We start from the raw sequence: 69,728 nt of genomic DNA, 5'->3' as shown, positions 1-69,728 counted from the left end.
GGTCGATCGTCTGGAAAGTTTCCTGCGGAGGCACGCCCAATTTCTTAGCCGCTTCTAGGAACGCGTTGATGTTCTCCATGCATTTGAACGCCATGGTGGACTGGTTGATTTTCTTCACCGATCCCTCTTCGATGGCGTTGACGAGTTTGCAGAGGAGGGTGCCATCCTTGAGCACCGCGTAGACGTTTTCTGCGTCGCCAGAGGTATTGGATGGCTCGCCGGTCAGCTCCTTGACCCACTCCAGGATCTCCTGGCCGATGTCGTCGTTGTACTTGCTATTGATGCGCGCCTGGGCGTCGGCGTTGATGCCAGATTTGTTCGCGCGGTACTCGGCCATTTCTGTGCTGTCAGGTTTGCGGACACGTAACCACTGAACGCCGCCCGATAAGCACTCTTACAATATCACTATCATAATACTTTTGATAGCGATTATCGCGTACCACGAAAGCATTTAAAGTATATGATTCTATTCCACTTTATCGGGTGGTATAAATGATGATTAATAAATTGCTACAATTGCTGGCCATAAAACTGTTTGATATTGGCTTGAACAGCTAAGGGAATCATTAGGCACATACTTTGATTAACAATACGTTTATACGCTATAATTGTTATTGACCAATATTTATGGACAAATTACCTACTAAGGCACACCTATAGACCATTCTAGAAAGCCGATCAGTTTATCGGTTTCATACACGATTGGTAGATTTTATGAACGATAGCTGATAGATAACAAAGCACCGACATAATTATACATAATGAATAAGTTTGTGTCCCTCTTTTTCGCAGGCGCGGATCCACCGTTGTGGGCACTGTGGGCATGCCCACAACCCTAATTTGCTTGTTTTAATTATGATCTATTGATAAGTTCGATAGGCATTTAATGTCCGGGCATGTAGTGACTCTCACTTTGCTAATTTTTGGTGGCTGTGCCCACAACCTTTTTTGAGAGCTGGATCCGCGCCTGCTTTTTCGATGAGTATGAAGTAGATAGGTAGGTACTAGGATTAGCTCAGGATTTCGAAATAGCTAAAGGCTAACGTTGGCAAAAGCTGTGTAGGTATGAACCGGTCCCATGCGTATTCAATCAATACTAGCGATTCAGCTGGACCGCAATTATACGTAACAATTCCGACAGGTTTGGAGGAGAGAAGTTTCATCACAGGAACTTTCGGCCTGGAGGTTTTAGCCTAGGCGCAGACCAGCGACTTTTAGTTGGCCGATAGTTGGGTCGGGCTGTTAATCGGTATGGAGAATATGGAAGTGCGCACATTACACCGATCCACCGATTACATTTGGTGTCGGCCGATTCTTCATACAAATTAAAATCGGGCCCAACTAGAAGTCGGTGGTCTGCCCCTAGGCTTAGATGACGACCCTAAAATTCTCCGAAGCGTATTTACGACAGCAGTCGGTCGGCTGCAGCCGTCATTTTCCGACACTAGAGGCGAATCTCCACAACTTACATTTTCCAATTGGCAAGTGGTGTTGCATTGTTAGCGAACAGCCTTGTTTCGTGGCACAGATATGCAATTTTTATTGTGTTTTATTGTCTGCCGAAACACAATGGCCATACGGCAGATTGCTGCGAACAAAGACTATCACAGAATAGCCTGATAAAATCGCACAAACAATTTTCAGCTGATAGCAGGCTTACCTTCAATATTTAGTTTCATAAGAATAATTGATTGAAAATAAATTCGAGCTAATGATTACTGGTTTAAAATATCATTATTTAAAAACTAATTAAGAATCATTGCATAATTAATACTCTACTCATAACTGCTCATAATGTTTTTTTACTAATTAAATTATTTGTATTGAGTTTTGCTAGTAGATGGCCTAATGAACTCATACCACAGAATAATAAATGGTCAAAACAACATTTCAAGACAATAAAGGACTTATTACAAAAGCCCGTTAAACAGATGTTTAAATTGTCTTTTAGTATGGAAATGTCATTTTAAATAATTTTTAAGACATGTGTAAATAAACACAAACGAGTGGAATTTTTAACATCCATGTATGACATGTAAAGAAAATGCCTTCAAGGGAATAAAACAAATATTAATCAAAATTCTATACAACAAAACAATCATTCCATCCAGAGCAGAAAATGTTTCTGTTTGTCTACATTCTCTGCATTTAGAATCTAATGCAGAAAGGTACAGATGCATATCTGTATTGATTATTTCTTCAAATTTCATTTTGTTTCTCGGTGGACATTGAAGAGAAGAAACTAAGATGATTAGGTAATTTTAATGAAACTGACAAGTAATATTTCGAAGAATAGGATTGGTAAAATAAACTGCAAGTGTCCTTGTCAAAACTTTTATTTCATTTATAAACTTATTTGTAGCAGTAAATATAAAATGAAATAAACTGAAATCAAGTAGGCATGCAAAGAATATCTCGTAAAAATGTATTATCGGTACATATACCTACATCTATAATCACAGGATTTTTTCAAATAGCAAATTACATATTTTATGTAGTAGACATTTCACAAGAAATACTACCCAGATAAAGTTATATAGGATTATTCTAGTAAAAATGACAAAAGTTAACAAAATTAATCTGCCAACAGAACTTAATCTATCTGGCTATCAACTTATCAGAGCACCTTTGTTAAATGTAATTAAATATTCTATGAATAACGTAAGTATCACTGATTACTCAGATTGGTATTGTAGATACTAGAGAGGCGAGTGATAGAGGTTTAGTAACAAAGTTGAACAACAAATAAGTTTTATTGTTTCTTTTCTTTTATGATGTGGCACAAACAAAATTCCCTGCAACTATTCGTGATTTTCAAACTCACTTTAGTTCTAAAGGATTTTTACCTTCTATGTAAATCGACAAAACAAGTTTGAATCCAATAAGATTCTAATAAGTGTCACGTCTGATACGTAGTGAAATGACTAAGCAATGGTAGTAGGTATTTTCGTGATAAGATCATAGTCAAATAAAATAGGTGAAACAAAGGTACGCAGGTAACTTTGCAAAAATAGCAATACAAACTTACCGAAATCTATGTAGAAATGAATAAATCCACTTAACACAATTCGCAAACGATTAGCAGTCAATGAGCATTGTATTTTTCACAAAACACTTCACATTCACGAGTTAAACTTTTATTTTATGCAGTAAGCAGCAAGCCGACCGGTCTCGCCACAAGAATTTTGTTGACAGCGCTCGAAAAACTAAGTTACCTTTCGTTCAGAAATGTGCTATGTTTGTCCCCCACCACGTGACATTTCAAATTTATTATCTGTGCTTGATTTCTATTGGCTGGTTACAGAAACGTGGAAGTGGTGGAAGTTATAGGGATGTTCGCACACATTAAATCGATAAAAATTGTTCGACAGCTTATCTGATTACTTACAGACGCGCTTCTTCGATTTCTTCGATTCTGCGATACGGATTGGTCAAAACAGCTGACGTCGTCAGTTTGTTTGACTAATCCATATCGCAGAATCGAAGAAGCGCGTCTGTATTGGCTATTGGAGACGTTAAAAATTAGCGTAATCGGGGCACGACTGTATCACTGTACAATACGTTTTCGGTTCTTGAATACTATTTGAGATTTTTCTCTCCCAGTTCTATGACCTAGTGTAATTTTTATGCACCTATTGCCATTTAAGTTTGGTAAATAAGCGGGATAAATTGTTTACGGGCAAATCGGAAATGAGGAGAACCAAATAATATTTTTTCTCATTTCTGATGACTGATCTGATTGATACTGATCTAATGATAGTTTATATTCGTGTAAACTATTGCAGTAAGCACAACACTATTTCACTCATTGAAGTTTTGACAGCTTTCGTTCAGAAATCGGATGTTTTTGATTATTTATAAAATAACAGGCAGTTTCGTAAAAAAAGAAATAATATTTATAATTTCATTTGACTAGGTTGTATTTACTTATTACTTGCAAAGGAAATTAGAGGCCGGTAAAAAAAAAGTAAATAAATGCAAAATTAACGAATTCGGCTACGGGATACTCTCTCATCTGTGGCTACGAATACCTAACTGCCCACTTATACTCCATAAATATTTACTTAACTTTTTATACCTAGTAGGACTGCTGCTTTATTATTTTTGAATACGAATACAATGTAAAAAAATAATTTATTTAATATTTTATTCTTTAAATCTTCCCTTGAGTTATTGCTCTACGCGGTCCGAGAATTAAAGCATTTTTGTATGTATTAAATACATTCAAAAATGCTTTGTATTTATCTAATGCTTATTAAATTTTGTAATGTATACCTTCTACAAGCCCAATAGACCCTATTAAAATAAAATAAATAATAATCATCATTAGACATGCCACGAATATTCGGCTACTATTCGGTATTCGGCCTATTCGGCCACTTTGTTTGGTATTCGGTATTCGGCCGAATAATAGGTACTATTCGGCCGAATACCGAATACCAAATCATGGAAAAAAAAGACACATCATATTAATCAAGATTTGCCTTCATTATCAAATTACAATACTTTAATAAGTAAAATTAATCAGCGGTAAGTTGTGATGGATAAAAACAAGCTTTTCAGCATTTGACGGTAGCAAACGATTACGCTTTTCATCATAAATGATACCAGCTTCAGAAAACAACCTCTCACTATACACGTTACTCCCGGGAGAAAAAAGATAAACTTTAGCTCGAGAGGTTTGGGTATTGTTTTTCATTAAGGTTAGACCAGACCAACGCGTGCAGCCGGCGTGCACGATGACGATGGCGATGGCGACCAGACAGCGTGTATGAATTTGTAGCGATCAGTATTGTTCCTGACAAATTTAGGGTTGCCGTATTCTAATTCTAAAATTGCCGGATTTTTAAGGAAAACTTAGAAAAATTGCCGTATTGTACAACATGCTTACTTGGAAGGTTAAAATTAAAAAAAAATGTTGATGTATTATGTACTATAAGTACGTAAACTACTTTTAAACTTACTTATTTTATTCTTCACTTTTAAAGGTTTTGAATAGTTTAGTTCTAGAACCTACCCGAATAAAAGTGAAAAATCTACCAAAATGAGGAACTAACGATTTTAGACATTAATATCTCGGGATAAGGTTGCATTTGGTTGAATTCTGTTGACGTTTCTTTTCATGGCGCTTCTACTTCATCTATGATTAACAATTTGGTGCGTTCCATTAGACGAAATATTTTTTTTTGTTTACTAAAACTCATGAAAAACTCATAAAACTCTACATTAATCAATTGCCGTATATTTTGATACGGTAATGAAAGAGCTGCCGTATACCGTATTTAGGGTGCCTAAGATGCCTGAATGCCGTATATTACGGCAATTGCCGTATCAAGAACATCACTGGTAGCGATGTGTTCACATCAACGCGTCCTGTCATTGGTCGCGGCGATCTATGCAGCGTCTGCACCACAGATATGGATAGATGCAGCATGTGTCAAAAATTGTATGAAGCCGAGCGTGCCACTTTTTAAACGTCATTAGTGTCATTTTAGCGAATTTTAGTGATTGCCGCAACGTAAAAGTAATCGTATCATCGTACTGCTTTCGCAAAGTCATCGAAAGATATCGTGCGACTCGATTCGAAAATTAATTAATTCCGATAAAACTGATAATTTGTTAAATACAAAACCAAAAACATTTTTATTTACCTTTTTAAAATAAAGTAATTCTTACAAATCCTCAAATCTCGTTATTTTTTTTACCCTACCAGCGTTTCAAGACATAAATTTGTCAAATGCATTAATACATGAATCAGTGTGTGTCTTATTGTTATGAGTAAGTACGGTTCCTTGGGATCGGTATGAGTGCACCACATACAGGGACCATTGTTTTAACTCTTAAGAGTACATCGCAGGATATGTATTAAAAACAATGCTACTTTATACTTCTTCTACTGCTACTTTATTCTAATAAATTATTTGCTACTTGTGCTGTTAATTACAATTCTCAATCCGTAAATAATATCTTCTTTCTACCGTGTTCGTACTACTGTTCTCGTAAAATCATCGTAACCGATTGTTGTAATCGGATTACATGAACATCACTCGACCATGTATGTCCATTTGGACATATCGGAATGGCACGCTTTGACGATCAACTTGCTGTATCTACTCTAATCTATATCTGTGGTCTGCACGCAGCGATCAGTGATCATCGCGACATTTGTCACTGTGACGTTTCTGTTTTTTAAAATCGATGTAATAAATAGTAAGTAGGATCTGTTAAAAAGTTTTTACACAATTAAAAATGAATTATTCATAACATACCATTACACCCACTAGTCTGACCTACTTGAATAATAAAAAAGGTTTTAGAATAAAGTATCAATATCAGAATTTATTTTTATGTAATAAACAAATTATTCTAGTTTTCTTGAGAACCTGCTTCTTCAACTTTATAAATAAAATTGGGATATTATCTGCTGAACAAAATATTTGAGAATGTACATGTCTGCAGCTTTCTCAAAGGCCCTAGAGTAATTCTAAGTATGCCTTAAGTAAAAACCTAATTAAAGTCATCAAACGTCTCAGTCATTAATTTAGTGCCACTAGAAACACCTAGTTGATCAAAACTGATGTCTTTTTGTATTTTTGGGTTATTATTATTCAAGACAAAAAAGATATTTGGACTATTATGTAGGTACTCTGTGGTTTGGGTGCATAATGTAATTTCCTTTGCCTTAAAAAAAGTAAATGTCAAGATTACTGTTGCACCAAAAATGAAATTGATTGAAAATTGATTTTGATAGATGTTGTGTTGAGTTCTGTGTAGTTTTGTGCGATTTAACGATAAGAACGACAATGGTAAAAGGTAATGGGGGCAAATTTTTCCCTCAAGGAAAAAGATGAATTGGTTATAATCTTACTTGCCCACAAGGATACTGTACTTACGAGCACGTCAGCATCGACCGCGACCTACAACATGCTAGCCGACTGGCCCATGAACCCATTGAAGTAATATTACTACGTATAGAACAGACATCGCGAACAAAATATGTACAGTGCGGGGTGCGGGGCGGGAATTTGACGGACAGCTGTCAGTCAAATCCATGACTATCAAGTTTCATAATTTATGGCGATAAAATCTGCACCAGAAAATGTCGTACTTCATTGATAGGATTGCACGAATAGTGACGTTCCTGCGGTCGCCTCATCATAGACANAAAAAGCGCAAAAATACGATTTTTGTGACCTTTGACCTTAAAATTTAATAGTTGCTTACACCCTACCATATGTAGGTTTTGAGACAACTTTTAGGGTGTCAATATACAAGTATTTACAGACTTACAGCTGGGTATCTCGAATTCCGAGATTCTTACCTAATTTAAGCTTAAATGACTGGACTATAGCATGTACTTTGTGCCGAATATTCGGCCGCCGAATATTCGGCGCTTCGGCCGACAGCATTGCCGAATATTCGGTATTCGGTCAAATCACTATTCGTGGCAACTCTAATCATCATCATCATTTCAGCAACTTCCACTGTTGGACAAAGGCTTCTCTCAAGGATTTCCCGACCGGTGCTATAATATGCTACCTGCAACTGTACTTCCCGCTTTAATTTCCTTTACCATTCTTTACTTGTAGTTCTTGTAAATACATATTAAATCGAAACAATAATAAACGCCTTTTGTAATTGAACGAGCAATGAACGTTTGTAATATTTGGTTGCAAAAACTGATAAGGCGTTAAACTTTAAACTTCTATGAACATTATAAGTTCATCATAAAAAAAATGTTTTTTGACCGCAATGTCCGCAATCGCACCTAGTGTTAATGAGATGCAGTCTCGAATGGTAGGTACATAATATCTGCCTTGTCTTGCCTATTCACTCTCGCCTTGAAAAGGCCCGGATTATAGTGTTCGGGAAAGAGAGCAGCAGGCAGCGAATTCCAGTCCCTAGCTAAAAGCAGTGCGAGATTGTGGAATGTTGACAATATAGGGATGGTACTCCAACCTACGTCTGGTTCACCGGTGATGGAAGGGGGGTGGCGGAATTAGGTCGTGTAATTCCTTGGAACATTCTTCGAAGTGTAGCCTGTAGAGAACCGTTAGAGATGCTTTTGACCATCTTTTGAAGGAAGAGTTCCTGGAGCGACGCTTCAACAAGGGTAGGGCTGTCGATTAGTATTCTGGCAAGCCTTTCCATCGAATCCAAAGCCGCCAAACGTTTCTTGGAGAATTAGAAGAAGCAGCCTTGCCAGTAAGATGCTGTTACCTCTTATTCTCCCTGAACTCCCTTTCCTTTTAAGTACCTACCTAAGATACCTGAGGTAGCCTACATTAATTTTAAACAAGCTTACGTACCTCTATGAAGGTATTTACAAAAAAATAAGACTCTTCTTCTGAGGCTGATTGCTGTCATTGGCGTACTTATCTAGGTTTATTTAATTTTTAGCGTTAAGAGTCGCATCTCAAACTAATTTTGAAAATTATAAATAACTTGAAAAAATCGAACTGCGGCGGGAAGGAAGGTCGTGGGTTCAATTCCCGCCTTAGGCAGTTCGATTTTTTTAAGTTATTTATAATTTTCAAAATTATCTAGGTTTATTTTTCAGTGGTAAGTACCTGGCCCCTGACATGCCTTGTGGCCGATGGATACGGGGGTGCGTTTAGTCTCATAGCTATGAGTGAGTACTATCACCTATTATCTTCGAATATAACCCAACATCCTGGGGTGGTGGGCACTAGACTTTTGCATATTAATAACCCTGGTTTGCACCATCTCACATCAACTTTAACAAAAGTTATATGTCTGTCAAATAAACTCCATACAAAAACACCGGTTATAAATGTCATGGTTAAAGTTAAGGTGGTGCCATAAGTAATATTATGGTTAATAATAAGTTAATTTTTTTTTAAATTAGAGAAATGAATAAATTACTCTTTACGCAATTTATTCATTTCTATAATTAAAAAAAAAATTAACTACGAAATGCTTCACGTGGAGTGTGAAACCAGGAAGCAACGAAGTGAGCAGTGTTAGGTTAGTTCCGAGTTCCGGGCGGGCGGCTTCGGGCGACAGCGCGGCGGTCGCATGTAAACAAGCCTGAAGCGATCGCGCATGCGTGTGGGGCGCGCGGCCGGGCGGGCGGGCGGCGCGTGCGCACGGCTCAGTCCGCGCGCGCCCTCGCCATGGCTCGGTGGCTGAAGGCCCTGGCGGTGCTGCTACTGCTCGCCGGTGCCGACGCGCGCAAATCGCCCGCTCCCACAAAACACGAACCCCAGATCGAGGAGGTCACCGCCAAACAACTCGAACGCGTGCTGGAAGACAAGGACTTCGTCGCGGTGTACTGGTGTAAGTGCCGCATTCGCCCGCCGCTCGCCGACCGGCGCGTGTCTCCGCTAATTTTGCGAGGCTCGGCGCTGGCCGCCCGCCAACACCCGTGGCGAAACGTCTGCGACGGCGCCCGTCCAAATGGGTTACCCTCGAGTTAATGATCTTCGGACGGGCCGGCGGGAAGACCGCCTCGCCGCAGCCGCATGATATTTTCGAAGCTCGATTCGCGAGTTATGCAACCCAGCCGCGGAGACAATAAAACTTGACCCGCCCGGCTCGGCCGTCGGCGCGGCCTAAAATGGTGGCGTGTCTCGTTTTCCACCGTTCCACGATGCTGCGAAGGTCGCGGCGCCTACGCCGGGCCGGGCTCGGCTAAAACTAGTGTGTGGTCGCCATGCGCCGCTTGGACGTGCTCTGTTACGTGCTCTCGGCATTCTAGACTATTTCTATTGTCACAGATGTTTGTTGACATCGCATTCCTCGGATGCCTCTTGAGAAAAGTGCATTTTGTGAGTGAGGACGCGTTGCCGCCCGCCGGCACACGACTATCAGTTACTCGACACTGCTATCTATATTCGTTGCTGTCTGCAATGCATCTCTCACTCACTGCGAGGATGCACTGGCTAGACACAAAAAGTGCAATAAATCTCTGTCGAAGCGCACGATTGCAAGATTGTTTCTTGGCTGATGCACTAGATTGTTCTGAGCTAACTATACCTACACTGCCATGAGTTGATTAGTGGTTCCCCCTCATTAACAGAACGTTTTACTGTCCAAAAGCTTTGAATTCGCGACGATGACATTAATGGCATCAATGATGTTAATGATGATATCAACAAACGTAAACAAAACATTAATGACGTAGTTTGTATCATGATCATAGCTAACTACTGAAGTGAGTCTGAAATAATGAAAGACCTACAGCTTCAGTTAACAACAAACCAAGTGAAAATTTTCCAAATCCCCTCTAGTTTTGCTACAAAAGAATTAAAAGCCAACGACCTTCCTTAAATTTAAAATCGCAATCTTACTGAAAGAGCTCAGCATGCTATTGCTATAGTATCCTCCAAAAAATGTTACGAAAATAGGCCTCGAAGTAACAGGGTTTGTTATAGAAAAGACACATAATTACGAAAACGGTCCCGTACAACTGTTTCTCTTGGATAACATCCAAAATCAAGAATGTTATCATTAATTCGTGGATTAATGAAAACGAGACAGTCTTCTAAGAAGAATACAATAATTTTGCACGTAGCACTTAACGAAATCTTCCGTTCTTGCTTGTATTTTCATGGTCCTTGATGCACCAAAATCTTTCTTATGTGCCTGTTTGGTTGGTAACAAGCAAATTGTTATTATTGGTGTGTACAGAATCAATTAATTATGTAGGGCTCATTACTCAACTGCAATCCTTGTTAACTTCATAAACAGCTGTCACTTTATCGACGTCTTCCTGCTTCTGCAATTCATCAGCTAAGATTGATGGATTATTTTGGCTTTTGGTTTTCATACATATTTGTTTGTATTGGACGCCAATCTTTACGCACGCGTATGTTAATTACCTTTTCGGCTGAGTTGCAAAACCTAACTTTAACGGTAATTAAAACGATAACCGGTGTTTTTGTCCGGAGTTTGACAGATTTTTGACGAATGTCATAGTTAAAGTAATATGTTACTACCTAGCCAGTCGTATTACTTTGTGTAGAGTAATAACAGCAATATATTTATCACTCTTCATTGTGTTAAATTTCTAAAGTGCACTGTACTTTATTGACAAGACAATATCTGCTTGCTCCACTCCTCGTTGCTTTAAGGCCTATCTATCTATGAAAATATTATCCTAATAATTTCTTTATTGTATCAATACTTGTGAAGATAGTATCGAGTAGGTAACCGTTAGTTAAATGTAGAGTTCCTAATATTTTCATGTGACATGCACTACTATGTATTGATTCTTGTAAGTTTTTGTTAGTGCAGAACATAAATAAAACAGATTGGTTGGATTCTAAAATCTATCGCGTTTCATATAACTGCTGGTTTCGAAGAAAAAGTGTCCAGACAAATAGCACAAATTATCGCAATCATTTTTAAAACTAGTCAAGCATGTTGTATTTAAACAATCCTGATTTCATGATTTAGATCAATAACAACTGCTAATATTTTCCATTTAAGCTTTCCACTCATACACGTCCCATGTTACCTACTCACGTTGAAGTAGCAATGACAAAGAAAAACATAAACTTTTAATTACGAAGATAGTAGGTAAATTATATCAGAAATAGTACAAGATGGAAAAGCTAATATGGAAAGATTTTGAGAGCCTACTTATTGATTTTGATTCCGCAACTCGAGTTATATTATTTTGAGAGACTGCCGATATTTTAATTCATAAACAGCATGAAAATCTGTAAAGCTAGAGTGTTTTTTAACCAATGCGAGGAAGTTCTTTGCCTTTATCTCACTTGATGAAAGGTGAGATGATGCGAAACACATGACATACGGGATGATTTTACTGTGGTTATTCACCTACTATCTATTGTTTTAGTAATAAGGTAGTTTTTAGTAGTGTTGTGAACATAAAATGATTGATCCATACAGATGATTGTCGAGTATCGACATTTATTAATTATTGTTATGAGAGTTACTCGTAATGATTTATTGTTGTAAACAAAAACAACTTAACTACCTACTGTTTCATTGAACACTTTTTTTCATTCATTCAACTGAATATAGCTGCAGCATCATTCTCAGATAATATGTCTGTTAATCTGGATAATATGAATCAGTGGGCTTAAAAATAAATACACCATAAGTATGATTCGAGAGCACCATTGCTTTCAGAGATATTTTTAATTTTATTATGTACACGTTGTGCCCGCGGCTTCGTGCATGGAAATCGTTTCCAGGGTTTGGTAGAGCCGCACATGAATCTATGATGATTCTATGTTACTTTGGAATTAACTAACTATTAATTAAAATGGTCAAACAAAATCGACATCAAGCATCGTAAACGCGCATGTATGTATTTATGTTGATTATTATTTTATGTTGTTAGGTTCTTTGAAAGTTTGAGACCCAAGTTTGCACCCCTGAAAACCCTGTGCTACCACCCACTTTTGTGGTAAAAATTTCGCAAACTATGCTTTTTTGAATAAAACGATTTAGGAGCCCTTTAAACTAAAGCCCATAAAAATTTTGACAAGTTAAGCCTAACCTAGCTCTTGTTCCTTTGAAGATGATAGATTGTCTTATTAAGTACGAGTATAGAGTTGCTTATTCATTTCGAAAACATTTTAGCATACCTAGTAGAGTTCTGCACCTCTGCTCTTTGTTTATGTAATGCAATATAATGCTAAGAAATATTAAACATTAGGCGGCTTAAGTATCCCCAAAGGTCCACAACTCTATTGTTTTCAAAAAAATCTAAATTCATACTTTGATTCCCAAAGGGTGGCGGCATGAACGTTTTACTGGACCCGATGGGAAAAGAAGAGCAATAGAGTCGTGGAGCTTTGGGAATAAGCCCATTTTTTATGTATTTAATATATAACAAGGCAGGTATGTAGGCTGAAATTGCACCTGGTGTTATGAGATGCACTTGCAGTCTAGGATGATACATTTGCCCTGTAATTGCCTATTCACTCTCACCTTGTAAAGGCCCGGATTTTTTTATATGTGTGTCTATAAACACTCGTATTCTCTTCTTTAGGGCGCTTACGTTTCCGATTAGAATTAAATAGGCACTCTACATTTTGTTGACCCTGAAGAAATAGAACAAAAATAGTGCACGATGTTTCTAATTTATTTAATGTATGACCACTTTGTATATTCATCATCATCATCAACAGCCCTTTACAGTCCACTGCTGGACTATGAGCCTCTTCCACTATAGTGGAGGGTTTTGCCATAATCTCCACGCTTGGCAGGCGGGTTGGAGATCGCAGTTTAAAAGATTGATGTTTTTCAGAGAGCGCTGCTGCCCATTCTCTGTTTGATGTGTAGTCCCTAAGTCGCCTCTTACGACACCCGCGGGAAGAGTAGGGGTTGGTGACAAATGTATTCTACTCTGCCGTCACCACACGGCTTTGTATACAGGGTGTCCCAAAAACAATGGATAACCCTGTAACCGTCGATAGGCCTCGCCATGGTCTCACGTCCAATTTTGACCCCAGTAAAAATATCACCGTTTCAAGATTTTTAAGTTTTTGTGCATTTTTAGAAAATTGCCACCTGCGATTACTTTTTCTCATGCCATTTCTACAAATAAGGATACTTTTCAATCTAGTTTTTTTCCTTATCACAAGGGATAGTTGGGCTATCAAAAGAAAAGATTAAAGTTCAACAAACTAGTTTCAAAGTATGAAAATATTAAGAAATTGCAGAGAAGAAGGAAAAATTAATTCATTGTCTTGCACTTTTGATCAGCCGTCGTGTAAAAAAAATGTAGGGAGACCATCGTGCCCATTACCTTAAAAACTTCCTTGTTTAATTGAGATTCTAAAAAAGTATCACAAGCCTATGTATTCTGTATTATTTTTATCTTATGGCTACTTGAATAGCAACTAGTATGAAAACTGCAAAAATGAGTTTTTTCGTAATTGTTAAACTAGGACTGCATAGTGGCATTAAATACAAATGGATAATTTTTAGTGTAGGAATTTTAATAAAGCAACATTTTAACATCATCATCATCATCATTTCAGCCATAGGACGTCCACTGTTGAACATAGGCCTGTACCCCAATGATTTTCATAATGACCGCTTGGTAGCGGCCTGCATCCAGCACCTTCCTGCTTACCTTTATGAGGTCGTCGGTCCACTTTGTAGGTGGACGTCCTACGATGCGCTTTCCGGTACGTAGCCTCCACTTTAACCCTGGACGTTAGGGAGACCATGGCGAGGCCTATCGACGGTTACAGGGTTATCCATTGTTTTTGGGACACCCTGTATTTACTTTTCCAATTTGAACCGACCGAAAAATCTAAAGTAGAATGTTTAGCCAGATCAACATAACTAGGGAGATATTATTTGTTCTCATTCTACGTACGGACAACAGCGCCTGAAGACGCTCTACACTGTAGAGTCAAAGAAGTTGTAAATGGGTGACTTTGCAAAAAAAAACTTGCATACGTAGGCTAAGGTAATTTCAAGGGCAAAGATATTTTTGAATGGTAGGTACTTATAGTATTTTTTGCTTGTTAACTTCTTAACGAGATTTATTTTTGTTGATTCCAGTTAGGTACCAAAACCAATATTGATAACAATTGAACAAAGTAAGTAAATTATTATAAAACCGCCTCTGTAGTCTAGTGGTAAGACCACCTGCTTCAGACGCAGAGGTCTCGGGTTCGATTCCCAGTGGGGGCAGGTTTTTCTGTTCGGTTTGGTTGGTGGTAGTAGGGCTTGTTCTAAGTCCGCCTGGCTAACTACCACCATCTTACCTAAGTCTGTCGCCATAACAACAATGTTAACAGCATTGTTGTGTTCCGGCAGTTAGAGGTAAGATAGCCAGTTCCTCTGTGGTTGAGGATTCCGGGTGAAGCTCGCTTCCACCTTTGGCCTGATCATCACTTACCATCAGGTGAGATACAGGTCAAGAGCTTCCTTGTTGTGGATAAAAAAAAACTAAAGGTACTTTTACCTCCATAGCTTTAACATGGGCACGACCTCAGATCATAATTATTCCCTTCTATGACCTGAGGCACGACATTTCCTTTGACACTACGATCGTTCGAATTCAATGTTTCATGTAGGAAGCCTAGAGAATCATCTTAGGGCGTTGTGAATTTTCCAGTATTTCCCGTTTCCGCTGTCTAACTAATGTACACACTTCATTGACTTCCTTTCTCATCGCTGTAACCATTTATTTTGCTTCGCAATGGTGTCTCCATAACCCAAAGGCCAGCTCTAACACGAAGCTCCGATGGCGGTAAAATCAGTTTTGAGATAATAATCTATTGATATTATAATAATGTGATAAGCAATCACTTGATTACTGTCTTAATCTAATCTAAAAAAAATCTTTAGACATTATGCATTTTCATCGCATGATCTTTTGTGCATTTCTGTATGCTAATATCGTAGTTCTCCAACTCCACTGAAATCTACAATTAAGTTAATGTTGCAAATATGAATAAATAAATTATAGAAGCCTAATGTTAAAATCGCTCTAGTCAATCCATACATCCTTAACCTTATCTTGTTGTTGCATTTTTTGTATTGTAGCATAAGGAACATTTTTGTAGAGCTAGTTTTAGGTATGTTGAATAGCAATCTATTCGGATCGTAACAGATGGTTAGCAATTTTATAAAATAAGACTCTATGGACTTTTAACTCATTCTATTTGTCTCTGTTTGACGAATGTATTTTTACAGTGTATCATTGTTATACAGATTTTATCGTACGTTTTGAACTGTCAAATGAATACGATTGCTTTGTAAGTATTAAAAACTCCATATTCTAGCAGTACCCATTTAAACTATTGATAATAGGGCTGTTTGGACCGCGGTGTGTCAGTCCAATTCGTGAGATACCTGTCATTCTTGGCGACGTAGACTTGCGGCAGGTCTAGCCCACACATTGGAGAAGCATATAAATAAAATAGTATTTCAAGTCATAAATCGCGAATGCTCAAGGCTGCATCATTATCAGACGCCGGGTGACTGACGTTACGATGACACAGACGGTGACGGCGAAGGCGCAAGCAAAAGTCATGGCCGCTCAACGCCTGCTGATTTTCGTAAATAGCATTACTGAAAGTCAAACAAATAGACGGTTGACTGAATTTCAGGTTCACTGTTTTGAATTGAATTCCATTTGATGCAACTATAATAGTTGACTGAATTCAATAACGCATGTCAAGAATATTAGTTCCATTACCATTTTAGACAACTAAGTTTGGTTTCATTTCAGTTCATTGGGATGTGTGTCTTCTTTTATTTCTAACCAGCTTAATGAAAATGCACTTAATGATTCCTCATATTCCAAACATGAGAAATGATGGATTCTTATAACTTTCATCCCCTTATTTCGTCTGGATGCAGGTTAAAATGATGACTCTACATTTCTAAAATATTGTTAGGTATAGCTAAAGATTCCTTAGAGTGAAATCAGACATTGATTTTTTTTTAAACTTCAAAATACCTACACGGTGCGTTTATCCTCGAGTCGAATACAAAGCTCAATGTCTTGTGTCAATTCATTGTAGATCGTAGGTCATAATGAATATTTTGCCCTCCACATAATATAAGTCGCCCTCAAGATTTGTAGCATGTTGCAGAGCCGTAAAATGATTTCATTGTCTCTAGCTGAAGCCGTTCTCTTACGAGTCAGTTAATTTTAGTTTTCTAATTTTGCTTCTTCCCATTAACACTAAAGTTAGATGGTTGCCGACTCTAGTTGCCAGACGCTCTAAGCGAATTGCATTGCAATCTTGTAATATTTTTCTTTTTAACGTAGTTGTTTCTTATGGTGTGATGTTGGTGTAACTTAATTAAGCCTATTCCAATATTATGTATTCTCCAGATTTAATTAGAAATGTGTTTAATCCACAAAGAGCTACGCCTAGCTGGTTTAAAAAATCTTAAAACTGGATAGTTTTTTTTTTGGTGTTAAGAGTCGCTTCTCGATCAAAATTTTAAATACCTAACTTAAAAATTCGAATTGCCTAAAGTGGGAATCGAACCCACTGCAACTGAACTAACTGAAAGTAGATGTATTGAACCTTGAATATCCGCAAAGTAGCATAAGTCCGTAAGGTAGCATCCCTATCGGTTTTCTACAGGCTACACTTCGGAGAATGTGCGAAAGAATTACATGAATTAATTCCACCAGCCCCCTTCCATCATCGGGGAACCAGACGCAGGTTAGCGTACCATCCCTATATTGTTGACATTCCACCAGCTCGCACTAAGCGTTTCGATGACTCTTTTATAATGCGAACAGCTAGGGACTGGAATTCGTTGCCTGCTGCTGTCTTTTCCGAAAACTATAATCCGGGCCTTTTCAAGGCGAGAGTGAATAGGCACTTACAGGGCAGATATGTACCATCCTAGACCGCATCCCACTTAACATCAGGTGCGATTGTGGTCAAATACCTGCCTTTTTATGCATAAAAAAAAAAAAAGTTTCATTTCAGAAATCACGAGATGTATTTGTTTATCATTATATCCTTCAAATGATTATTAAACGTAACGTAACAATAACTTAAACGAGGCATAACTTTCAAAATTAATTAAAAGCTCAATCAGTGCTCTACGGATGTTACAATAATTTGATTTTATTACTGTGAATAACACTGTGCGAATAGGTAGGTACATCACAAATAAAACACGATCATCCAGCAACAATAACACGAAATTACATCTGGAGTTAACCCAACTGTGATAAATACTTCACTGGGACAAGTTATTTACAAACATCCTCTCAGTCTGAACCGCAACGTGGAACCGAAATCCTGACCTGTTAAACGTTATGGAATTTGTTACGCAATGCATGAATGAAGCCGAAAACGGTGTAGAACAGATGATTTATAATAATAAAAGTGATTAGGTTACGTTTGAGGGCTCTGAGGCTGTTAAAGCTGTAGAGCAACGTTTCCTAAACTTTTTTGTCCACGGACCTCTTAGAAAATCAAGCTCAATTTTAAGGAGCCCCTTAATAAAAAAGCAGCAGTAAATTTCGATTACGATTACGAGACTTTTGGTCCATAGATGAGGCTATGGACGGACCCCCATACATTTGCTCCCAAACCCACAGGGGCCACGGAGCCTACGGACCACAGGTTAAGAAACACTGCTGTAGAGTAAAGAAACACCAAAGATTCAATCTTTCACGGCCCAAAAAGTGTCGTAAATAATTTTAATTCGTCATCTGCTGAAGATCCTGATAAAAATAGCACTGAAATACCATGCACCGTAACATTAGGTGTAGACGACTATGTTGCAGCAAATACAGTAAATCATAAAGCTGAAGCAGTTAAATTAGCAGCTACACCACAAATTAGACCGTAAGACCAAGCCGGCCGTGAAATGGCTACATCGTAAACTTTCGGCCTTACATTTATTAGTTTTATGTGTTTATTTACAATAGCAAGCGCTATATTTCAGCAATTAAAAGTTCACCTAATTGGAAAACATTGTGGGAACGTTTACTGAGTTACTGTAGCTACTTTTTATTAGATCCATAGAATAAACTCTATGGCTACAAACATTACTAAGATTTAACAACTCAAAGGCGTTTAAAGTTCAAAGACACTTTAGACTCTAGTGAATAGAATTCTTCTGGCTTATGATGCCTAAAAGTTTAGCCAGCTGGCTCTTAACTTCTCAGATGATAACTTATTGACGATGATATTGTTAGAAAATATGAGAGGGATAGAACTAGGCTAGAAATACCGAAGAGCAAGCGTAGGAAAGAGTAGACCATAAGACTTTAAGAGCTCATGGCACTGATAAATCAATGGAAAAAGCTAGTTGCTGAGAGTAGGTACCAGTTGAAGTAATCAGGTCGATTTTATCTCTAAACAATATGCATTAAGGACATACTTCAGCTATGGCCCACGTAACACAATAAATGTCTATTTCAGATGCGAGAAGCTGCGTGACATGTGATAAAGTATTAGAAGAGCTAGAGAAGATTGACGATGACACCGACACGTTCGGTGTCGACTTCGTCAAGATCAACGACAAGCGACTCGCTAAGCAGTATGGCATCACGAAGTTCCCCGCCCTCACGTACTTCCGTGAGAAGGAGCCGATCATATACGAAGGTAGGTTTCGACTACCGATAGCACTGAAGGTAGGTAAATGAAATGAAAAAAGAGAATAAAGTCAAATTTACACAGTGGAGCTACAGTTCCGTCAATGTTCGCTAAGTCAATATTGTGCAGGTCCTGTGACGGAAATATAACTTCACTGATATGTCTGAATCAAATTTTAATACAAATATAGTGGTTCTTAAGAGGGCAGGCACCATTCATCAAAGTTTTCTTCTATTATAATGATGAAAAAGATGCTTAGTACAGAATGTGTGAAAACAGGAAAGATAAACCATTTCAATGCTGCAAAAGCATTAAACACCTTTACTATTTGTACTGGCAATACTGGCATGTACGCAAGTTCTCACTACGCGAGTATATTAATCTATTTTATAGCTTTAAACTTCAACAAAACTAAGGTTTTGAATCGTTAAAAAGCAAGATCTATTTGACTGAACGTTAAACATAAACATTCTGACAAAACACATTCCCATGGAATACATCCTCACCTCTTGAGTTATCGGTATTTACCAATACGTGTTACGATAGCAAAAAGAGTATTTCAGCACCACATAAAAGTAAATCAATCTTTAAACGTTGTAGGAGATCTCATGGACGAAGAAAGCGTCCTGGATTTCTTGACGAGTTTAGAAGCAATGGACCTTCCTGACCGGATAGAAGAAGTGAACCAAAAGATCCTGGGAAAGATCATCGAGGACACAGACTACGTAGCCGTTCTCTTCTGTAAGTACCCGCGTGTTCTCAGTGTTTTGTTCTTCATAGTCTTTATGAGCTATTGTGATAAATTCGTTTTCAAGAGCCATTTCAACTAACATTCCGGCCGATGCCGATCTGTAAAATCTTGTAATGTAGTTCTGTCAAATATTGTGTACGTAGTTTTTATCTGTCGCCTTTACTTGCTCATCGTAATTGTCTAGTAAAGGTTAGAGTCTGTACATTGTGCCGTGTGTTTGACTGTGTTTTTGACGTAGGTCCTGATCACAAAAGTTGCGGCCCTTCAAACAGTAAGTAAGACCAGATGGCGGCATGCTCCTTTCAATGTCAGTTTGGCTGGACCTCTTCTCGCTTTGTAGAATAGATATTTGTACGATTTTATGTTTCAGACGCGCTTCACGCTTTTCAGTGTCTCTTATCTGGCAAGAGAGTTATCGAATCGAAAATCCTGTTACGAAGTCAGCTCCTGTTATTCTAAACGAACAATTGATGACGAATGCATCTAATTAAATATTTGGCACAGACACAAGAAATCGATGCAGTAATATGAGTTAATATGACTCAGTGGGCATATCGTTACATATCAAGTAATCATATCATTATGTTGAAGTTAATTGTTACATTCAATCTTCAGCTGTTCCAGTAACATACTTGTAGTTTCATCTATCCTTAAATCTGTCTCTATCTATTCATTAACGGGGTTTCTGTTCGACTCGAGATCGGTTTCAGGATTACAAGCCGTTAGCGTCTGTCTGATGTAAGGGAAAGCCAGAATCAAAAACGCGTTTGCATTATCGGGCGGTGAGGCTATCTATTTCGGGCGAGCTATTTGCGTCTCGCCAGCAAGCTCGGATTGACGGACCGACCTGTCACGCCGACGACGACGTCAACTGTACATTTTCTCTCCTTAACGACCGCAAAAACTATTAAAATCTCATCTATTCCTAACACCAAAACAATGGACTTTACGATCGACGTACTGTACATCATAAAATTATAATAACTGACCAGATGACCTTGACCCAAATTTTTGATGGAAAATCACACTGTTCACACTAGAGCATGTCATTGTCTTAGAGAAGTTGTTTACGTATCCTATTTATATCTGTCAACATCTTAAAACTCTATACAAATGTTAATCGATTGGCGTTCACCTGTGTTTTAATGAAATAAACATTCCATAGAATAGCTGTGGTAACACCGGTGAGGCCTGAAACGGTGGTAGTTTAGAATGTTTTAATGTTGTTAAGTCTCGCCCATGTAAGATTGTTTGGTATGCAGAGCTGAGTACATAAAAATAGTTCCCGCTTCTTTATTCTATTTATGCAAGACGTATGTCTACTCCATAAACTAGACTGAGGCATCTCAGATTCCAACGCCAACATACATTCTGCACGATACAAGCTTCATAACTTACACACACTAAACTTTCCGTTATAGCACCGACCCAGTTCATGAGCAACGCACTTAACAGCACAGCTTCAACTCCTATGGCATGGGGAAGACAACGGAAGGATTTAAGGCTGCGTTCCGTTATTGTTCATAAAATTCAGCATATTCTCCGAAATGTTTCAGATAAGCCTGAATGCAAGAAATGTGCGAAAGCTCTCCAAGAGCTAGAGAACATTGACGACGAAGCGGACCAGCTCGGGATTGGTTTTGTGAAGATCCACGATGAGGACCTGGCCGAGGAGTACAGTCTTGGCGAGCTGCCAAGACTGGTGTACTACAGGCATCAAATACCTATTATCTATGAAGGTTCGTGACTCATTTTCGCGGTTACTGACGTTTGTATTACGAAATGCGCCAGAGATTTTGAATGTGGTGTTTTGCGTCATCGAATATTTTTCCTTTTCCGTGCCGTGTTTTAAATATCACGTCACGTTCTAAAAAGGCGTCTAGACTTTTTTTAAATAAAAATATATTTCATATCTCTATCTATCTATCTATCTAGTAAAAAAGATTGATTTATCTTTTCATAAGCGTATTATCACTTAAACTTTCTCCTTTACATTTTCCAGGAGAATTGAGCAGAGAAGAGGATGTGCTGGAGTGGCTCATAGCGAACAAGTCGACGGGAGATGAGGAGGACATAATTGAGGACGTCACCGCGAAGACCTTGAATACCCTCATCGGGAATGTGGACAACCTTGTTGTGCTATTCTGTGAGTAGGATTTTCCATAAAAGATACATGTTAAATTATACTAAAAGATGAACTTGCTCTTCGATTGTAGTAAATGAGGATACCTATTCAAAGGAAATGATAATATTTTTGCAAGATAGTTATAACGATTAAAATAGACATTCAATTAAAACAAGGATGATTCTAATGAGGAATATTTCATCAAAATTTCAGACGACCACGGCGACGATGAGTCAATGACGGTTCTGGCTGAGCTGGAGAAGATAGACGACGACTGCGACCGCCACGGCATCCAGTTCGTCAAGATCGACGACGTGAAGGCGGCCAAGGCTTTCGGCATTGACAACATTCCGTCCATCGTCTACTTCGAGAAGCAGATCCCCAACGTTTACGATGGTAAGAACCTTGACGATTCTAATCACTTCATCTCAATCTCAAATAGCAAGCGGATTAATAGCTAGCTGTTTATATTTATAAAGTAATGATCTTATAAATCTTCGAGGATTAATTGAACTTTTGTGTAGGTGGAATTGTTTATTTCGAGTACTTAACATTTTGTTCCAAAGTATCTTTTTATTCAGCCATAACAAAACCCACCTGTTCTGCGAATGTGAAAGTTGACCTTGAAAATAATTTGAACATTACAGGAGATCTGGAGAATGAGGAAGAAATCTTAGAGTGGCTTGTAGACCAACTGGAAAAGGACGAGATTGAAGATGTCACCGATGAAATGTTAGATCGTCTAGTCAAGGATGGAAAGACAGTCGCCGTGTTATTCTGTAAGTTTTGTAAAAATCAACACCCACCACTCACACTGTGAACCTGTTTTTAATTATATTCCGTTTTCGCAGATGATAATAACGACCGCAAATCACAGAAAGTATTAACCGAATTGGAAAACATTGACGATGAATGTGATCAACTTGGCATTGCATTTGTGAAAATTGATAACGACGAGGAAGCAAAAGAATATGGAATCGAAAAGCTGCCTACTTTGCTGTACTTTGAAAAGGGTATTCCAACTTACTACGAAGGCAACCTTGAAGAAGAAGAGAAAGTTCTGGAATGGCTCAGGTACCAGACGGTGAGCGATGAAATCGAAGACATCACTGACGAGATGTTGGATTTGATCATCGACAAAATGCAGTACGTCGCGGTGCTGTTCTGTAAGTATTTTTTCTGACATTTGTTACGGCCTTAACATTGGTCAAACACTTGAAACTATGCCAAGTCTTTAAATTACTTTGCCGCTCAGAAATTGTTCAGTAATAATTCAAACTTCTAATTTAGTTTTTACTATTCTGTCAAGAACTGGCATATAAATGAAATACAGTTTATCAAATTTATTTCAGACGACAAGGATCAGAAAAAGAGCCAGAAGATCTTATCTGAATTGGAAAACATCGATGATGAGTGTGATCAAAATGACATCGCTTTCGTTAAAATAGATGATGACAAAGAAGCTAAGGAATATGGCATTGAAACGATTCCAACAATGGTGTTCTTTGAGAAAGGTATCCCTCACATCTATGAGGGTGACTTGATGAAAGAAGACGAACTTCTGGGTTGGTTACTTCACCAAAAAAGACACAGCGAAATTCCAGAAGTAACAGACGAAATGATGGACAAACTTATTGAGAGCACACCTTATTTGGCTGTTATTTTCTGTAAGTATTTTTTTCCTACATCTGTGTATGTGAAATGACTTTTTGTAAGCAATGTAATTAATTTATGATCATGAATTTACTTGGCAGACGATAAGGATGATAAGCAAGACATCAGGATCTTAAACGAACTTGAAAACATCGATGATGAACTGGAAAAGGAAGGCATTGTTATAGTGAGAATGGATAACGAAGCAGAAGCTAAAGAGTTTGGAATCGATCATCTTCCTACTCTAGTGTACTTTGAAGAAAATATCCCAGCGATATACGAAGGAGATCTGATGAATGAAGATGAAGTGTTAGAATGGCTTATTGAGCAAAAGAATAGTGCAACTATTGAAGAGGTTACCGATGAAATTTTGACTGATCTTATCGAAGAACACGAATATGTCGTTGTATACTTTAGTGAGTACTATAAAATACATACTAAATAAATAAATAAATAAATAATAAATTCTTTATTGAATAACTTATTGACAGTTTTTAACAATAGGCTAATATTAAACTATAATAGGTAAAAGTACATACGTGCCTGAACTAAGAATTATAATTCCTGTATCTCAGGCAAAAAAGAGGCTTACATTACTTTATTAATAGAACTATTTCCAGCAAAATAATAATCTAATATGTATACATAATTATAGATTATTATAGATTATACTATTACATACCTATTGAAATATTGTCAATGAGCTACGGATGTAATTTTTTTTTAACTTGTTTTAGGTGGTAACTGCGAAGAAGGTGAAGAATGTGACAATATCTTGGACGAACTAGAGAACATCGATGACGAGCTGGATGAAACCGGTATCATTTTCGTAACCACTGAAGATATTTCTTTGGCCAAGAAATACGGGATCAAGACCTTCCCTACGCTTGTGTTCTTTAGAAACAAGGACCCGCTGATTTACAAGGGTAAAAACAAATTCTTTTAAGCAAAAACAAATTAGTGGAAAAAACAAAACTCTAATTATTCATGATTTGATACAGGTGACATCGAGGATGAGGACGAAGTTCTGTCATGGTTGACTGATGAGAATACACTGGAGATCCCTGGAAAGATCGAAGAAGTTAACTCAAGAATGTTAGAAAAGATTTTGGAAGAAAACGACCACGTTGTTGTCTTTTTCTGTAAGATTTTTATTCATATCATAATGTTTAGACATAGTGAATAGTTTATGATATTCAATATCTTTATTCATCGTATTGCAGACAAGGAAGGCGATAAGAAATCGCAGAAGATATTGAGTGAGCTGGAGAACATCGATGACGAATGTGAAGAGAAAGATATCGATTTCGTGAAGACTTCAGATGAAGGAATCGACAAGGAGTACGATCTTTCAGACCTGCCCGCATTGGCTTTCTACAGGCACAAGTTCAGAACCATTTACGAAGGGGACTTAATGCATGAAGAAGCCATTTTGAAATGGGTGTTGGAGCTTCACGACTCTCAGCCAGACATCATTGAAAATGTCGATAGAAAGACTTTGAAGGACCTCATTAACGACGTGGAACATCTAGCTGTGTTTTTCTGTATGTATCTATGCTTTTCACGAGAATTTCTTGAAAATGTGGCTTTAATATACCCTAATGCTATGTATTTGTTTTTAGATAATGACGATTGTGACACTTGTGATGAAATCCTGGAGGAACTTGAAACAATTGACGACGATACTGACAAACATGGAATTCAGTTTGTCAAGTCCAAAGATGCTAAATTGGCATCAGACATTGGCATTTTCAGCTTCCCAGCATTGGTCTACTATGAAACTGGTGTGCCAATCATGTATGATGGTAAGGTTTTTTTTTCTTTTTGTAATGAATAACATTATTGTTAACTTATGTTTATAAAGGAGATCCTTGTGAATATTACAATCACTTCTCATAGACAATAAATTAACGAAGTCTTTTACATGTAGCTCCAAGGAATAATATCTTACGACTGTGTCCTGTTTATAGGTGACTTAAAGAACGAAAATAAGGTTCTGCAGTGGCTTGTAGATCAGAAAAGTAAGAATCCACATCCATTTAAATAAATTTCTATATTATCTACCTACTTATTTATGATCAAAAGATTTTATAATATTAAAATTGTTGAGACGCAAAATATTACGTGCATGACATCATTCTCGAAATCTTTACAATAAAATGTACTATTTTACGCCTTAAATGCTGGATGTTTGAGCTGTGTCATTTTGCATGACAGTTACTAATGCCTGCAGGTGAAGATAGCCACCGCCAAAAATATAAAGCTAATACTAAATCGAAGGCCAGTGCAGATGGTGATAAACAGTCCTCGGGGTTTCGGAGCAAAGCTGATGTAGGAACAGCTAGTAAGAATACGCCTAAAAATGCAAAACCTGCAGAGTGGAAGACTATGGGAACACTCAAAGTTAGGTTTCCTGGAGAAAAACCACGTAATCCTGGCAAGAACGCCGTGAAACATAATATGAAAGATGATGATGACAACAACGATGATGACGATAATAACGACGACGACGACGATGATAATGATCATGACGACGATGATGACGACGACGACGATGACGACGACGACGATGAAGACGACGACGATGATGACGATGACAATGACAATGACGACGATGATGATGACAATAATGACGATGAAGATGACAATGACAAAAATGAGGACAATATAAGTAAAATAAAAAGCCTTTTTAAATTAAACGCCGCTAGAGATAAACCCACTTGGAAAACAGTTGGAAAATTAAAAATTCGTTACCCGGCGACCAAATCTAGTAAAAATTCAAAATTAGACAGTGATGATGATGACGACGACGATGACAATGACGACGATGACGATGATGACGATGACGACGACGACGATGATGACAATGATGACGATGACGACGATGATGAAGACGACGATGACGATGATGACGACGACGACGATGATGATGATGACAATGAGACTGAACTAGATAATGAGGATGATGATGATGAGGATGACGATGACAATGATGACGACGACGAGAATGGCTCTGATGAGGATGATGATGACAATGAGGAGGATAATGATGAAGATGACGACGACGACGATGATGAAGATAATAACAAAAGCAAAAAAGAAAAACGAAGTGCAAATAATAAGAGTGTGCGTCATCGAAAAACAAATGGTGATGATGAAGATGACGAAGACGACGAAGATGATGATGATGATGAAGATGACGATGATGACGACGACGATGACGACGACGCTGAAGATGATAGTTTTTTTGGTAGAATAAAACGAATGTTCACAGGTAATGAGTATTAGCGTTGGACCCCGAGAACCCTGCACGGAGGCACGGACCCACTACCCGTCACACATCTGCATGGTCGAATACGGAACCCGCATGGGTCCTAGCATAAGCTGTCGCCTGCAGTCATTCGCGAACGCTTACCTACCTAAATGTTTTCAATCTTATTCTTACTAACATCCATCTAGACTTAACGGCGCGATAACTTTAAATGCACAGTATTAACTTTGTATATTACCTTTAATGCGGGTTTAAAACAACAGATTTTTACTGACTGCAGGCGATCGCTGTTTCTACATTGGATTGGGGGCGAAACCGGCTGTCCCAAAAATGACTTATGAACCCTACCAGTGCTGTCCTACTAAAGTCCAAAGCCCGACCAAAGTAGCCAAAGCCACGCCGACCAAGGTGCCGCCCAAGAAACTGGACAAGGGGAGGGACAAACTGCAGCCCGTGAAGCCGGCCAAGGGCAAAAACAAGGCGCTGGCCAAGCCAGACAAGCCGTCCAAGGGGAAAAAAGGTTTATTCGAGTCTGACAATATTTGGTGGTGGTAAACAACTAGTCAATTACTTACTGTAATATCGTCCGGTATTACTGTGAGTAAGCGTGCACGCGAGGCGTCAAGTGGACACGAATGTTACCGTTATAGTTTTCGATCCTTGTCGAATTTAATGTCACCTCATCTAATAATAGTCTGGTCTAACGTTGCATCGTTTGCCATTGCACATTAACACGCTAGCTTTATAACCTCGTGTCCCTTGGTCCCCGCAAGCACTTAACAGGGTTGAATGTTGTAACATGTAGCATATGGACTGCTTTCGCTTCTCTTTCAAAACCAGACAAACACGCGAAAGCAGTCCACATTGGTTCATCCTTCTCAAAGTATTATGCTTTACTGTAAATTCAAGAACACTAAAAACTAAATATTGGGATGTCTAGAGACATCATATAGGTGTACAAATCGTTATTAAGATTGTTATTTGATTCCAATATTTAGAAATTAAAGTTAAAAACATCAAACATAAGGCATTTCTAATTGTATTTTGCCGTGCCATCTTGAAAGACTTATTGTTGTAAGGATTTCATGTTCATATAGTTTTCTAGTTCTCATGGAATCTCATTATTTTGTAATACATTTATTAAAAAAAGCTACTTATCTTTTAGATTTTTTAATCTATAGTTCATATTCTTTTGTATCAACAACTTTAAAATATTCTGTCTTACAAAAATGCAGTGCCAAGTTTATCTCTCTGTAAATCATTTTCATTTTGCAAATTAAGTATCGGAAAGTGGTAGACGGGTTGGGAAATCATCTTATTCTGGGATCTCCCTCTCGAACACGAATGTGGCTTGAATAAGATCATCCTCCATGTCGTCTAGTGCTTTTCGCTTGCAAAAGTGCCGGCGTTGTGTGACAATATGTCGATATGTAAGTTGTATTGGTTGGCCGAAAATTCGCATGGATGTTTATTTATTATTGTTACGTTGAATTGTTGAGTCGGCGCTATCAATCTTTTGTTAAATAAATACATTTTTCTATTAAGTTCTGTCATTACTCATTTTACACACGAATGATGTCAGCATGGTATTGCTGTAGTTGTATCCGCGCATGCCATTTATTGGATGTATAATGGTGAGTTCCTAAATTTTAATGAAATGGATGTGGTTTCTTTAAAACATATTGTTTTAGCAATTACTTTTCAGCATTTTGTAATAGACTAAAATATTTTAGGAAATCTATTGGATGAGTCTGAGGTCTTGGATTGGATGGTCAAACAAAAAGAAGATGAGAGTATAGAAGAAATAGACCGAGACAAATTGTTCAAATATATTGAGACAAAGGAGTTTTTGGCTGTTGTTTTCTGTAAGTAGCATTTTTGTGTAGGCATGAGTATGTCAGTGGGAGCAAAATAAACATCGAAAGATCATGACACAGAAAATTTCCTTTTAGACAAAGACGATGATCCAGGAAGTCCAAGGGTCCTCCGCCATATTGAATTGATTGACGATGAAGCAGCAGAATACGGAATAAAAATAGTTAAGTGCAGTGACAGACTGATGGCTAAAAAGTATGGATTCCGCAATCCGCCTGGGATCACTTACTTCAGAAAAGGCAAATACATCAATTACGATGGAGATGTTGACGACGAAGAAGAAATATTGGATTGGCTGACAAACCCTGAAAACATGGAACTAACTGATCACATAGAAAAAGTCAACAGAAAAATGTTTCAGAAAATAAGACAAACATCGGATTATGTCGCCGTATTCTTTTGTGAGTATTTTGTACTTCGATAAATAAACAGAAATCGAGATACATTTACAAGTTTTCACAAAATTATAGAAAAGATTGTAAATTTTCGCTCATAGTCCCAATTATATTGCACATATCACATGTTTTAGACAGTAATGACTGCAAACAGTGCCCCAGAGTGCTGGCTGAGATAGAGCACATTGACGATGACGCCGACGGCGCGGGCATCAACTTCGTGAAGATAAACGACTGGCAGATGGCTAAGGAGTACGGAGTCTTCGCTCTCCCAGCAGTTTTGTTCTTCAAAATGGGATCTAAAGATCCTGTCATCTTTGCCGGTAAGTAATTTGTTATGCATCATCATGTCATCATAAAATTGTAGATTGCAGAGAGGGGCGATTTCCCCAATTTCTTTTTAGGCAGCGTCTCATAGTTTCATATTTTAATTTTAGGCGATCTTTATGACGAACATCAACTGCTGAATTGGCTATTGACTCAGAAAAACCCGGCTGGTGACGTAATTGAAGCCTTAGAAGGGCAAGATCTGCTCAACGTAATTGAGGAATCAGGGTCTTTAGCGGTATACTTCTGTAAGTTGCTTATTGAACTACAGTCACAGTTGTACACTTCACAAATTAACACAACTATGATCTATGTGTTTCAACTACAATAATCATGTCAAAAGGGTATTTGACGAGAATTAATGTTGAAAATATTTAAGGTACTAAGTTCAATAACACAGCATGTGAAAAACAGAACAGTCAATGACGCTATAACATAACACATCTCTGCTTACTGTTATGTAACTCTATTAACTTGTTGCTTTTTAATAGGGAACAAAACATTGTGTGAGATTTGCAATTCAAAAGCAATGAGAAAGGCGATGAAAAAGAAAGACCACGAGGAGGAAGAGGGGCAGGATCAAGAGGGTACTCATAAATTGCAGTCGATGCCTTTTGGGAATTTATCCCGGTGTTCAATAGTGCCCCGTCATTGTCCTTTAACTTTCCCAATATTTTCTAGTAGCATGCAGCATGTTTTCTTCATAGTGTAGGATTCTGTACTTTAGCCAACATTATCAAAGACGTCCACGAACTCTGTCTGATTTCTAGATGTTACACAAATTCCTTTGTTGTATTGTCGCACTGTGATGTCTTTTTTGGCCAATAGTTTTAGTTTAGAGACATTCATTTGCACAATTCCAATAGAATCCTTTTAGTTATAATGCATTATACGGAACAAATGAATCCTCCATGGGATATTGCTCACAAATCGTCATAGCAACCTAACTGGCAATAGACCTTGGTGGTGTTTCAGACGGCCCCGACTGCGAGCAGTGCGCGGGCATATTGGAAGAACTGGAGAACATCGATGATGACTGTGACCGCCACGGCATCAAGTTTGTCAAAACACAAGACTACTCTATAGCTGAATCCTACGGAGTTACAGATTTCCCAGTATTAGTATATTTCGAAAGCAATGTGCCTAACGTGTACGAAGGGTCTTTAGCTGAGGAAGAAGAAGTACTTCAATGGCTGATTACGCAGAAAACAGAAGATCGTATAGAACTGATTACCAGAGTAATGTTGGAAAAAATGGTTGAAGAGACACAATATTTAGCAGTCTATTTCTGTAAGTATAAAACCTGATTGATGACTGCTACTATAAATTGTTTACAGTTTTTCAGTAATAGGTAATTTGTTTTTCAGATAAATTAAACTGTCACATCTGCGATCATATCTTAGAGGGATTGGAGAGTATTGATGATGAATGCGACGTTTACGGTATACACATGGTCAAGATACAAGATCCACAACTGGCCAAAAGATATTCTATCAAAACTTTTCCCGCTATGGTCTATTTTAGGTAAAGTAGAATAACGCGAGTAAACAAGTGTATCAAAAGCCGAATAATGCGACTCAAGTAACTTGAGGTCATATTTTCTTTCTTTGCAGGAACGGCAACCCACTTCTATTCGAAGGAGATTTACAAAATGAAGAATCTATCCTCGAATGGCTTATAGATGATGATAATCGAGAACTGGCAGATGAAATTGAATCAGTCAACGAAAGAATGTTGGAAAGACTGCTTTACGAATCTCACTTACTGGTTGTCTTTTTCTGTAAGTCTTAATTTTTTCTCGTTTTCAGGCGCAGAACAGAATCATTCAGTTGTTTGTCAATGTAAGGGAAATATTTTTTCAGATGATGATGAAGATTGTCCAGAATGCGAAGAGATTTTGGAATCCTTGGAACAAATTGATGGTGAAGTCGACCAGTTTGGTATTGATTTCGTTAAGATCGCAAGTCCAGAAGCAGCTGCCAAGTACAACGTTGTCAACATACCCACACTCATATATTTCCGCAAACAAGTACCTATGCTCTACGACGGAGACCTACACCAAGTTGACAGAATCCTGCAATGGTTGACATCTCAGGACGTTTTTGAAATTAAAAATGAAATTGAGGAAGTCAACCGGAAAATGCTGGATAAACTTTTGGAAGAAAATGAATTCTTGGCTGTTTATTTCTGTAAGTAATCTTTCACTTACGAAGTACCTGTTAAAATCTCTCTTCTCAGTAGTTAACTTTACTTTTCTTGTAGACGAAAAATCTGCTGAGAGTCGTGCTGTATTGGACAAGTTGGAAAACATTGATAGCGAAACAGATAATTTGGACATCACTTTTGTGAAAATGCAAGATCCTCGGTATGCACGCAAATGGGGCGTTACTAAACTTCCAGCAATCGTTTACTTTAGGAAACGATTCCCCAGTATTTATAGAGGTAAGGATATTATTGAGACTTTAAAATCTGTACTGGTAAGATTCGAAACTCATGTGCTAATTTGGTCAATTCAGGCGACATCATGTCGGAAGACGAAGTACTGGAGTGGCTGAGAAAGAACCGATTTAGACAGCCCGAGCTGAACATCTTTATGTATGCGTTGATCGCCCTGTCGATAGCGTTCATAATGTACACTGCGTTCCTGCTGCAGTGCTTCAAGCCGACACCGCCGGCGCCCACGCCGCACCCGAAGCAAGCGTGAGCTCTCCGCTTCAAAGACTTTAACCTATTTTTCTCTAGGTTTTCTCTGTTATGACGTCTCGGCCGCACCAGGCCTCGATCGACTCTTGACTACGACTTTACGATCTGCCCGCTTCTAGTGATCTATAACAAAAATCTTCCCTCTGAAGATTTCATTCTGCGGATGGATCAAATCTAATTTAGACAATTACACGTTCTTGGGATCAAACTTTTACTTTGATAGAGTTTTAGAATACGAATGCCTAAATTTAGTACGGATTATGTGACAGAACGATTACTGGATTGACTTTTTTAATAATAGGACAGATTCTTTACACGTTAAATGGTATTTGTGAGACGTTTCTTTAATGTGAAATTGATTTGACTTTACTAATAATAACTGCCTCCTTGTTAGTTTTCTTTTCTGTGTATGGCATTTTGATTTTTTACTGTTAACTTTGTTAAGACTGTGCAATCTATTCGGTAGCAATATCTGTATGATATTTGGTGTGAGATTACCGTTTTCCAGTGTGTCCATGTCCATTTCAAGAACAATTATTTCTTTTCGTATGGGATCTGTCCATTTACTTTTAATGACGTTCATAGCCTCTTAGATTTCGTTGTCTCTGTTAAGTTTGTGTTAGGTTTTCGGAGCTTCTGAATGATGCCACTTTTGCTAAATGTTTAATTTTAATTGGCTCGGATTGTTATGTTAACTAACATTGAAAACAACATTTCTTATGGGAAGGGATCGCAAATTATTAACTTAACAAAAAATATTAGTTTGCGTTTTTTTTTTTTGCGATTGGTTAAAGCAAGTTAATATTCCGTAAATTAGAAGGGTTAAAAATAACTGAGTGGCTTTATTCATAAACTCCAGATTTTTTGCGTGAGTGTTCGCTGGGCGGGATCTGCGGGTCAGAACAAGATCCTTTTATTTTTCGTTCACCAGAAATATACCGAGTACAAGGTGGCGTAAACGATTGTAGTCTTGTTTGTATACAATCCAAGAAAAAAAGCCTCCTGTGTTGATCCGCTGACTGAGGCCCGCATGCTACTACGGTACTTTAACGACTTCTTTTATTTTTCCTAATACTTAAGCAAACTCCTTCGTCTATTCACAAAATTATATGGTCATTTTAATTACTAGATACCTTATCAATTTTCGAGCTGCTTAAAATACCGAATACAAGATTAATTTAGTGTAATTTCAAATGATAAAATAGCATTATATTAGATGTAAGTAGTCCAATAACTATAGTCTTTTTCACCTAAGATGATCCGTATGACGTTTCGAGTTTGAAAGATTTAGAGATGTCACATAACTAAACCATAGCGATTTATCTATCGATTTTTTTCGAAGAGGTAGTGAAACCTACTTTTAGAGAAATATTTTATATAGGTGTAATTTAACAAAAAACATGTTTTTTTTTAATTACAAATATTATTGTAACAATTTTTTATTGATAATATTCAAATTTCATGGTTCGTGTTCAAAAAAACGATTCCTAAAAAGTACTGGTTCTGTTTCTTTAAATTAAAAACTATTAATTTATTTTCAATGCGTTTATTAAAGTCAATAATCGAAAAATATAGTTGATTTTTGTGATGTTTTTAATAACTAAGTATTCACTACAATCGATTAATGAACCGCGGAAATAATCGATTTTATTAAACAAGAAATACCCCAGCACTAAATCTATTCCGTTTCACACATTGCGTACATTAAATAAAAAATATTTTTACATCGTATTTAATTGAAATATAATCAATAGACTCAGATTTTACTATATATTTCAAGACAAGTAGTAAATTTTTTTTAATTATATTCCTAATAAAATACAAATATTTTTTCAAAAATATTCTGCATATGTAGTATGCGAAATATGGATAACCTTGAAGTGTCATACGGATCATCTTACGTGAAAAAGACTATAACCGATAACGAAGTCCAAAGTAACGTAGCTTCATGCCTATTATGTATCATTCCCGCTCTCTCAGTATGTATATTGTTGTGTATAATTATAATGATACCTTCATTAATGAAACGTTAAGGGAAATATGAAGTTAATGAAACTAAATGCTCAAAAGAGTTAGTGGTGCGCGAAGACGCGCGCAATCGTTAAATTGTATATAAAATGTAAATATATAAAATGAATAAAAATTGTAAAACTGTTGTGATATTTTATTGAAATTTCTTACCATTAGCTGTGTAGGTAATTTATGCTGATTTTTTACTCAAATTACCGCGCGAAGAGCATTATTTTCATTGATGGCTGTCATAATTGACGGCTCTCTGGTAAAAATCTTCGGGATTGCCATTTGCTCAGCAGAGGTTTTCGTTGGATTTTACCAAATACTATTCCCCATCACCCGTACTTTGGTAAAAATCGTTCGATTATCTGATAACTACTAAGGATTTCTTCACCCGATTACGAGTTTCACATTCTCATGATTGGTGATGTACTTCGCCTTCTCAGTTTCGAATAGTTCGGTAAGCTTGTCCATAAATGTAGCGTGTAAAGAATCTACTTCCTTTGTCGAAGGCTCTAGGTTCCTTTCCACGTGTATTGGGGCTCCCACTGAAACAAACACATAAGTATTTTGTAACACTGAAGTGATGACTTACAATTAACTGGTTTGGTCTATTTGGCTGCTTTAAGGCTCGAAACGTCTTTAACTAGAGGCTGAAACTCTAACTCTATATAACTCTATATTAAACTCTATATTATGGTAACTCTTTATTAAAATCCAGCGGAGGAAATTCTTAGTATAGCTGGCGAGCTTTACTAGAGGTTGCTCTACCTAATGTCACTAAGCCTAGAGAAGTGTTCAGTCTACTTTCAGTTTAAAAACTAATTGTTTAGTTATCGGTATTCCATGATTACCTATCATGCTAAATATTGTTAAAACATACTAATTTATAAATTCTGATAAAGCTTACCAACAACAGTAATTGGTCTCCGGTATGGCAAAATACCAAAGGAATACTGGAATACGCCTCGCCCAATCGGGAAGACGGGAATAAAGCCAGTGACCCGACTGACCCATTTGTGCCATCTCCTCATCAGAGTGCCCTCAGGATAGTTAAAATCCCGGAACAGGTCCGTCTCGCCAAATGACAATACTGGCACGAGAGAAGCCCTGAAATTAACAAGACAGTTTTAAAAAAAACTTATTTCATAATCTACACGCGTGTAGTGATTTTTTGTCTATCAACTTTTAAATTAATGCACGACAAAGCCTTGGTAGATGAAATATAGCACGACATTGATCAAAGGTGAGGTGACTGACTTGTATATTCGAATAATTTTTTGATATTTTTTCTTAATGAACGCTAACCATATTTCCAAGTGAACTTGTTTTATACGTGGTGAGTGAGTTAGGTAGTTGTAGTCTTGTTAAAATCAACATGATGTTGCTTGCTACTTACCCTGTCATCAAGGCGACTCGGACAAATCCTTTTCTGTTCCGCAACTTCACGTTGTACTCTCCAGGATGTGTGTCCAATAGTTCCGCAGTTCCTCCGACAGCGAGTGTCACACATTTCCCCTTCTGTTTCTTCGGATTAAGCAAGTATAGCAGACTTTGCATAGAAGAAGAACAGCCTCCCCAAGCAAGGAACAGTTCTCTCAAAACAGGAATGATCAGGCGCTCTCTCAATGTGATCATGTTAACGGTAAGGCCGGGAAAGGTTTTGTAGAAGTCTAGGGCATTTGTGCCGAATGCCCCGAAGGCGCCGAAGGTGACCACTCCGTGAGGGAAGCAGCCTAGGATGTAGTTCTTGGAAGGGTCTAGCTCAGCCGTCTTGACGAGCTTCACAGGAAAGTAGTCGCAGTAGTATCGCCACACGGGCAAGTTACGGACCCAGTTTGATCTGAAATCATATCAAGCCTTTATGTGTTGTTGATACTTCCAATCACCGAATGAATCACGTCAAATTATAGCTAAACGCAAGTAGTCGCTAAGAATATTAATTCTTCTATCATCAGGACGATAGGACTTAATTGTATCCACAATCCACCACTGTAATGATGGTGGACAACATTATTTTAATCTGGATTGATTCAAGGTTTGAGGAGCATCTAATTGCCACATCCACTGTCACCAGCCAAGCAACTGAGTAGGTAGGTAGGTCAAATAATTTTAAACTAGAAAGAACTTACATCCGTCCACCTCGGTTGCAAACTTCAATGTCGTAGATCATCCACATTAGGTACAAGATGGCTACCCACCAGTATTCCGAGTAGAGCAATTTGTAAAGTAGATATTGGGTAAAGGGCACTCCTATTACGAAGATAAGGCACATGCCGAGTATGGAGAGCGTTTGCAAACGCCTTTTTAACGGCACGTCTAGTGGAGCCCATTGAACTTTTGGGAACATTGTTGTTTCTGGAAAGAAAGTATAAATCAATAGTAAAATGATGCACACAATCATGACCTCATAAGTTACGATAATACTCAATCGTTTATTGCTTAATCACATTGATCTCATTGCAGGTAGACCTACTATAGGTACTATAGGTACTTTACTTACTTACCCGGACACAATTTTTGTTAAAAGAAACAAAGGTTCGAACACAGATAATGATTTTCCTTCAGTCACTATAACTTCGCAAGCACGGTAACTTTTTGTCTTCCATGAGATTTAATTTTATTTTTTGAGAGACCTAGTCATCACTCATCCATCACTTATGAAAACTGACTGAAAGACTTTGAGGTCACATTTTTAGTATTCCGCAGTTAAATTAAAAACGATTATATTGTACTAATAACTTTGAATAATCACTACGTAGTTTGGGCCCTAGTAGGTATATTCTGTGGCCCTAGGAAATTTTCCCGGCTTTTTCAATGGGGAGACGCGTGCGATAAAGTTTTCATGCGAAAGACCGAAATTCACGCGGGCAATAAAATTGTTAAAGGTCGACTGGCGGAAAATGCTTTTAGCATTAAGACCCCCTTTTGTATAACGTTTGTGCAAATATTTTTTTAAATAAATAAATAAGTCCCAAATAACAATGTAAATAACCATCGTTACGGAACACTTGCTTAATTTGCTGCTTGAAACTGTCCATTTTTTGTTAAAATTATGTATATTTTATGCATGATTAGTTATGGATATGTCACCGGAAAATAACAAGACTCGTAAGTTGATCAATTTTCTAGGTAGTTGATCAACTCTCGGAAAATAATAAACGGCATTTGAAATGTACTATTTAACGTATGTATTTTAGTAAGTTGATTAATTTACGGCGTCTTGCCGTTAAATAATCCGACAAAGGCAAGGTGCACGTTGATTGGTTAAAAGACTCACGTGCTTTTATACCGCTCCCCGCCACCCGGCCGCCGCCATTACCAGTTTAAAAACGTAAAAGAATCTATCTATTTTCTTTATTTATAGTAGTAAAATTAGCAATTGTTGTTTTGTGTGGTAATAATTCTCATTATAACGCGTCATTTTATTTATGATAATGAAATGGAGTCTTAAAATAATAAAACTCTGAGCTCCAATATATGTTTTTTAAATTTTTTCATTTATTTAACTGTATAGCATAGACGAACTTTAATATCCCTATCTCTAAAATGTAAATATTAAAACAACATAATCTAAGTGTTTGTAACTCTATGAATAAACACTTGCTAAATGCTTATAATTAATGCTGTCGGCCAATCAGAGAAAAGTGTATTAAGTGACGGATAATAGTGTACCGTCAAATAGTACACTGGGCAACGATTGGCCCATTTGTGGATGATTTTACTTGTAGCAATATAGTTAATTATTAACTTACGGCTAGGTACCGTGAGTTGACCAATTAGCTGAAATTCGATGCGTTAAATAGTACATTTCAACTGCCGTTTGTTATTTTCCGAGAGTTGATCAACTTCCTAGAAAATTGATCAACTTACGAGTCTTGTTATTTTCCGGTGACAGATACATAGTGTTAAGTGGTTTTTTGTTGGGATTTTTTTTATTTGAAGCGGTATTTTAAGAGTTATTTTCTCGTAGGTATAGTTAGTTACTATTTTGGAGAAAGGCTATGAAACATCATCAGCATTTTCAAGTGCTGTTGCTTCGCATTACAATATAAAATTGCGAATAGAAAAAAAACGCAAGTGTTTCTCGTTTCGTTTGTTACCAAGTAGGTACGTTTGTTACGCAGGTGTATGTTTAGGGCTTCACTCATCTTTCATTGTAAAGTGAAATAATGTAAGTAGGTATCTAAACTAAGTAGATGATAAAAATTAAATTAAAAATAACAAAATATTTATTTAGGTAATAATTAACCTATTATTACAATTCAAGCAAAATCATGGTATGGTTTTATGCTAACAATCTGATAGTAAATAATTATGTTGTCCAACTTATTGCATTCTAGTTTCAAACTATGTAATCATAGTGGTACCGGCTTGTTATTAAATTATTTTTAAATGACGAATCATAAAACGCTATAATTTATTACAAATCGCATAAAAAACACTACTTATTAAGTAATTACCTTATAAATCAGTCTATTCTATCATAATAAAAAAATTGTGAACACAAAGACACTTCATAGGTAGGTACTTATCAATTAAGTATAATTAAAATTGCACACATTAGGTCAATCCAAGTTATTCCAACTTATGTATGCGAGTCATTTCTACAAGTATTTAAGTATGTAATCTGTAAGTCTAGATATTAGCACGTCACTACCTTGTTTAATATACCACGCAATTTTGTATACCCATTCTTATAAGATACACTATACAAGAATGCATGGTAAATTCAGTGAACTGCTCCTGAATCGAATGTACCTACTACTGCTATTTCTATTTATTTATATTAACCGGCAGACAGTGGTGACTGAGTTTGTTGCGGCGCTTCTTCTCAGCACTTGCCAAATGTTGGTCTCGAAGCGCTGGTAGGGTAAAAAGATTATGAGACATGTAGAGGCTCCTTAAGAGCAAAATGACGATTTGTAAGAACTATTTATTAGTCTAAACAAATAAAGAAATTTTGACTTTGACTTTGACTTAAGTAATTAATTATCTTTAGAAAATACGGGATTATCATTAATGTGATAAATATGTAAGGGTTACATAACCCTATCTCTTTTTTGCACCATTAGAATAATAAATCTATGTAGTCGTGGTGACTATTTCCTACTCTATCTAAGGAAGTGAAGGAAGCATCCATATTTTGTGCCGAAACATTAGCTAGCACCTTAATTTTAAAGTTGAATTTTCATTTTATAATCAATTAATCCTTGCAAAATATTACTTATTTATTATGCACTCAGTCAGTCAAAATGCCAAAGGAATGGCCACGACAAAAAATGCTCGTGACAAAATAAAAAAAGTCAGAATCGAATAATGAGCGCAAAATCGAACCCTGCAAGTAGGTCTTAATTACACGTTAAGTGGCTGGACATCTTAAACTTGAATACCCTGTACAGTAAAGTGGATTTTGTGATATTATGTGATGACTAGTTTCACGTTCTTGTGGTTAGGGAGGTATTTTGCCTTCTCCTTGTCGAACAGTTCCACCAGCTTCTGCGTGAACTCGGCGTGGACCGCGTCCACTTCTTCCTGGGACGGGTCTAAGTTCTTCTTCACTTCGAGTGGGGTACCAACTGGAAAGGAAAGCAAGGAATTTACTGACGGTTTTATTGGAACGCTTACAAGCTCTACTTACTTACTTCAATTATGTAACTAGGTGCAACCCAAAGTATCATAGTTTTATTGTATTGTACCTAAGTCTAGGCGCAGACCATCGATTTTTCGTCGGCCGATAAGTTTAGTCGGGCAGTTGATCAGTACGGGCATGTATGGAAGTGCGCACATTACACCGATTTGCTATCGGCTGATTCTTCATACAAATTAGAATCGGGCCCAACTACCGGCCGTTGAAAAATCGATGGTCTTGCGCTTTAGTAGTGTTTAGTTTGCAGGTGCTTTGTATTACGAGTATTATGTTTTGAGAAAAAACTTATATTAACAAACACAATAAAGGCTTCTATCAAACCAAAAGTAATGTATTACCAGTATTACCCAATATTCTTTAAATAATGGAAGGAAATCATAAAAAACTTACCGACAGTAGTAATGGGAGATCTAAGAGGAACAACCCCAAAGGAGTACTGGAAGACTCCTCTCCCAATCGGGAACATGGGGGAAATGCCGGTGATCTGCCGGACCTTCTCCTGGAAGCGTCTCAGCAGGCCGTCTTCAGGGTTATTCAGTGGTCGGAACACGTCAGTTTCGCCGAAGGAGAACACTGGTACTAGAGGTGCGCTGGGAAGAAAGAAATAAACATGTTTGTCACTTGAGGGCATACCTAGGATAAATATTGATGCATGAACGAAGGGCATGATCAAAATGGTTTACAAAGTTACAATGTCTCACGTTTTGTTCCCAAACATGTCTTCTAGTGGCATCGCAAATATTTTTTTCACCGAATCACGGTTTAGGGTTTTGAATAAAACTAACTAATTGGCAATTCTTTGGAACACTTATGTCTCTATTTACACTTCACAGATAACTAAGTACTAAGTTAAAAAATAGCTACAGAATTATCTTTCAAATACTTTAGGTATTATACGTATAGGTAAGTCAATCAAAGTTACACACTCACCCCGACAACATAGCGACGCGAATAAAACCTTTCCTCCTGCTCAAAATCACTTTATATTCCCCAGGGTGCGAGTCCAACGCCTCTGCAGCGCCTCCCACTATGAGAGCTACGCATTTGCCCTGATATTTCTTCAGGTCCAACAAATGCAGCAAACTCTCTCTGGAAGACGAGCAGCCTCCCAACGCCAGGATCAGATCTCTGAAGAAAGGCACAAGGAAGTGGCCCCCAAGCGTGATCATGTTACATGTCATTCCTGGGAACACTTTGTAGAAGTCTAGAGCGTTGGTGGCGAAGGCCCCAAAGGCTCCAGAACTGACCACCCCGTGGGGAAAGCAAGCGAAGAGGTAGTTCTTGGAGGGATCCAGTTCTGCTGTCTTGACCAGCTTGATGGGGAAGTAGTCGCGGTAGTAGCGCCACCACGACCAGTTGCGGACCCATTCGAATCTGAAAGCGAAGGGATGGTGTGCAATTTACATTGAACTGTAGAACTAGAAACACTTTGTAAAAGTTAAAGTAAGGTGGTGCGGGTTGCACCATTTGCCTTAGAATAGGTACACACAGCCACACTGTTAACTATCCATTTCCGTTTTTGCTCTCGCTCTCATCAAATGGTGATTCTTTGCGATAGAACGAGACGACATGACAGGCAATGGATAGTTAACACTATTGCCGATTTCATAAAAAAAAACTTGCTTTTTTAAACAATGGTGGTTAGGTATAGTTAGTGCTTTGTTTGATGTTTGAGCACTTACTTTCGACCACCTCGCTGGCAGATCTCAATATCGTTCAGCATCCAAACAGCGTACAGGATACCCAGGAACCAGTAGGAAGAATATAACAACTGTATGGCCAGGTAGATTGCCAGCGCTTCCCCAAACAGCACGAGACAGATCCAGCCGGTCGCAGCCAGGGTTTGCAGACGCCTGTTCATGGGCAGGTTGGTGGGAGCCCATTGTACTCCTAGGACGTCGGATATGGTTCTGGAAATTAGAGCAGAGAAAACTTTATAGCACACACAGTGGCGGATTCACCAGCAGGCTCAGTAGGCTGAAGCCTAGGTTATTTTTTACATTATACAAAGTAGGTACGTATATTTTCGGATACGAATATAATAATATCAATGTTCGCCAGGCCAGTCAAATAAGATCCAACAACACCCAACCCAAGCCTAAGGGCGGCAAATCTGTAAATCCGCCACTGAGCACACATTAAAAGAAAGGCAAGCTTAATGCCCTGTACCTATAGCATTCTGTTTCAGTCAACCAATTAGGTAATTCATCAGTTCTGTTAGGAATCAATTATTGTACCTATTTATCTTGACTTATCGAGTCGATATTGTTTATTAAGGAATTCGAAGTTTCTTTGAAAAGAGAAAATGATTAATTTATTTTAAGTTTCGAAAAAATTACCAAATGAATTAACGTACGCCTGATCGGTAGAAATAAATAATCTTCTAAGGCCGATTAAGCTAGTAATGTTTAGCAGGCGTTACTGTGAGCGGCTAATCTTACTCAGTGTTATCATAAAATAGAAAGGTGTTATATAGGTTGTAGGTGGTTAATCATATTATATCAATTAGGTTTTGTACCTCGTGTCTACTTATTATCATCATCACTATCTATCTAATGATATAGGTACCTAGTGCTATCACATGCATAAGAACATCTAGTTTCTTGTAACCATAGGGTTATTATTACATATGTATATTGCGAGAGTCGTGGATTTTCATACTTAGCTAGTACTTGGATAACCTTTGTTAAAGTTACCTACTAGGTACATAGGTATCTAGATTATTTCTTTACTTATCAGTCAAACAGCACAAGCGCACAAGGAAAGTTATGCAATGCGTTTACCTACTTTACTTACTTAAAAAATTGTTATCGGAAATACTACATGTTTTATCGGAAGGATTATAGATTTGTCGACATATTATCGCCGTTGGATTCGGGTAACGACAATACTATGCAAGTTACCTACCTAGGTATTGTTCGTACCAGGTAAGTACTTATTTCTTTACATCCAGTAAATTTTTAGTGATACCTACAGGTAAGTCCAAAAATCCGGCGTTTACCCGTGGCCCAACATGTCCCCCTGGTGGGTCCACGGGTAATTTTTTTTACCCGTTGTCCCACCGTTCTGAACAGTTTTTGCCAGTGGGTCTACGGGTAATTTATTTTAACCATAGTCCCACCGCACAGTGGTAAACGTTGCATGTCACCTAGGTATAATTATAAAAAAATCTATAATTATTAATTAGAACTGGCCCCATAGCAGACAGACATTTTCCTACATCTAAAGGCCTTTTGAAATATATATTGGTTATGGCTATTGGAGCGGGTACCACTTTCCATACATTTGTGCCCATCATCCTTTACTTTCAATTTTATTCCAAGAAGAAAATTTATTTTATTTTATTTCCAATTATTTTTTAATTAAAATTGATGTAAAAAAGAATAGACTTTCTATTTTATTTTATCGATTTTTTTCCAAGAATATGAGGTGACATGCAACGTTTACCACTGTGCGGTGGGACTATGGTTAAAATAAATTACCCGTAGACCCACTGGCAAAAACTGTTCAGAACGGTGGGACAACGGGTAAAAAAAATTACCCGTGGACCCACCAGGGGGACATGTTGGGGGGACCACGGGTAAACGCCGCAAAAATCGTGTTCTGAAAAATATCAAAACTTCCATAGGTTTCTTTTGCGTTACCTACAGATACTTTTACAGACATTACAGGTTTTAAACTAAATTATAAACATCTTGAAAAAATCGAACTGCGTAAGGCCGGAACGATCGAACCCACGACCTTTCGCTTGCCGGACGACGACTTCTCTTCCATCTGAGCTAAGTACTTGCTACTATTAAGTATTCTATGCTATGGCTGGCATGTTACAGGGTTTTTACATACATAAATCGTACCTAAGTATATCGGTTTTTTGAGCAACTTCGATGTGAACAATAAAACTACACGCTCACGCATCATTAGAATGATCATTATCAACTGTCAATTAATAAGTATCAATTTATCATAGTAGGTAGGTACTTATGTGTATATCTAAGATTATTACTAAACATTTCCGCGAGAGACCAGTCATTGTCAAGGATCAAAGTTTATTGTATGAGCAAGTTATGATTTACGTATCACTGCAGTGACTTTATGTTATAAATAAAATAATATTTGGTTCGACTGACTGATTACTCATACTTATCGATGACTTTGTTATTCTGCACTGCCAAATATTTTGTTTAAAATAATCTTTGGACACTAGTGATATAAACAGTTTATCTAGGAGGCACTGCACTGGGTCATACATGTCACTTCAGTTAACTGTAATTTTCTGAATTAATATAAAATACATTTAATTTTGACCCAGGCATGGGCCGAGTGATCTTACCGAGGGTTATTTACCCGACTGCGCCAGAAGGAGGGTTACTTACTTAATTTGTATTGATCTTTGTAAAAAATATTTTTGCTATCTATTTTCCTGATAGGCAGGATAATTTGATAAGAATCCTACAAGCCTACATGCGATAACTTAGGTCCTACTCTTTAACGTTCGTCCAAGGTCCTACTATCTGTATGTAGCGGTCGCTGTAAAGTGTAAAGCAAGCACATTATCTGATCAAAGCCTTTAAAACCAGTTCATTTGACCTAGCAAAGTCATTCACTAACTCTGTTATGTTTAGTTGATTACTCCTACCAAGACATCGTAAACAAGTTTGTGTTATTTTTGTTTACTTAACCGCGAGACCACGCCGTCCGTGGCCGTCATGCGGTCACCATTTAGTTTACAAACTCGATTTAAAAATATTGAACACTATGTCTTCTAGAAGAAGACATTAAAAACAATTAAAAGATTATTAAACCATCTTGTAATTTTAGGAAAATAATTGCCTGTAAATATGAGGAAGCGTTAACTGATACACTTACTGAAACCATGTCGAAAATAACCGTAGAATTTGGTGCCAGTCCATGGTAACAGATGGTTAAAAAATAGGCCACACACACACCCGCACTACACACTGGCACTATAACGACTAAACTAATCTCTCACGATTCACGGTTTGTGTGAATCATATAGTGGCATAAGTATGTATGGTACGCGACGATTAAATATTATTTATATTTAATTGCTTTTAAATTCACTGTAGGCGTTTTAAACGCATGTTTATTGCATTGTTATTTTAAAATTTTAATGTGGGGGTAGATAACAAAACCAGTTTTGAGATCATGGCTGGGGAGTTTAGAACAGCTAAGTATTGCGTCAACTTGTTATCGTATGTCTTTCAGGAAGGTAGGAAGGATAAATTAATTTGACATTGTTAGTATGTACTTACGTCTACGCCGCGTCAAGTCATCTAATTAAATTAATTGCATGGATTTACGAGTACCTACTCATTTCATGATTGAGGCACATTGAGGTGACTTTACGTATGTACACACGCTTTCATGTTTTTCATTTAGTATATAAGTAGGTACGCACAGAAGACGGCACATCGTCGTTCGTAGTTTCAGTCAAAAGAAAAGAAATACACAGCTGGGCAAAGGCCTCCTCCACCAAGGATTTCTACAAGGACCTGTCTCGCCCTGTTAGCATGACAGGTGCCAGGTGCCTTTCGCAACCCGCACAAAAAATACATACGGTCGTCGCACATAAAACTGACAATAAAACATTATAAGAAGTGAGAGTAACGCTCAGAAAGAATAACGATTTTTAAGTTGACCCGATCGGGAATCGAACTTTTTCTCCATTTGGCCGTTAAAATCAAATTACAAAACCAGGTGCAAAGTGCACTTTCTCAAGGTTTAGGCACTAAACTTTAATATGTAAGCTTCTTGCATACACAGTGCCGTATTATCCATAAGGCACTTTAGGCCAGTGCCTAGGGGCCCACTATGAACAGGGGCCCAGCAATCACGATTAAAAAATGAAAAAAAAATATGTTAAAGTTTATTTTTATGTAACAAAACTCAAAGTACCTTAAAACTTCGTCTTATTTTGGTTTACACATTCAATCGTCATAATTATTTAGATATTGTGGAACCTAATTCATTTTCGTAACGTTGGCATTACTGCTTTGGTTTACATGACAGGTCGACCGTCGACACCCTTCAGAGGCTAAAAAAAAGCCTCACTGCGGAGGTTAGGGAGAGGGGTGACTGAGGGTGTGTTGGCTGTATCATTCGATATAGCCTCAGATCATAGAAAGAGAATAGATATGAAGTCGCGCGTAACTACAACGAGAACCAGTGTCCCCACATTTCCCCCACCACAGCTCCCACACACACATTCAACTGTGTAAAAACAAAGCGACTGAGAGTCTACGACAACATGTGCAACCGGCTTAAAAGTGCTGTGATTGGCCAGAAGGCGTGCCTTATGGCCAATCAATGGCCGCGTGACGTGACGCACACTTTGAAAAAAGCAATTAGAGAGAAGAAAGATAAAATCGAGTCGATAAGATATCGATACTTTAAATCCTGGGGGCAAGGCTCGAAATTGGTTTAAAAAATGCTTGTATGAAAACCTTTTTATTATTATACGTTATTATTATGTTCTTCCCCCCTCCCTAGTGTGACGTCACATGTTTTGCAATTTCACATCGAAAAATTATTAAATTAACAGCAGTTCCGAAATTAGTTTTATTTCTATTTAAATTAAGTATGTTTTTATATGAAATCAACATTATATCAAATATTTGAAACAATTGAAATGTGATGTCACGAAACTTAGGACCCCTCCCACCCCTTGTCACACCATGTCACACTTTGTCAACCCCCTCCCCCCCTTTACGTGTGACGTACTTTATGGATGACCCCTAATTCTAAATCACAACTTTTTCAAAATCCTTCTGTTTTCGAATCCTTTGTATGAGGAATTGGCCGATACTAAATAGGTGTAATCTGCGCACTTTTATACATCTCCATACTGATCAACAGCCTGACCAAATTATCAGCCGACTAAAAGTCTGTAGCCTTAGCCTAGGCGCAGACCACCGTTTTTTAATTGGCTGTTGATCAGTATGGATATGTATGAAAGTGCGCACATTACACCGATTTGGTATCGGCCAATTCTTCATACAAATTAGAATCGGGGCCAACTATCGGTCAACTAAAAATCGGTGGTCTGCGCCTTGTCTTAGGCTGAGTTACACCAACTTTCTTTAACCGTAACCGTAACCTATTTTTGTATGGAGTTTGACAGATTTTTGACTTTTAAACTTAAAGTAAGATGGTGCAACTCATCCTTAACCTGCAGCCATCAGTTGTCTAGCAGCATCAGCTTGCGATCCGATCGTCGTGTCGTGTCGCGGTCGCCGCGTGAGCGGGTGTCCGAGTTACATAAAGTGGCCGCCAGTCGACGCCGGGCGCCGACCGGACAGTGTCGTCTTTGCGTAAGTTTGTTTTTAATCGCAACTTTATTGTTTTTTGTGTTAAGTGGTTATTTGATTGCAACGAAAAAATTCAGGTAAGTGTTTAATGTATTTTTGTTAGTTTTAAACATTGCATGTTCAGTTGTTAGTTTTATTAAACATTGCAATAGGCATGTTCAGTTAAGGTGTACATGTTTTATTATAATTATAAAACTGTATGAAAAGTATAAAGGAAATTGGTAGCTCGAAGAAAAAAATATGAAATACCTACGTTNGCACTATGTTACGACCGGCACATGCGGCCGTACTGTGTATTTTCACGCGTCAGTGGATATCGGAAGAAATAAAATACATTGCGCAGTAGTTACGCATGACATAAAGTGGTTGCTAACTAAATCGTCAATGTACAACGTGTTTGAATTTTTATCACCACTAATTTCGATATCGCAGTAAATGTCACGGCACTGAATTCGTTCGTAAAAATGTTTAGTTTTTTTTATTTATAAGCAAAATACCAATGGATTTGCAATACTTACATGTGGTAAATGACTTCATTGTTCCTGTAGTTCTTCGTTTCACTTATGTTATTGCACGTTACGACGCATTATCCAACAATATCGGAGAACATTTCCTCAGTACGACTGAATCGCGACTAACCTGGCGTCGCGGGCGATGTTCGTTTCTGGGCATATCGCGGAGACACGCGCCACGCCCCCGTTTCACATCTATTCCCTTCTATGATCTGAGGATATAGCCAACGCTTTCAATACCATCCCTCATTCCACCATACTCTAGGCACTTCAACATCACAGAGTGCCTCAGTGTCGTAACTTCGAGCTCTGCTGGCCGATTACTTACGGAATCGCGAAGTCCTGTATGGTAACTGAGACAGCCAGCTCTAACGGCGTGGGGCGTAGCCAGCGGGGTTCCGTAGGGTTCGGTGCTCAGTCCACTCTTGTGGAACCTAGGCTTCAAAGGGCGTCCTTCTCGAGGGCATGAATTTCATATGCTATGCGGATGACACTCTGGCCACTGCCCGGGGAAGACATTTGGGGCCACGGCACGGCTGGCGTCGGCGGGCGGCACATTAGTCGCTCGCAGAATACGACGCCTCGGCCTGAAAGTCGCACTGGAGAAGACCGAGGCCCTCTTCTTTCTGGGCCCTCCCGACGCCCACATTGTGGTTGAAGACGTTAGAATTGACGTCAAATATGAAATATCTGGGCCTCACGCTTGACGGGAGGTGGCATTTTAGCACTTCAACGGGCTAGCGCCACGCCTCCTCAAGGCAGCCGGCGCACTGAGTTGGCTCCTCCCGAATTTGGGAAGGCCACAAACGAGGTGTCGTCGACTTTATGCCGGCGTTCTGAATGGCGCTGTATGACGCCTTAATCTGGGCGGACGCACTCAACAAGAGGGAGAGTGCCACCCTTTTGCGCAGGCTCCAGCGGGCCATAGGCCCATAGCGCAGAAAGTCGCAAGGACCTACCGAACGGTAGGGCACGTTGCGGCGTGCGTCCTCACTGGTACTCCACATTGGGAGCTAGAAGCTGGAGTCTTGTCTGTCATCTATCACTGGATGGCAGACCAGAAGGCGCGTAGAAAGCGCCCGGCCCCGGAACGGCGCGGCGCCGTCAGGCAGGAAGAGCGTGAGATCATGATCGACCGCTGGAAGGAAGACATGACTCGCGCGCAGTTTGGCCGCCGCAATCTGGACGCCATTGTTCCTGTTCTGGACCAATGGTTGGAACGACCGCACGGGTTCCTCACGTTCCGTCTGGCGAAGGTGCTGACCGGGCATGGCTGCTTCGGTTCGTACCTGCATCGGGCGAGAGGAATGAAAAAGACACTGTGCAGCACACCCTCGCGGTCTGCACAAGCTGGGAGGAGCAGCGCCGTGTCCTCACTGCGGTCGTGGGCCGTCTTTCGCTTCCGAGCCTGGTCAACGCCATGCTGGGAAGTGAAGGATGCCGGATGGCGGTTGCCTCCTTTTGCGAAGAGGTCATCCTTCAGAAAGAGGCAGGGGAGTGCGAGCGGAAGTACGATCTCTCGCCTCATCGCTGGCGGAGAAGGGGGTGGAGAAGGCGGTTGTACGACTCCCTCCAGGTGGCGGCCAGCAGGCCGGGGGTGCGGGGGCACCCTTGTCACCTCCGTCTGACGGGAACGGCTTGGCGTTTCGGGCTATTCCCGTCGGACCCCCACAAGGTGGGCGTGTAGGGTTCGCCGTGTAGGCGAGCTGTCGCCGGTGGTGTCGCAGAAGTCTAAGGCTACGGCCGGACACTCGCGACACCCCCACTTGGGCGATGACGGAACACCGCGGAGGTTTTAGTGGGTATACCCCGTCCTTTTGAGTCCCAAACACCACCCTGTCCCCCGGCAGTGGTGACGGTGCGCAAAGCATTTCTTCCGCGACAAAAAAAAGGGGGGCCCGAAACGAGCTGTGCCTAGGGGCCCCGAGATGGTTAATCCGGCCCTGTGCATACATAATATGGTTGGTGGGATTGTCTTTGTGAATCACTGTTTATCTTTTGTTCNTATTCTCTAAAAGTGTGATAAGGACGGCATCATCCCAGGTACTGCTGCATGTAAAACGTAATCATCTTCGGTCAAGACACTCGTATAATTAGATATCAAACATCACAGGTAAGTTCGTTTGATTCTTAATTATTGTATCAGAACAAAGGGCGCAATTAAAAAGGCACCGTTGGCTGTAAAACCTAAACTAGCAGAATTAACGTTTTTAGGATCACAATGAATTTCGTCGACTTGACTCAAGCGGCTCTATTTTGTATTTACTTGCTTGGAAAGTTAAGGTTGTCTACGTGCAGACTATTTATTCGAATTATGTATCCTAATTGATCTATATTAACGATTCGTTTTTGAAGAGTGTGTCTAGTTATAATGCAAACGGTATTTAAAACGGAGTCTTACATTTAAAAGAAGAAAAATTCTTGGTTTTTCACATTTTCAAAAATCTGACAGTAAAGTCAAACCATTAAGTGTGTAACTCGAACGCGTTCCAAAACTGCACGACTGCAGGTTCAAGAAATATTAAAATCTATGAGGCTCACTCATTTACAAGTGCTAACGATCGGTTCTACCGGCGGGCACTGTAATCTACCTACCCGATAATGATGACGCGACAGTAAACGATGATCTTGCGAATCCGTTGCTGGCGAATATTAAAATCAAAGGAGGATTTTAACGCTGTAAATCCTTCTATCTATCCTCTAAAGGTATGACATATAGGGTGATTTTGAGATGGGGCTGTATGGGCAAGGAGCTTAGCCATTGAAAAAGAAAACAAACAGAGCTTTCTATTAAAGTTGAGATATTTTTTATCGATTCTGTTTATGTCAAAAGTCATATCACGTCTTTATCAGACCAAATGGGATTGAAATACCAGTTATTACAAAATGCCTTTCTAAGTAACCTTGTTTTTTATTGACTGCACAATGTTTTCCAAGATCTGTGTTAGTTCTAAATAATCAAAAGTTTGGGAAAATATTTTAAAATTGTCTCTTTAGCTACAACAGTTAAATAAATTACTTTTATTATGAACTCCATCACCAAAAAAACACCCTGTATATCTGTTGAGGTTGCTTTAATACAAATTAAGAAATACTCCGCGTCAGACCTCGGATAAACGCCGGTGTACTTATTGAGGAAGCTTTCGATATAAAAATATTTTCAGTACCTTATTTTTACGTTCGGCCCAAGACGTCTTTTACGTGCCAGCTTGACTCAATCACACTTTAGAGAAACTAAAAAAGTTTTGATAAAATAGGCTACCTTCATGGCAGAAAGGGGCTATTACCTTTGTAACAGGTTTTTCAAGATGATATTTTTGTTGGGACAGTACTTGGTTATTCTTATGTATTTGGTGTGAAAGGAACGTAGGCAGTATACAGGGTGTTTGGTAAATGGGTATATGAGCCGACACTAGCCCATGTTAACATGGGCATATAAATGGTATAGTGAAGTCAGAAAATTGATATCTTAATTTTAACTATTTTAATTTTTATACAAATCGGAATTTATAAAATTTATTTTGTATGAAAATTTAAAAAAATAAAATGATGATATCAAATTTCTGACTTCACCATATCATTTATATGCCCATGTTAACATGGGCTAGTGTCGGCTCATATACCCATTTACCAAACACCCTGTATACGTAAAAAGGGTCAAGAGTTTAATATTTAGGTGTTATATCTTAGGCATATTTGAGGTTTTTTTACTCAGATGAGGAATTTGACCGCAATCTTACCTGATGTTATATTATTTTCGTCAGCGATTAATACTGTATTTTTTTTTTGCAAGACATGGCAGCTATTTCACCGCAATCGCACCTGGTGTTAAGTGAGATGCAGTCTAGAAAGATGCAATGTTACCTATGTGGAAAACAATCAATTCATGCTTGTCTCTAAAAGAAATAGGTCGTTTATTTTAATAATAAATGTGTGACAGTCTGCTATATTTTTGTGTTACACTACAATGAAAAGCAAGAACATTTAGGCAACGATGAGGCAAGTCACGCGATTTTACTTTTCTCTTTTATTTTCACAACTATACCAAGTACAAGTCCGTCTGTAATTTGATAAAATAAAATGCATTACGTAACATTCTAAAAACAACAATTTATTTAAATTCTCAATCTATGTTTCTTTGTGTATTGATGACATGACATCAGACAATACATTTTGTTACAGAAGAGCATCTACCCGTATTACTACATAAGATGCCACAGCTTAATGTGGCGTTGACTATACAAAAACGATCCTATCCACGATAAACCCTAACAATCATAAGCGATACTTTACTGTAACTTGAGCTGGTATTAAAAATAGTGCTTTTTACATGATTAACTTTTCTGCGACAATCCCTGATTAGGGATGGATAATCAGGAACATTCTGTGTTCTCTTCAATTCAGCCCCATTCTCTATTTTAACTTCTGCAGACGTCTTGTAAAAATAATCCCTTGTTTTATTTGTAGCCGTTTCTATTAAGGTTCCCGAAAGACGGTGCAAACTAAAATTATTAAGGTTACGTAACTTTTTTTTCCATTTATTTTTTTATATATTATAACTTTAGGGCTGGGTTGCACCATCTTACTTTAACTTTGACTTTGTCAAAGTCAAAAATCTGTCAAATTCCATACATAAAACACCGGTTATCGTTATAGTTACGGTCATAGTTAGGTGGTGCAACTCAGCCTAAGAGTCTCTTTCACGATCTCCGAGTAAAGTTTTAAGTAGTAGTAAGATTAACACTATTTAGAAAGTTCTTAGTACTCAGATATAGTGGTGAACGAGTCCCTAAAAGGCCAAATTAACCAGAGCTTTTGCTATTGGTTGTGTGTAAAATGATGACATCTTTATAGATACGCCATACATAATTATTTGAATACTCGTAACTATAGAAACGACGTATTTATTGAGCACGAGTATTGGCGCCTGCTCATCACAACGTTTTCCATAGCGGAATTCGCACCTGAAACCGCAGCTGGTGTTGCGTATGTAGCCGTCTGGTATGCGAACCACCACGCCAGCACGAAAACGCGAAATTGTCAAAACACCATTGTGATAGTCGCTTTGACAAAATTGTTGAATTTTCAACTTATTTAATTTGTAATTACGAGTATTTCTCTGAAATTGACGTATTTTTAGAGTTCGTCATTTAATTCAACTATTTTACTCGTTCCCACGATAATATTAAAACACTACTTAACGGGATCTCAGTTGGATATCCTGAATTCCGTCTTGTAACTATTTACAAAATAATCTTAGATTTATATTCAGTTGTTCAAATTGTTGCATCATTATAAAAAGAACCTTATGCGACTCACACTTGATTGTTTTTAGAGCACTCACTATGCTCTAAATGTCTGCTCTTTTTATATCTACCTTACTTAACATCTGCATCAAGTCCGGAATCCTCGACTCAGGGCTGCTTGCTATGACATCCGCACTTACTTTTTATTCGTTTCTGTATCATTTTTATTTTCCTTCAGATAGCTTGTGGACTTTTGTGTTGGTAAAGCTTTACTTTTAACACCCTTTCTTAACAAGGCTGGACTTTATTTATTTTTTGTTGTGAGCCTTAATTACGAAATTTTACTTGAAGCTTGTTCTTTTATCGTGTGGGTTACATTTGTTAGTTTCGTGCGGATTTTGGCGAATGTTACGCGCAATTTTAAGTATTTATTTTTTTAAATATTAGACTGTTAAAGAAGGCATCGTTGTTAATTTGCAGGTACAATGATTTACCAATGAATACAATAAAAAATACCTGATTCCACCAATTAAAAGTAGTAGGTAATTATCTTATCTGAAGTAGACGAAGTAAAACAAAAGTACACCCACACCTAAATGTGATAAAATTTTAGTTCAGTCAATATAATCGTATTACAGATCTCAAATATATTTAATTAAACAGTCAGAGCCCAAACACCCGAAGTGTCAACGTCCTAACATAAATAAACTTCCTTTGATTACGTAGTAAAATTCATCAATTTTATCTCAGAGATAAGTTCGGGTACAACGAATCAAGAACATGAAAGTGAATATCGGTAATGTAACAAACATTATAGTTTTAAATTTCAGAAACATCCGCATATATACAAATAGTTATGTGTAACGTAGTTCGCAACCACGTTTTGTATGTAAATGGGCTTTTCCGTTTGCAAAGTGCTCTTTTCTCCGAGGTGATCCTATGACTGTGACGCAGGATGAATTTTATGTCGCATTGGTGTCGTTTTGATGCAGAACGTAACTTGCAAAAACGTTTCGTGTCAATATTGTACAAACAAACCATTCGACTGAAAAAAAACGGGGTTTTTAAACTCAAAACAACTCACCCGAATAACTACATAGTTTGAAAACAATACGTGAAACGGTGACAACGCAATCAATTTGCCCAGCGCGAAGTAGCCCAATATTAAAAGGAGGTAAAAATGTTTGTAAGAGGATTACCTTACGAACATTTTACCCGTTTTCAGAGTTTACACTGGAAATGCTAACGGAATTCAAAAACATTTCACCAATCGACAGCAACACTTCTCTAATACCATATTGATATGTGATCGATCAATATTATATTGGAGGAGTTGATGTACTATTAGTAACAACACAAATTATTTATTATCACCTCCTCCTTGTTAGTCGGAGGAAGTATGGACATTATTTGTCGTCTCCGATTGTTCTTTTTATTCTTAAGACTGTTCCTTACACTCAATTCCTGACTGAAATGATTGATTAACATCTACAAACTCAATCAATTTCGTACACCATAATTATAAGAATATGAATATTTAAAAAAGGAGTAAAAATTATAATGAATACAACCTATGCCTATTTTAGTTAAATGTTACTTTGGTTTACTAAAATAATTTTATGTGTGCCGTTTCTATTGAAGTCTTAAAGCTCATAGTAGCAGTCCTGCTTTGTAACTGTCCGACTCTACTATTTTTTATTTCCTTTTTAGACGTTGTCTGATTTTCATGGAACAAATTCTTCACTTCACTTCACTTCTCGATCAACACCTCAAGAGAAGTGGGGATGGCTGAAAACCAGCGCCGTCTAGGGCAAGTAGTCCTTGGCAGCACAAGCTGAGCCACCTCCAGTTGCTTCCACCTTTTTAATATAAGTTTTTTTTTGTAATTCCTTTTTTGTAAGCAATAAACGATTTTTTTTTATTTATTTAAATTTCAAAATTCTGATTCGTTGCTTACTTTATAGTAGTCTGCTGTTATTTTCTTCGAAATAAATGTACAAGAGATTAAAGAAGTATTTCAAGAATACTTAACTGTAAAAGAAATGAAGGAATGCTGATGGAAAATTGTTGCTGATATCAGATTACCACTTACTGTGATTTAAAAGGGTGCATAGTTGCTCAGTTAGAATAGCTTTTAAGATCAGAAAAACGTCGAAGCTTCTTCTTGTTTAAATATTATTCTTTTTTACCTTTACCTGTAGCATCTCCCGGAGATTCTTGCAAAAGAGAAAATCTGGGAAAAATCTCGTTTAGAATACCTACCTTTTTGTCAGACCAGTCGATAGTAGCTTTTGTCGTGTCAGTGTAATTTTATTACAAATTGTTATGTGGCTTACTAACAAAATATTAGTGGAAACCCGCTGTCAAGTCGGTTAGGAAGAAAATTGTGACATAAGTTTGCTTCCATGATAAAATGATAAATTTGTTGATCAAATAGTACCATTCACGGTTGTTATAGAACTTGCGTAACTCTGAAAACTTAACGTTATATTCCGGGTAATTTCCAAAGTCCGAACAAAGGAAATGACGGAATCAATTGATGATTGATTTATAGGGCTTCAATCACTTAAATAGATTTTCCGAACACACACACCTTACCATATGAATGAATATAAGAGCATGTGTGTTTTATCAAGTACATAATAATATTATGTTATTCAAAGATACGAAGCATTAGAATCGTATTAAAAACATACGGGTCGAATTGAGAACCTCCTCCTTTTTTGAAGTCGGTTGATTACGAGAATGTAGGTACATCAAAGTAAAATTAAAAGAAAGCACAGACAAGATAATATCAATAAATAAAGGTTATTGTGGATTGCTTTGACCGGCAGCGCGCACTGGCCGCCGAGGATACATACTTTTTTTTTATCTATGGTCGAGCGTTTTTTTCTTTTTCCTTTCACACGGTTTCCGCATTCGATTTATGATAAATGATTTTAAATGCGTGTATTTCATACGAAAATGAACATTATTTCTGTAAAACAGATTTTGCTCGAATAACAAACCATATTGGTTTGTTCTCACGCGTGCATTAAATTTGTATTCATCAATTTTGAAACTATATTGTAGTTAAGCAATGAAACATGAAAATGATTTACTATCGTAAATTAAAATTGTGCTAACAGACAAGTTTTGTAATATTATTTTGTCTATTTAGTGAGAAGTTGTAAATGGCATTATTATTTTAAGCCACCACGTTTTCTCAAAAGTGCAAAATTAAAGAAATATGTATACTTACCATCATGAGAATCATAAATGTAGATGACGTTTTTCCATCCGTAGAAGGTAATGGTGTCTATGACCGCTCGGTGGTAGTCAGGCCGCATGCTCACTGCGTAGTCGATTAATCCCGATGTCGGCGGAATCACCTAGAGACAAAAAACTAATTTTATATTTGTTGGCGACAACAACCTTTTTATGATTTTTTTTAAATGTGTGCTAATGACATTTTCAACCAGTGTTCATCCCGGTTACAACATTTTATGACTTTTTATTAATAAGGCATTTTATGACTTTTTATTTGTTGTTGTTTTATAGTTTTCTTTAAACGTTTGTGAAAAAACTTGAAATCAACAGTTTTCTTGCGTTTACAAAATAGGAACACAATAAACAGTGTCTAAGTGTATCTGCAACAATATCAACTTAAAAATCATAGATGTAGGAGATCCACCGAGTGACCCCACTATTAAAATGGGCCCACGGCCCAAGTCTGCGGATTGATTTTATTTATTTAATTATTTATTTTTACGGCAACTGCTGGACCCGTTATATGCCAAACTGATGGTAAACCTTAATGTAATTTTTAGCGACCGTCCGCGTCCGCGTTCTCTCACTGCGTAGTCTCGTTAGAATTAATTTCACCTAATTTTTGCCGGTTTATGTCAAAGTCAAAGTCAAAGTCAAAGTCAAAGTCAAAGTCAAAATTTCTTTATTTGTTTAGACTAATAGATAGTTCTTACAAATCGTCATATGCTCTTAAGGAGCCTCTACATGTCTCATAATCTTTTTACCCTACCAGCGCTTCGAGACCAACATTTGGCAAGTGCTGAGAAGAAGCGCCGCAACAAACTCAGTCACCACTGTCTGCCGGTTAATATAAATAAATAGAAATAGTAGTAGTAGGTACATTCGATTCAGGAGCAGTTCACTGAATTTACCATGCATTCTTGTATGGTGTATCATAAGAATGGGTATACAAGATTGCGTGGTATATTAAACAAGGTAGTGACGTGCTAATATCTAGACTATGGCATAGGTTGTCACTGTTCTTGTGGTGTACAATAAAGTATATTATCCCTGTTCATCTAGGGCTCTGGGCATTAACTTCGACTTTATTCTTGTTGGTACGCGCCCTTGGTAAACCTAAAAGTTGTTTCTTGTTGTTATGAAAATGTTATAGTAAATTTTAATCCATCTTAAACGCTAAAAATAAATTGAGCTTTAAAACTCTTTAGATATTATAATAATTATTATTTAAATACGCATTTACATTCGAACAAATACTTTGTTTGCTGACGAAACATTCAGTAACTATTGTGTGAGTACCGTGAATTCGTACAACATGTGGTTAGGGCTTAGATAAATTTAATTTGTGTTGGATAATTCGAGCTGTTTCACTGTAAGTACAAAGTAGCATTAAATATATTACTATTTCCATTCTCCATTACGCCGTGTTTTGTAGCCAAATTGCATGATTTATATTTATTAATACCAATTTCTATATGGATTTTAAGCAGTATTATTAAGTACTTAACGAGTACGTGATAATTGTTCAAACCAGCATCGAATATACGAGGCTTATTTCCAGTTTTCAGTAAAGTGCTTTTATAGTCAGTGGTGGGTTCAATGTTTTTGTAATAAATTCATTAAAATTGTTAAGTGTTTTACTGTATCAAAGGGCATTTAAGTGTCATCAGCAACGGTGGTAAGAGTATGTTTTAACAGTGTTATGGATGGTTGTTTTATTGTTCATGCCAACGTGAAAGCTTCAACTAAAAGGTTCATTAATTGGCTTAGTATATTGATACCGGAATCATGTAGAGAAAAGTAACTGGTAAAGCGGAATTATTAAATGATTTTATAACATGGACATCACTTTAGTCGGTGGCCTGAACATTTTTCTATCTACATGATCCTACTTAATAATACACAGTTTGCACACATAAAATATTTTTAGTACTTATTTAGACTTATAATCTATACACACACTATGTGTGGACTTCATTTTCTATGCATAACATCAGAATTGCGATAAAATGAAGCCTAATTTAATTATTATTAAGTATCTATTTAAATATCATAACTCGTTTTTGTTTGTCGCAAATGAGAATATTGTGTAATACTATTACCAGAAATGAAACAGAGTAATACTAGTTTCATTCGTAAATCATTTTATTAAGCTGCTTTCAATATTGATTTCAAACATCCGAAGTGAGTTTTGAAAGGCAACTAAGTAAAGCAATTAGTGTTTTAATAATGTCCTGCAAAATGCAATGCAAACTGTATTTCTAGTAAACAAATTAACACTTCGCTACATTCTGTCAGTCGATTCGAGAACTATAAAGAAATTAACGAACGTTACATTGTCCAGAGTCTGAGGCACTGGTTCTCCGTCCCGAACAGTTCGCTTAACATTTTGGTATTAGTTACGTAAGGTAGAAAAGCCGTTCTAGTCGACTCATTTTCAGCCAATTACTCTTTCTATTTGACCGCTCTGTATCTTTTGCGAGAGCTTTTGTAGAAATCCGGGACCTTTCTTATTTCATTCCACAATTAGAAGCTGTCTTCCTTTCAATTAAAAGCTTTACGCTTTTACTTCTGGCAACGTTGCGACAACGATAGACATTCAAAATGCCCGGAGCTGGTGTTTTTGTTTTGAAATCAAAATGGCAGCATTTGTTTACTCAGTTGCGACTGTAAATAAAGAGTTGCTCCTCGCTGCCCTAACTAAGAAGACAATATTAAAATATTAAAACAAATGTAGTTAGGTTTACAAATATTATTTGTTTGGCTAGAGATACAGGGTAAATTAACTAAAAGTAATTTAAATATTTCAGGCTTGTTAATATGGTATTTTATCACGAGTATGTGCGCAGAGGACACATATTTTCTGCGTAGACATTTTCCGTATTTCCAATAGGTTATGGGCCCAGGAAATAAATAAATTGGGAATATTGGGATGGTGAGTGTAATTTTACCACACGTCACATGTGCTACGAGTAAGTTGTTTTGCGCGTGTCAAACAATTACAAGGAAAGAACACAAACAATATGGATGTTACAAAAATAAAAAAAATCTAGAGCCTTTTGATAGTGAAAAATATAGAGTTACCTACATTACGACGGCGTTATTACTGATTGAGAGTTGCTTAAATTTTGAGGTTGAGAGCCATCTGCGCTCTATTGCCCGGTGAAGCTGAGAAAGCCGCACACGGCTATCAGCACAGTCAGTCCGAAAAAAAAAACTGCGATTGAGACTCTACCGATGACAATTTAACACTAGCTTTTGTGAAGACTAGGATTTTAGATCATGAGGCGATATTGAGAACGAGAGCTGTGACTCAAGTTTGAAAGTATCTACTGCAAATGAAGAACAGAAACGAAATTGTAAATTGTAACTTTATTGTAGGTGACATTTGACAGTTCCTCCGTGATTGAGGATTCCGGGTGAAGCTCGCTTCCACCTTCGGCCTGATCATCACTTACCATCAGGTGAGATACAGGCCAAGAACTTCCTCGTAGTGGATAAAAAAAAAACATTGGAAATAGATTTATCTGAGTACCTACACACGTTCATGGTTTTTTCTTGTTGTGTTTATTTCTTTCGATTCGTTAATTTTCTTTAAATCAAACAATCAGGTTTAAACCATAAATTTTTACTAAAGAGTACTAATTTATAGTTGTTTCATTTGTAAAATAAAAAAGTATCTATCAAGTATGTTAGTTTATGGGTCTTGTAAGAAAGTGATTAAGAACAATGTTTACTTTTTGAATGAATGAATTGTATATACTTGCCTTCTCAGGAAACCATGGGGTGACGAAGGGCATCTGGAAGGTATTGGTGTACGAGTGGAGCGTGTCGAAAGAATCCGGCGTGACTGCTCCCAACATGGCGATTACACCCCGAGCGAATTGGTTGCATACTGTGAACAAAATGAGTTAGGTGAGAATCAAATTTCAAGTAAATTGTTATGTAGGTACAACATCAAATTGGTACGTCATTATCTTGGCACGAGGCAAGCAAAAATACGTAGTACAGTGTCCTACGGATATTATTATGGGAATAGGGATGTTTCCTGGGTGAAAAAGCAAGAGTTTTAATTAATCCGTCAGTTAGCTTATCAAAAACTAATCGACACATATTTTTCACTTTTTAAAACTAATGAAAATGTAAAGAGATAAAGCGTGCCAAAGTTCTAAAGAAAAGGCCCGTGACGTCAGTGAGTGCGTAAAAGTGCAGCACTTTGTGACGTTGCGCGGAACTTCAACGCACTATAACTTTGTAATTATTTGTTTGATTGACAATTAAAAATATACGTGTCCAATATTTTTTTATATTAAAATTGACGGACTAAAAAATTTTTTTTAGGAAACTAGCCTAGGTGTTTGTTTTAATCTATACTAATATTATAAAGCTGAAGAGTTTGTTTGCTTGAACACGCTAATCTCAGGAGCAAGCAGTTCCAGACGATTTGAAAAAATATTTTGTCGATTTATCTAAGAAGACTTTAGGCAATAACATAAAATTTATAACATCACCCTACAGCCGATAGGGGCGGAGCAGTAAAGAAACAATTCAGCAATGAATAACGGAATACTTAACGTATAAGAAAAGCTATACCAATTTGAACAATGCAACTACCAAGATACGTTTATAAAGTTAATGTTATTCGTCTTATTACGAGTACCTACATGAGATTTTAAAGCAGAGAAAGAATGTAGAACTACTACATAATAACTTTATTAGTATGTAGGCTATGATAATATTGTATCAAGAGGAAAAAAGCACTTAGTCATAAAAGCCATTATTGAATCGCGTTTTAAACTGAATGTAAAATGTTTTTTGTTGTACGAGTAAAATGCCCAGTAAGTAACAAATTAGTAATATTTTTAAAATCCGTAAATGCACTCTTGTCCATTCGAATATGAAATAAACTTTTCCTCCTTGAATGAAAAGTCCAATCTACATTATTTAAAGTACATCCATGCTTGCGGTTTGGTCGAGGCCAGTGGATTAGGGCTTGCAATATCGGATGGTTTTCAATTCCGGAACTGATTTCCGATATTGGGCACTCAACTCCGGAATTCCGGTTCTAGTTCCGGAGTTGGTTAAAAGAAGAAAGCGCCTCCCGACAAACACGTACACGTATGTAGCCTCCACTTCAGAACCTTGCCCCATCGGCCGTCTGTTCTACGTACTATGTGCCCTGCCCATTGCCACTTTAGCTTGCTAATCCGATCGCTATATGTCAGCCGACTTTAGTTCGTTTACGAATCTCCTCATTTATGGTTCGATCTCGAAAAGAAACACCGAGAATAGCACTCTCCATACTATGGTGTGCAACTTTGAGCTTATTATAAGGCCTATAGTAAGAGGCCACGTTTCCGAACCGTATGTCATCACTACTGGTAACACACACTGATTGTAGACTTTCGTCTTAAGGCACTGAGGTGTTTTGGTCGAAAAGATGTTATGTAGTTTCCCGAACGCTGCCCAGCCGAGTTGAATTCGACGTATTATTACATCTCCCTGCCTCACAGCTCGCTGCAGAGGAATCGCCCTCGTGCTCAGCCAGCCTCAAAGACTTTCTCATTGTTCTCATAGTCTAAGAACGTCAAGCATATAGGCAAGTTAGACTCTTCGGTCTTCTGTATAACCTGCCGTAGCGTATAGATGCGGTATATGGTAGTGTAAACTTTTCGATAACTGGCTTCCTCGAGAGACTATAAGTCATCGAACATACGCGCGTGATCATTAGTGATGGATCTCAAAAACAGCTTATAGACATGACTCAGAGTCAGAACCCAGATGGGTCTGTAATTCCTTAATAATGCTTTTACCTCTTTCTTAAATAAAAACACCACCAAGTCTTTGTTCCGTGCCTCTGGCATTATTCCCTGGAGTAAGACGGAGTTACAGTCTCTGAAGGACTTTCAGTATCGGCTTATCACCAGCCGCGTTCAGAAGCTCCGAGGTTATTCCGTCATCACCCGGTGCCTTGTTGTTCTTTAGCTGTTTGAGAGCCATCCTTATCTCGTAAAGGCTGATGTCCGGGTCGGGATATCTTCGATATAGTGTCGAGTTAGCTTAGCTCTTGGAACTATCTTGTGGCTGAGCTATTAACAGGTTTGGTGACCGAGGTATAATATAGCTGTCCATAACATTTTTTCGATCCCACCTAGAACCCTCAGCTTTTGTTGAATTTACACTATCATCCGCTGTCTTCAGCTAGCTTCGCCCATTAGAGTTGTCTCTAGTGAACATTTTGGAGCTTTGGTTCCGCTCTATTGCCTCTTTAATATTATTATTAGTACTAAAGTTGCGAATACATATCTCAAGGACTTCCTTCTAAGGACATATTTTGATACTTAAACGTTTTGAAAACTTAAAACAATTTATGAAAAATTTCAATATCGGAATACGATATTGGCTTCAGTTCCGGAATTGAAATATCGGAAAAATCTATCCGAAATTCCGGAGTTACGAAATTCCGGAATTCCGGTATTCAAGCCCTACAGTGGATACGCCCGGTAGCCACTGAGATACATACAATTCAATTTCAGGATGATGTACTGGTGAAATCTCATATATTTGTAATATTGTTAGTAGCAAATATTATTTGATATGATTGTAAACTCTTCCGTTACATAATTATCCTGCTTTCGCCTCCNCATAGCAATATGTCTGAAAATTGTTGGACATGATAAAATAAGTTGTCCACATGTGCAAAAAATTTATATCAGACAAATTAAGTGTAGCACCTTCTCTATCATACAACTTTTTGATACACTTAAAGTGTCTGAAAACAGGTTTTTGGTAATCATGGCAGCAATACGAAAAGTTAAAAAAAATAATTATCCGTATTGCTATGATACAGTTACAGGTCGGCTAAATTTGTTGACATTTTCAAAAATGCGCACATGCTATATGCTACGCGCAAAATGTCTGAAAACAAACTTTTTCGTAATACAATTATAAAATCTATGTACATTTTCACTATCAGACGTATTGCTATAATACCGACTGTCTTTTTTTTTTGACACAGCAGAAATGGCCTCCCACTCAGTTGCTACACTTTCGACCGTTACTACACATCTAGTCGGGTTCAGAATCATACAATCTAACGATTTTATAGGGTTTTTGCCGTATTGCTATGACACATGGTTTTGGTCGTGGGCTCTCGTACTAATACAAACGGAGAATCCTGTTGGCACGAGTTAGCCATCGGGCATGGGACATTTTGCCTAGCGATTTGTTCGCTAAATCGTTAGGAAAGGTGCCTGTAGAAACTGCTTCAACTATTTTGTACAAGTATTTCTGGTCTGTGCTAATATCTTCAGCTTTTTTAATATCTTCTACTTTTGATTTTGCATAACCCATGGATTGCAACAATTAATCAACTCGTTGGTACCATGCCCTTGATGACTGTTTCAATCCATAAATGGCACGTTTCAATCGCAAAACTTTATTTACATCATTATCGCTACCTTGAAAATCTGGTGGTTTCATCATGTACACATTTTCATTTAAAAAACCATTCAGAAAAGCAGTGTCAACATGTAAATGACAAATATCCAAATTAAGCTGGACTGCTCAAGCGAACAACAATTCAAAACTATTTCAAAGTGGAATGTGTAACAACAGGTAAAAAACATTAATCATAATCAATGCCTGGACTTTGGATGAAGCCCTTAGCAACTAACCTGGCTCTGTCTGTACCTGACATTATTATCATTAACAAATATTGTTCGATGACCTTATTTGGATAGCACAACCATTTCTTATTACTATATTCTTTTGCTTTGATATAAGCATTATTTACATTTGGTGTTTCATCTGACAATTATTGAGATTTACATTTAATACAGCCTTTAATAATATTTTTAAAACATTTTTTCAGGACCCATCCACATACATAATTGCTTTGACCAGCGTCGCTTTCATGTCTCTGTTCCATGCATATCTCGTTATTAAAATGAATAATATCAGTTTCTTTGGAAACATTAGGAGATCGAAAAAAAACCAAGTTTTGGAGGCATTCATGAGCATCATCTTCGCAATTAGCTTTAGTTCAATTGTGGAGAGCTATAATTGTTTAATAACAAAGATTGAAATGCCCCTTCAAATTCTACAGTATTTGGTGCAATATTTCTTGCCCCATAACTCCTAATGTTTCCAAAGAAATTTTCTAAAGGGTCCTGATTAAAATTCCTTGATAGCATTAAATCAAATTTATATTTGCCAGATAAAACTTCCCAAATATTTTCCATGCCTTCTATAGTTTTAATAAGCTTTGTCACAGACGGCACTACTGTCTCAACCAATCAGATTTTGTCACCTACTTTTACATTTTTTATATATTTAACAGCGTTTAAAACTTTCTTAGCTTCTTTCCCTAGTTTATGATGAGGGAACAGACTATGAATTTTGATCGTATTCGGAATTAATCTTCTGCCTCCGGTTTCACGTGAAAATTCAAGAAAATGTGGTTTGAAAGGTCCTAATGATATGGCAGAAACAGTTATACTGATCAACGCTATTTATAAATAAAAGTCTTAAATCNTTAAGTTACTGAATCACTACCATTTGTTAAATTGCTTTTCTTATAATTAATAAAAAATAGCTATTATCTTGATATCTCTGCCTTATTCATTCATCATGACCGACTCACTTCCTACATATTCTTAATTAAAATTATTCATGGAAAACATTGGTTTTAGGCTTTACTTGCTATAATATTGTCAAGAGATGAGTGTTATGACTGTGGTAGTACTAAATGTATGGAAGAAAGAAACATTGAATTTTTGGATAGATACAGTTTATTTTGTAACCTATTATTGATACCATTGGATAGAGCTTGTGAAGCACTTTTAGAATCAGTAATCAGTTTTACGATATCATGTGTAGTTTTTAAAATAATGTGACCGTACCAAATGTATGGAAGCTGGAAACATTTAATTTTCGGATAGATCCAGTTTATTCTGTAACCTATTATTAATACCGTTTGATAGAGCTCATGAAGCACTTTCAGGATCAGTAACTAGTTTGTTGATATCTTGTATAGTTTAGAAATAATCGAGTGAGATCACTTATCGTTTCCATCCTGTATACCTTACCTTTTCCTTGCTAAAACGATCTAACCTAAGATTGTCCTGATCCTACCTGCATTTTTGCCAGGGCTACTCTCTGGAACTGTATGGAATGGTATCTATAGGACAAAAACTAGTGGTTAGTAGTAGTACTCACACGCATGAATCCTCGTTATTAACCTTTATCTACCTTACCTTTTCCTTGCTATAACGATCTAACCTAAGATTGTCTTGATCCTACCTGCATTTTTGCCAGGGCTACTCTCTGGAACTGTATGGAATGGTATCTATAGGACAAAATCTAGTGGTTAGTAGTAGCACTCGCACGCATGAACCCTCGTTATTAAACTTTATCTACCTTACCTTTTCCTTGCTATAACGATCTAACCTAAGATTGTCCTGATCCTACCTGCACTTTTGCCAGGGCTACTCTCTGGAACTGTATGGAATGGTATCTATAGGACAAAAGCTAGTGGTAGTGTAGCATTCGCACTCATGACTCCTTATTATTTACATTCGTCTACCTAAACTTTTTCTTGCTTTACTATCTAACTTCGGCAACAAGATTGACCTGAACCTACCTACATTTTTCCGGGGCTACTCTCCGGAACTGTACGGTAGCTTTATAAATAGGATCAATGCCAGTTGTTCGTAGTAATGCACGACTTATTTTTTTTTCATTTCTTCCCTCTTTTTTCCCCTCTTCATGAATCTATTTTTTTTTTGTTCATGAATCTATTTTTTTTTGTTACTCCCAAGTTTTCCTTATTCTAGTATCAGCTGAATCTGATAAGGCTTGATGAATAGATTTACTGAATAACTAACTATCCTTCGAAAGAAAAGATAGCCCTTGAATTATTGTTAACTCCTTGTTTTCGAGTTTCAGAATGGAGGAGAATGATGATCATGGGAGAATCCTGGTCAACGATGATGATGAACTGACCCTTCGACGACAGCTTTTAAGAGATCAAAATGAGAGAAGTTCTCAATCGAGATTCACGGATAGAGATGGAGAACGTCCGCGATCTCGACCCACGAGCGGTGAGCTAGAGCGACGCTCGCGGTCAAATAGCGCGGTTATTGAAGTGGAACACCCTTCGTGTCCTAGGCACATAGATGATGATCTAGACACTTGAGCGATGAGCTAGAGCGACGCTCAGTGTCAAGATTCAGGAGTGGTGAGCTTGAGCAACACTCTCTGAGCACACAAGATCGCCGTAGATATGATGATGAGCCCGAACAAGCCGGTTTCCGAAAAGGCTTTAGTACCATAGACCACATACATACTAGGGTGGGTCACATCAGTATGGAGAAAAAAAAAATGTTAGTTTTTTTTCAGGCACAGTGATAAAAAGGTGCCAAATCATAATTGTAAACAGACTATGAATTTTGATGGTATTCGGAATTAATCTTCTGCCTCCGGTTTCACGTGAAAATTCAAGAAAATGTGGTTTGAAAGGTCCTAATGATATGGCAGAAACAGTTATACTGATCGACGCTATTTATAAATAAAAGTCTTAAATCAATAGTAATTGTGTTTATTAAAGGTGAATTAACGTGTCAAATAAGTATAACTGCAGATCAAATCAAAAATAATCATTACAGTACGGTCATCATCGAAGCTTAATTAGGGGCAAAAATCCTTTTTGCTGTCGAATTTCGGCATTGATTTTCTCGAATCTATCTGGGCTTTGATGAATCCTTCACTTGCTGTTCTATTACTTAAAGTAGCAGAAGCTTCAGTCACTGCTTTAACTGCTCTCTCTACTGCTTGTGTGTGACAAGGGAGGCGTAATAAATTTAATTCGCCTTCTCCTTTTTGTGCAACAAATAATCGCAGATTTTCTTCTGTTACAGACTTTAAAATTGGCGGCTCAGTGATATTTTCTTGCCAATCTAAAAGGTCATAATACGTTGACGCATTAAAGTTCACCTCTGGCAACTGAAACAGACGCAATCTTTGAGGTTTTGCTGATCTAGCTTTCAAAATTCGACGAGCAGCTAATTCACGTATGTGCGGCTGGAAATCAGTCAACATTGCAAGTAATAAGTTTTCTGGATGTGCGAAATAAGCATTTCTTTGAATAACTGGGTCAACAATATTTTTCAAAGCTTTCGGTAAATATCTGGTGAGCTCGATGAGCTTAAACAAGTGTCGAGGTCCATCTTTACTGCTAGGGTGAGTTTTTATAGCAAACCATACTGGAGCGTAAACTCTGACAATGTATGTTGCCAGAAAGATGAGATTTTCAGAAGGAGTTTCCACTGAAACATACAAACGGAGAATCCTGTTGGCACGAGTTAGCCATTGGGCATGGGACATTTTGCCTGGCGATTTGTTCGCTAAATCGTTAGGAAAGGTGCCTGTAGAAACTGCTTCAACTATTTTGTACAAGTATTTCTGGTCTGTGCTAATATCTTCAGCGGAAAGTTGTGGTAAATCCGTTGGAATAGGTTGAAAATGGACTATAGGTCGTTTTTCACAATTTTCAAGCTCTTTGCCAATGCTTCCTGAAAAAGTCCGTGGTCCAGACGTAGTGCCATCGATGTGTTCAAACAAGTGTCTAAACGGGAGTTCATTCATATGCAAAAGGCAAATAATCCACTGCAAGGGTCGATCCAGTCTTTTTTCTAATATCCGTATGATACCGCCGTACTTACCAACATTTACGTTGGTGCCGTCACATCCGATTGCAATCAAACCATCGCATCCATCGATATATCCTTATTCATGAAATAGTTAAATATTTCTTGTTCTATACACTTTGCAGTGCCTGAAGCAGGTGTAATGTAACCTAAAAACTTCGAGTCAGGTTCTTTAATCAAAGAAATATGTTCTTCAAGTATGCGTCGCCTATACCTTTTTCCGTCACTCTCAGATATAGTCGAGGTTTGGTCTTTTCTTCCATCGAAGTACAATGCCGGTACTAGTGACACGTTTTGTTGTAAAGTTATGATTTCTCTAGTTTTTTTCCTTTATCGGCGCAGCTTATTTTTGTCTATTACTTGTGAAGTCTACGCATGCAGAACTACAGATGCGATAGCTGCTCCTGCCCTGTCTGACACACCAAACCTATCGCAAGTTTTTGAAAGTAAAGCATAATCTACTGCAGTTTTGATGCTCGTACTCTCGGAATTAATACTTGAAGCTCGCGACTGAATTTGGATAGGTTCATCGCAATCCGACTGGGTGCATTCCGATCCAGAAGAGCTACACAACTTTTCCGTACATACTTTGGTTACTTTTGGTTGGTTGCTTGCAGATTTTTCTCGTAATAGCTTTCTTTTTAGTGATCTTGTAATCTGTTTAGTTGTACTATCGGGGACTCGAACGCCTTGACACCTTAAGGGCCTAAATTGTTTGCACACACACGCTCGATTATGCTCCTCCCCCGTTCATTCATATTTCGGGTCTAAGCAGCGTCGGCGCACCACTGTAGATGTTTGCCCTAGCAAACCAAGCTCTATGTAAAGCAATTAGGATTGAGTATTGCTTATTACCCGCATCCGTAGCGCTCGTTTGGCAACGTCGCATTTTAGTCAATTTGAAACCCAATAAAGAATCGCTACAAAATATTATATGAGGCTTCGTGTAAAATTTGAACTAGCGATTGCCCGCTCGGGTCACAAAATTGCTATCGCACATTCCGAGGTAACTATGCAATTTCCCGAGAAAAAAGTAGCCCTTTCTACAATTATTGTTGATATTATGAGTGTAAATCTCATGATATTAGTTTAGCTAGTTAGGGCGAGAAATACAAAATCATACAGTTACTTTCGAATTTTACTTATTTAATAGGTATTTAATTTATTCGGAACTTATAATTTAAAACAATATGTTATTGAATTAATTAGTAAAGAGTTAAGGAATATTTGTGGCTTAAAAACAATTATTGTAAGATCTGGCTATAACTTTCTTAAATCCTTGAATGTAAATAAAAACTTATAATAGGTTTCTATTTATTTTTAATGCATATTTTGTTTTCCGTTTTAAAGAAACACTTATCTACGTTATTAAAATTTAATATAAATATTGCACTAGGTAGCAATGATCCAGGTAATTGGTTATCGTAAATATTATAATATTAAGTTAGTTTTATTTCAAATTCAATTTTTTATTGCACATTAAGTGTCTTTACACAAGGTCTTAAATCAATAACAATTAAACTTCAAACTAAATAATACTTAAACAGTTAACAATGTATAGATAAGTTTGTAAGTAAATATAAGAATTATTTTGAGAGGCATGGTTCAGTAATCGAGCGGAGGTCAATAAAAAGGCAATCAAACAGTCCAATTACTAGCACGGGTCAACACAAAACAAAATCAATCGGTTAGGGATCACAAAACTTCACAAAAAACAAAGGAGAGAATATGTCGACAGATCGCCAAAGCAAAAAGCAGACAGACCTCGTATAAAAACACAATATTAAAAAAAATACATATCTATTTGTTTGTAACCAAATTCTATTATTAAAATTCTAAGGCTGAGTTGCACCATCTTACTTTAACTTTAACAAACGTC

At 37.6% G+C, this 69,728-nt stretch overlaps 4 protein-coding genes and 1 long non-coding RNA gene across 9 annotated transcripts in view; 1 reads left to right on the top strand and 4 right to left on the bottom strand.

The window, feature by feature from the left end:
* LOC114361233 (myophilin) overlaps positions 1-394 on the bottom strand; it is a 696-nt gene extending 302 nt beyond the window's left edge. The window contains exon 1 of the mRNA XM_028316218.1: positions 1-394. This exon is cut by the window's left edge and continues 302 nt beyond it. Within this exon, the coding sequence (XP_028172019.1) occupies positions 1-337 (337 nt within the window). The 5' untranslated portion in view covers positions 338-394.
* An 8,666-nt stretch (positions 395-9,060) lies between these two features.
* Positions 9,061-33,322, top strand: hlk (hulk). Of its 5 annotated transcripts, none has more exons than XM_028316196.1 (26): positions 9,061-9,300; positions 18,870-19,052; positions 19,644-19,784; positions 20,033-20,065; positions 21,351-21,533; positions 21,797-21,940; positions 22,133-22,315; positions 22,567-22,698; positions 22,771-23,085; positions 23,272-23,586; positions 23,674-23,988; positions 24,310-24,498; positions 24,574-24,714; positions 24,796-25,116; positions 25,195-25,377; positions 28,577-28,708; positions 28,796-29,119; positions 29,248-29,436; positions 29,551-29,688; positions 29,932-30,027; positions 30,416-30,730; positions 30,808-30,964; positions 31,054-31,220; positions 31,303-31,629; positions 31,703-31,882; positions 31,957-33,322. In XM_028316196.1, exons 1-26 carry the CDS (start codon positions 9,138-9,140, stop codon positions 32,142-32,144), a joined length of 5,154 nt encoding a protein of 1,717 aa, XP_028171997.1. In that variant the 5' UTR covers positions 9,061-9,137; the 3' UTR covers positions 32,145-33,322. The 5 variants fall into 5 exon arrangements, with proteins under 5 accessions (XP_028171997.1, XP_028171996.1, XP_028171998.1 ...); XM_028316195.1 differs by having other exon boundaries at positions 30,398-30,730; XM_028316197.1 differs by lacking the exon at positions 20,033-20,065 and having other exon boundaries at positions 30,398-30,730.
* Positions 33,323-34,287: 965 nt separating this feature from the next.
* Positions 34,288-36,986, bottom strand: LOC114361217 (2-acylglycerol O-acyltransferase 2-like). Its single transcript, XM_028316202.1, has 5 exons — positions 36,664-36,986; positions 36,289-36,514; positions 35,556-35,999; positions 35,067-35,266; positions 34,288-34,704 (listed from the first exon to the last, which is right to left on the bottom strand). The coding sequence occupies exons 2-5, from the start codon at positions 36,504-36,506 to the stop codon at positions 34,547-34,549; spliced, it is 1,020 nt and encodes a 339-aa protein (XP_028172003.1). The 5' UTR covers positions 36,507-36,514; positions 36,664-36,986; the 3' UTR covers positions 34,288-34,546.
* Positions 36,987-38,407: 1,421 nt separating this feature from the next.
* Positions 38,408-44,898, bottom strand: LOC114361240 (2-acylglycerol O-acyltransferase 1-like). Its single transcript, XM_028316234.1, has 6 exons — positions 44,673-44,898; positions 41,489-41,716; positions 40,737-41,180; positions 40,197-40,396; positions 39,136-39,735; positions 38,408-38,724 (listed from the first exon to the last, which is right to left on the bottom strand). Exons 1-5 carry the CDS (start codon positions 44,714-44,716, stop codon positions 39,578-39,580), a joined length of 1,074 nt encoding a protein of 357 aa, XP_028172035.1. The 5' UTR covers positions 44,717-44,898; the 3' UTR covers positions 38,408-38,724; positions 39,136-39,577.
* Positions 44,899-65,372: 20,474 nt separating this feature from the next.
* The window catches only part of LOC114361235 (uncharacterized), an 8,643-nt gene continuing 4,287 nt past the window's right edge, over positions 65,373-69,728 (bottom strand). The window contains exon 2 of the long non-coding RNA XR_003656577.1: positions 65,373-65,561. This is a non-coding gene — a long non-coding RNA (uncharacterized LOC114361235). The remainder of the gene's footprint in view (positions 65,562-69,728) is intronic.

The sequence above is a fragment of the Ostrinia furnacalis genome, unplaced genomic scaffold, assembly GCF_004193835.3.
Source record: "Ostrinia furnacalis isolate ACB-3 unplaced genomic scaffold, ASM419383v2 OfSCF5472, whole genome shotgun sequence".
Lineage (NCBI taxonomy): Eukaryota > Metazoa > Arthropoda > Insecta > Lepidoptera > Crambidae > Ostrinia > Ostrinia furnacalis.
The sequence above is the reverse complement of the archived record's forward strand: the minus strand, read 5'-3'. Positions and strand labels throughout refer to the sequence as shown.

Bases quoted from the DNA above. Each gene is read 5' to 3' on its own strand.
- LOC114361217 (XM_028316202.1), bottom strand. From the start codon at position 36,506: ATGTTCCCAAAAGTTCAATGGGCTCCACTAGACGTGCCGTTAAAAAGG. The intron at 36,000-36,288 runs GTAAGTTCTTTC...ATATGATTTCAG, and splicing joins TGCAACCGAGGTGGACGGAT to ATCAAACTGGGTCCGTAACT. The intron at 34,705-35,066 runs GTAAGCTTTATC...TGTTTGTTTCAG, and splicing joins GAGACCAATTACTGTTGTTG to TGGGAGCCCCAATACACGTG.
- hlk (XM_028316195.1), top strand. From the start codon at position 9,138: ATGGCTCGGTGGCTGAAGGCCCTGGCGGTGCTGCTACTGCTCGCCGGT. The intron at 24,499-24,573 runs GTAAAAACAAAT...GATTTGATACAG, and splicing joins GGACCCGCTGATTTACAAGG to GTGACATCGAGGATGAGGAC. The intron at 25,117-25,194 runs GTATGTATCTAT...ATTTGTTTTTAG, and splicing joins ACATCTAGCTGTGTTTTTCT to ATAATGACGATTGTGACACT.
- LOC114361240 (XM_028316234.1), bottom strand. From the start codon at position 44,716: ATGGACTGGCACCAAATTCTACGGTTATTTTCGACATGGTTTCA. The intron at 41,717-44,672 runs GTAAGTGTATCA...TCTAATTTCCAG, and splicing joins TTATTTTCGACATGGTTTCA to AACCATATCCGACGTCCTAG. The intron at 41,181-41,488 runs GTAAGTGCTCAA...CTTCGCTTTCAG, and splicing joins TGCCAGCGAGGTGGTCGAAA to ATTCGAATGGGTCCGCAACT.